Source organism: Oncorhynchus mykiss, chromosome 1 (genome assembly GCF_013265735.2).
Source record: "Oncorhynchus mykiss isolate Arlee chromosome 1, USDA_OmykA_1.1, whole genome shotgun sequence".
Classification (NCBI taxonomy): domain Eukaryota; kingdom Metazoa; phylum Chordata; class Actinopteri; order Salmoniformes; family Salmonidae; genus Oncorhynchus; species Oncorhynchus mykiss.
In genome coordinates, this window is record NC_048565.1 from 87,770,761 (window position 1) to 87,842,849 (window position 72,089).

At 46.2% G+C, this 72,089-nt stretch overlaps 1 protein-coding gene across 6 annotated transcripts; it reads right to left on the reverse strand.

Annotated features, from left to right (window-relative positions):
- Nucleotides 1-3,051: 3,051 nt before the first annotated feature.
- Nucleotides 3,052-54,717, reverse strand: LOC110508309 (N-acetyllactosaminide beta-1,3-N-acetylglucosaminyltransferase 2). 6 transcript variants are annotated; one of them, XM_036988035.1, is made up of 7 exons: nucleotides 54,352-54,717; nucleotides 36,528-36,662; nucleotides 32,888-33,037; nucleotides 17,693-18,250; nucleotides 13,514-14,249; nucleotides 8,241-13,431; nucleotides 3,052-7,548 (listed from the first exon to the last, which is right to left on the reverse strand). In XM_036988035.1, exons 3-5 carry the CDS (start codon nucleotides 33,002-33,004, stop codon nucleotides 13,683-13,685), a joined length of 1,242 nt encoding a protein of 413 aa, XP_036843930.1. In that variant the 5' UTR covers nucleotides 33,005-33,037; nucleotides 36,528-36,662; nucleotides 54,352-54,717; the 3' UTR covers nucleotides 3,052-7,548; nucleotides 8,241-13,431; nucleotides 13,514-13,682. The 6 variants fall into 6 exon arrangements, with proteins under 6 accessions (XP_036843930.1, XP_036843925.1, XP_036843922.1 ...); XM_036988030.1 differs by having other exon boundaries at nucleotides 3,052-6,366; nucleotides 7,339-7,548; nucleotides 8,241-14,249; XM_036988027.1 differs by having other exon boundaries at nucleotides 3,052-6,611; nucleotides 7,339-7,548; nucleotides 8,241-14,249.
- Nucleotides 54,718-72,089: the final 17,372 nt, after the last annotated feature.

Sequence of the window (72,089 nt, forward strand, 5' to 3'; positions counted from 1 at the left end):
TCGGTGGTTCTCTTGGATAATGAAGCCCAGATCAACCAGGACTAAGCAGTTTCTAAATGGGGCTCTGAGAAGAGAGATCGGTGGTTCTCTTGGATAATGAAGCCCAGATCAACAAGGACTAAGCAGTTTCTAAATGGGGCTCTGAGAAGAGAGATCGGCGGTTCTCTTGGATAATGGAGCCCAGATCAACCAGGACTAAGCAGCTTCTAAATGGGGCTCTGAGAAGAGAGATCGGTGGTTCTCTTGGATAATGGAGCCCAGATCAACCAGGACTAAGCAGCTTCTAAATGGGGCTCTGAGAAGAGAGATCGGTGGTTCTCTTGGATAATGGAGCCCAGATCAACCAGGACTAAGCAGCTTCTAAATGGGGCTCTGAGAAGAGAGATCGGTGGTTCTCTTGGATAATGAAGCCCAGATCAACCAGGACTAAGCAGTTTCTAAATGGGGCTCTGAGAAGAGAGATCGGTGGTTCTCTTGGATAATGAAGCCCAGATCAACAAGGACTAAGCAGTTTCTAAATGGGGCTCTGAGAAGAGAGATTGGTGGTTCTCTTGGATAATGAAGCCCAGATCAACCAGGACTAAGCAGTTTCTAAATGGGGCTCTGAGAAGAGAGATCGGTGGTTCTCTTGGATAATGAAGCCCAGATCAACAAGGACTAAGCAGCTTCTAAATGGGGCTCTGAGAAGAGAGATCGGTGGTTCTCTTGGATAATGAAGCCCAGATCAACAAGGACTAAGCAGCTTCTAAATGGGGCTCTGAGAAGAGAGATCGGCGGTTCTATTGGATAATGGAGCCCAGATCAACAAGGACTAAGCAGTTTCTAAATGGGGCTCTGAGAAGAGAGATCGGTGGTTCTCTTGGATAATGAAGCCCAGATCAACAAGGACTAAGCAGCTTCTAAATGGGGCTCTGAGAAGAGAGATCGGCGGTTCTCTTGGATAATGAAGCCCAGATCAACAAGGACTAAGCAGTCTGTTTATTTTCTTTGTTTTTGCCTCTCCGACATACTTTATCCATGTTGCTTATTCACTTCTTATCTCATCCTCCAGCTGTTTAGACATTCCAGGGAGAGAGCAAGAAGAGAGCGCTCTGGGGCTCGATCATCTGAACCAGGGTGAATTAGCAGTGTCCTCAGAGACGGTCGTCGTGGCAACCACCTCCCTCCTCCCAAAATGATGTGATGAGGGTGAGGCTGATGACGAGGTGTGTGTGTATTTTCTTAAACTACGGTGTTAGGAAGGTGTATGAAGGACTTATATGTGTGTGAGAGTCATTGCCAGGGAAGGTAACTGCAGCTCTACTCTCAAAGAACTCTCATCACCCTGTTGTTATGTGGTAATGTTATATGCTGACATCATGTTGCCATCAAAGTGACATCATCTAGATGGAACAGGGTGAGATGGTATTGATGTTAGGGACATATCATCTAGATGGAACAGGGTGAGATGGTATTGATGTGGATGTTAGGGACATATCATCTAGATGAAACAGGGTGAGATGGTATTGATGTGGATGTCAGGGACATATCATCTAGATGGAACAGGGTGAGATGGTATTGATGTTAGGGACATATCATCTAGATGGAACAGGGTGAGATGGTATTGATGTTAGGGACATATCATCTAGATGGAACAGGGTGAGATGGTATTGATGTGGATGTTAGGGACATATCATCTAGATGGAACAGGGTGAGATGGTATTGATGTGGATGTTAGGGACATATCATCTAGATGGAACAGGGTGAGATGGTATTGATGTGGATGTTAGGGACATATCATCTAGATGGAACAGGGTGAGATGGTATTGATGTTAGGGACATATCATCTAGATGGAACAGGGTGAGATGGTATTGATGTGGATGTTAGGGACATATCAACTTGCCACCTGTTTTGGGAACAACCAAAGGATTTCTCAGATGTTCCTCTGTAGTCTTGACGTGAATTAACATCCACATCACTTCTGCCCCCTGGTGGTGAGAACTGTCCAGTGGAAACAGTTTCCAATTTCTTTTGTTTATTTATTTCGTTTTATTATAAGTTGTTTAATATAAAACACAACATGTAAAGTGTTGGTCCCATGTTTCTTGAGCTGGAAAAAAAAGATTCCAAAGCTTATTCCTCACATTTTGTGCACATCCCTGTTAGATTATCTGGCCAAAAGAGAAATGCTCACTATCCACCCGACAGGTGCTGCATATCACGAAGCTGATTAAAACAGCATGATCATTACACAGGTGCGCCTTGTGCTGAGGACAGTAAGGCTACACAACCACATCTTTCCAAGTCACACTAAATACATTACCACGTCTTTCCTACAGAGGTCTCTAAATACACTACCACATCTTTCCTACAGAGGTCACTAAAGACCAGATCTACCAACAACCACTGGACCTCAAAATATTTTTACATAACCAATAAATGAGAGATGTGAGAAACGTAGTTGATTTTTGTTCTACCTCGGGTCATCTCAATGTGTGGGCCTTGCTACCAGTCTGAAAGTAGTTTACAAACATCGCTCAGCTGCTGCTTATCTTCTTCAGTGGTTGAATATAGAATTAAAATAACTAGAAGCTTTACCAGCCTGAAAGTAGTTTACAAACATCGCTCAGCTGCTGCTTATCTTCTTCAGTGGTTGAATATAGAATTAAAATAACTAGAAGCTTTACCAGCCTGAAAGTAGTTTACAAACATCGCTCAGCTGCTGCTTATCTTCTTCAGTGGTTGAATATAGAATTAAAATAACTAGAAGTAGCTTTACCAGCCTGAAAGTAGTTTACAAACATCACTCAGCTTATCTTCTTCAGTGGTTGAATATAGAATTAAAATAACTAGAAGTAGCTTTACCAGCCTGAAAGTAGTTTACAAACATCACTCAGCTGCTGCTTATCTTGTTCAGTGGTTGAATATAGAATTAAAATAACTAGAAGCTTTACCACCAGCTACAGTAGTTTAAAAAGATACAAACAGAACATCTGGGCTATTATAAGTTTGTACAAATCTTCTAAAAACAGGGCATTTCCTCCATAACACCATTATCCAACACCATCTACAAAAACAGCAAAATATTCTTTATTGGAAATAATAATAATCTAGTCATAGCAAAAAGAACCACACATGGCACGGCTCAGAAACCACAGGTGAAAAACAAATCAACTGAAACAGACTTAAATGGGTAACGAGAAACCAAAGGCATGTGTTGGTATATAAATATATAGATATATCCACTGTGCAGAATGCGTCCAAATCAAGTCTTGTCGTGTTGCAAAACATGTTTTATAATAAAAATAAACATTTCGGGGAACTTTCCCCATATTCCCGGGTTTTCCAGGAATCCTGGTTGGAAGATGCTAGATTTCTTCCTTGTTCCCTCCAACCTGGATTTCTAGAGAATATGGGAATTTGGGAAAAAAAGTTACTGGAATTTTGCAACACTAAAGTCATACACAATTCCAACAGATTACAGGAATGTTATGGTCAGGAGAGAGGACATCAACAATAATGGGATTGATGATTTTGTGATGTTTCATAACCAAGGGAATCCAGGGTTTGGACCATGGAAATAGACTCTAGATATGTAGAGTGTACCAATATGTATACTGAACAAAAATATAAATGCAACATGTAAAGTATTGGTGCCATGTTTCATGAGCTGAAATTAAAGATCCCTGAAATTTGCCATACGCACAAAAAGCTTATTTCTCTCATTTTGTGCACAAATTCGTTTACATCCCTGTTAGTGAGCATTTGTCCTTTGCCAAGGTAATCCATCCAGCTGGCAGGTGTGGCATATCAAGAAGCTGATTAATCAGCATGATCATTACACATGTGCACCTTGTGCTGGGGACAATAAAAAGGCTACTCTAAAATGTGCGGTTTTGTCACACAACACAACGCCACAGATGTCTCAAGTTATGAGGGAGCGTGCAATTGGCATGGTGACTGCAGGAACGTCCACCACAGCTGTTGCCCGAGAATTGAATGTTAATATCTCTACCATAAGCCGCCTAACGTATTTTTGTGTTTACATGTTGCGTTTATATTTTTTGTTCAGTTGTGTCGCAATAGAGGAATATTTTACATTCAAACAGAAATGAGGAGAATGAATTAATGTTCATCTTTCATCACCCTGATTAAGACAGCTTGGCTGGTATTACATTTTTGCATCTGAGCTCCTAGAGTGTGCGGCTCTCTTTTATTTTCATCAAGGCCTTGGAAAAACGGACAAGTGACCAAATAGAGACGCGAGACGAGAAACAGAGGCGATATTAGACATAACAGAAGAGATATTAACAGGAAGTCACCAAGTGCCTGAATTTCAGCCTCAGTCAGATAAATAACAATGTGATATACTGAAAGCCTAATGCAGTAGCTCGAATCATACCGGGCATAGCAGACTTAAAAATCAGGATTATAAATAATATACATGATGTATACATTTACACATGTAAACATTCTCCACCCTACTCTAACCACCTGACAGGACATGCGTGGACGACATCCTGTCACTGTTTTTGGTTTGACTGGTGCTGAGAGCTACAGTAAGTCCCAATGAACGCCGGGGAAACAGGAATTCAGATGACCTCACAGGACGTGAGAGCTGCTTGCATATTTGTCTTTCCTAGGAGATTTTTAACGGAGTCACAAAGTCATTTGTCTAGATCGTAAAAATACATCAAAACAACATTTTTATTTTTGGTGTTCATTTAAGGTTAGGCATAAGGTTAGCAGTGTGGTTACGGTTAGGCATAAGAGTAGCAGTGTGGTGAAGGTTTAAAATAACATTTTAAGAAGATGAATTGAAGAAATGGACAGGGTTAACGACTTTATGGCTGGGATAACTAGTATCACGCCCCAAAATTTCCTAGGAAAAACTCATTTGTGAGCTTCTTAGCTTACACTTCTTAGGGTACACCATTGAAAATTAGATTTGAACAATTTAGGTTTACGTTCCAAAAATTGTTATTGGACCAGTACAGTTCAGAGAACACTCAGCACCATTAGGCTGTACCAGGTCTTCAGCCCAGTTATATTTTCTACAAATGCCTCAAAACCCTTCCTTCCTTCCTTCCTTCCTTCCTTCCTTCCTTCCTTCCTTCCTTCCTTCCTTCCTTCCTTCCTTCCTTCCTTCCTTCCTTCCTTCCTTCCTTCCTTCCTTCTAGTTCTGATTTGACAGGGTCTGTTGACAGAGATGTGATGGAGAGAAAACAACCACACGACAGACCAGATATAAATCACCAAGAAAGGACTGAAGGAAGAATTCAACAGGATGTCTGTCTTCAGGGGGACTAGAGGAATACGGCCCTGTACACTGACCCAGGCAAACAGGGGAGTCATTTCATTGGTTCCAGCAGAATTATGGAGGCGTGTCTCTACGGGGTTGCAATGAAATCGGGGTTAAGATTTGTTTTGCTGCAAACTGTGAACATAAAACAGTTGATCAGATTCACTGTTTACAATAAAACACCACCAACTCTTTTATTGTACACATTAGACAGTCTAACAGAGAGGTCTTTGGAGACTGACTTCCGCCCTCTTTGAAGCAGAGGCCCTGCACTCACTGTTTCCTGCCCACTTCCTGGTTACTACAATAGAACCCCAGGGCCACGTTCAGCAGCCAAAACGTTGCAGATAGAAACACCAGAAATAGAGCCAACATGATTCCTTATTCTACAGGACAGAGAGGCATGTTTGTTCTACAGAGCATATTTCTATCTGAACGTTCCCAAACATTGTGTCTTGTTGAGCGCGCCCCCCACCCCCCAGGGGGAATGGATCATTATCAATGTGGCAGATTAATTGTAAACAACAGGGCTGCGTTCAGCAGAGCACACTGTTGTGGAATGTTCAGATATTTTTTTTTTGTAGAACTAACATGCCTCTCTGACCTGCAGGATGAGGAATCACAAAGCTCTATTCATGATATGTATGTCTGCAACCCTCCATAACGTTTTTTACTGCAGACTGAATGAGGCTCATGTGTATTTGCATGTTACAAATATTATTATTAAGACAGAGCCAATGACCCGTTTTCCTGCCCCTCTACGTACAGCCTGTCTTCCTGTCACAACGCCCCTCTACGTACAGCCTGTCTTCCTGTCACAACACCCCTCTACGTACAGCCCGTCTTCCTGTCACAACGCCCCTCTACGTACAGCCCGTCTTCCTGTCACAACGCCCCTCTACGTACAGCCCGTCTTCCTGTCACAACGCCCCTCTACGTACAGCCCGTCTTCCTGTCACGACGCCCCTCTACGTACAGCCCGTCTTCCTGTCACGACGCCCCTCTACGTACAGCCCGTCATCCTGTCACAACGCCCCTCTACGTACAGCCCGTCTTCCCGTCACAACGCCCCTCTACGTACAGCCTGTCTTCCCGTCACAACGCCCCTCTACGTACAGCCTGTCTTCCCGTCACAACGCCCCTCTACGTACAACCTGTCTTCCCGTCACAACGCCCCTCTACGTACAGCCTGTCTTCCCGTCACAACGCCCCTCTACGTACAACCTGTCTTCCCGTCACAACGCCCCTCTACGTACAGCCTGTCTTCCCGTCACAACGCCCCTCTACGTACAGCCTGTCTTCCCGTCACAACGCCCCTCTACGTACAGCCTGTCTTCCCGTCACAACGCCCCTCTACGTACAACCTGTCTTCCCGTCACAACGCCCCTCTACGTACAACCCGTCTTCCCGTCACAACGCCCCTCTACGTACAGCCCGTCTTCCCGTCACAACGCCCCTCTACGTACAGCCCGTCTTCCCGTCACAACGCCCCTCTACGTACAGCCCGTCTTCCCGTCACAACGCCCCTCTACGTACAGCCCGTCTTCCCGTCACAACGCCCCTCTACGTACAGCCCGTCTTCCCGTCACAACGCCCCTCTACGTACAGCCCGTCTTCCTGTCACAACGCCCCTCTACGTACAGCCCGTCTTCCTGTCACAACGCCCCTCTACGTACAACCCGTCTTCCTGTCACAACGCCCCTCTACGTACAGCCCGTCTTCCTGTCACAACGCCCCTCTACGTACAGCCCGTCTTCCTGTCACAACGCCCCTCTACGTACAGCCCGTCTTCCTGTCACAACGCCCCTCTACGTACAGCCCGTCTTCCTGTCACAACGCCCCTCTACGTACAGCCCGTCTTCCTGTCACAACGCCCCTCTACGTACAGCCCGTCTTCCTGTCACAACGCCCCTCTACGTACAGCCCGTCTTCCTGTCACAACGCCCCTCTACGTACAGCCCGTCTTCCTGTCACAACGCCCCTCTACGTACAGCCCGTCTTCCTGTCACAACGCCCCTCTACGTACAGCCTGTCTTAACGCCCCTCTACGTACAACCTGTCTTCCTGTCACAACGCCCCTCTACGTACAGCCTGTCTTCCCGTCACAACGCCCCTCTACGTACAGCCTGTCTTCCTGTCACGACGCCCCTCTACGTACAGCCCGTCTTCCTGTCACAACGCCCCTCTACGTACAGCCCGTCTTCCTGTCACAACGCCCCTCTACGTACAGCCCGTCTTCCTGTCACAACGCCCCTCTACGTACAGCCTGTCTTAACGCCCCTCTACGTACAGCCCGTCATCCTGTCACAACGCCCCTCTACGTACAGCCCGTCTTCCCGTCACAACGCCCCTCTACGTACAGCCTGTCTTCCCGTCACAACGCCCCTCTACGTACAGCCTGTCTTCCCGTCACAACGCCCCTCTACGTACAACCTGTCTTCCCGTCACAACGCCCCTCTACGTACAGCCTGTCTTCCCGTCACAACGCCCCTCTACGTACAACCTGTCTTCCCGTCACAACGCCCCTCTACGTACAGCCTGTCTTCCCGTCACAACGCCCCTCTACGTACAGCCCGTCTTCCCGTCACAACGCCCCTCTACGTACAGCCCGTCTTCCCGTCACAACGCCCCTCTACGTACAACCCGTCTTCCCGTCACAACGCCCCTCTACGTACAACCCGTCTTCCCGTCACAACGCCCCTCTACGTACAGCCCGTCTTCCCGTCACAACGCCCCTCTACGTACAGCCCGTCTTCCCGTCACAACGCCCCTCTACGTACAGCCCGTCTTCCCGTCACAACGCCCCTCTACGTACAGCCCGTCTTCCCGTCACAACGCCCCTCTACGTACAGCCCGTCTTCCCGTCACAACGCCCCTCTACGTACAGCCCGTCTTCCTGTCACAACGCCCCTCTACGTACAGCCCGTCTTCCTGTCACAACGCCCCTCTACGTACAACCCGTCTTCCTGTCACAACGCCCCTCTACGTACAGCCCGTCTTCCTGTCACAACGCCCCTCTACGTACAGCCCGTCTTCCTGTCACAACGCCCCTCTACGTACAGCCCGTCTTCCTGTCACAACGCCCCTCTACGTACAGCCCGTCTTCCTGTCACAACGCCCCTCTACGTACAGCCCGTCTTCCTGTCACAACGCCCCTCTACGTACAGCCCGTCTTCCTGTCACAACGCCCCTCTACGTACAGCCCGTCTTCCTGTCACAACGCCCCTCTACGTACAGCCCGTCTTCCTGTCACAACGCCCCTCTACGTACAGCCCGTCTTCCTGTCACAACGCCCCTCTACGTACAGCCTGTCTTAACGCCCCTCTACGTACAACCTGTCTTCCTGTCACAACGCCCCTCTACGTACAGCCTGTCTTCCCGTCACAACGCCCCTCTACGTACAGCCTGTCTTCCTGTCACGACGCCCCTCTACGTACAGCCCGTCTTCCTGTCACAACGCCCCTCTACGTACAGCCCGTCTTCCTGTCACAACGCCCCTCTACGTACAGCCCGTCTTCCTGTCACAACGCCCCTTTACGTACAGCCCGTCTTCCTGTCACAACGCCCCTCTACGTACAGCCCGTCTTCCTGTCACAACGCCCCTCTACGTACAGCCTGTCTTAACGCCCCTCTACGTACAACCTGTCTTCCTGTCACAACGCCCCTCTACGTACAGCCTGTCTTCCCGTCACAACGCCCCTCTACGTACAGCCTGTCTTCCTGTCACGACGCCCCTCTACGTACAGCCTGTCTTCCTGTCACGACGCCCCTCAACGTACAGCCTGTCTTCCTGTCACAACGCCCCTCTACGTACAGCCTGTCTTCCTGTCACAACGCCCCTCTACGTACAGCCCGTCTTCCTGTCACAACGCCCCTCAACGTACAGCCTGTCTTCCTGTCACAACGCCCCTCTACGTACAGCCTGTCTTCCTGTCACAACGCCCCTCTACGTACAGCCTGTCTTCCTGTCACAACGCCCCTCTACGTACAGCCTGTCTTCCTGTCACAACGCCCCTCTACGTACAGCCTGTCTTCCTGTCACAACGCCCCTCTACGTACATCATATAGATATATTAATTGACGCGAGTCATTCCTGACCTGGGCACAGTGTATATATACGTAACTTATTCAACATCCATTTCTTTCAACAGTAAAATACACAAAAAACAAAAATGTACTATAACTGTCACCCAATAAGAAGTTGTGCAGACAGTTGATGAACACATTAGTTGATAAATAAACACCTTATAAAACATACAGCTCTTTCGACTAGATCGTCCTAGATGCAGATCACTGCGAGGAGATCAAAATGTTAGTTACATCAACATTCATTTCAATGGAAATTCTCTGACATAAACCGAAGTAAATCTTACAGCGTCTTCCACCCGTCTTCCTATAAACCGTTAAGGCAGCGGTGGAATAGAACATTCTGGATTTGACCTTTGACATGTTTTTTTTTACCATCTGACAAGAACAGTAATGATTGTGGATAAATAAAACAGTATTTCTCTGATCTGCTCGCAAACGGGCAGTGAACACCATTGCAGAACATGAATGACCCACTAGCCAATCGCCTTGGTTACGGTTCGAGCTTTATCTTTGTTATAGTTTGTGGGGGGGGGGGGGGGGGGGGGGGGGGTTCGATATGAAAATGATAGTTGTCTTTGTGAAAATATGCTATAAACAGCCATTTCAGCTTGACGGTATCTTTGTTAATGAAGATGTCAGGCTCACAAGGAGGCCCTGAAGCAACGCTGAACAGAGCTGTTCCACAAACGTTTCTTCTGCTTCCCTTCGATATTTAAGTTACAACTGTGCACCAATACTGTATTTTAACAGGCCCTTTAATATAGACCACATAATCTGACTTTTAATATGAAAAGACTTGCTACAGTGACATAAAGTCAGTATTTTGGCTAGATTTGAACCCACTTAAAGCTGCAATCAGCAGTAAAAAAAAAAAACTATAAATGAACTCCCCGCCCCTGTTTTGGTAAAAAGCTGAGGGACTGGGCTGAAGAACCAGACAGGGCTATGGATGGAAGGACTGATGTGGTGACAGTTGAGCTCATGAGGTATTTATCAGTTACATTCTTCAAGAATCCAAACTGGATGTAGCAACTGTTGACGGACACTTCAACCCCAGAGGTTTTCACCAACATTGTAAAGACCTGGTTATTTTCTAGAGATTAATTCATTTAATGTGGTTAGTGAATTATTTTAAAGGTAAAAAAAACAACAACAACCTGTCCCTGATTTTAAGGTGAACCCTGTTACATGAACTGAACCCTCGTTTAAATAAGGTGAAACTATTCCTTCTTAAATGTTATTTTTTTTCCAAAAGCAACATTGAACATCGAACAGTCAAATCAGTGTAAAGCAGGTGAGCTGGTTCTGCTCTTTTTGTGCATTTTCTGATGTTTTGTGGTGGAAACCTGAGGCGGGTTGAGCAGAACACGATACATGTTACCCAGAAATATATATATTTAAAAAAAGAAGCTTGCCTTCGATTGCCCCTCCCTGTTGCACACAACAAGCTTCCATTACCCCCCCCCCCCCCCCCGGCACAAAGAGATTTATGGCTGATTTAACATGAACTCTTCAACCCTGTTACAGTCAACCCTGTTACAGTCAACCCTGTTACAGTACTTGGCACTTACTAGAGTCACTGTTTTACAGCATTTTGAAAGCTCTTTGTGCAGTCAGACACACAGTGATAAAGAGTTATCATTAAGGTCCATCAGTCAGATCTCTTCAGACTGGGAAACGTGTCTGAAAGCTCTTTGTGCAGTCAGACACACAGTGATAAAGAGTTATCATTAAGGTCCATCAGTCAGATCTCTTCAGACTGGGAAACGTGTCTGAAAGCTCTTTGTGCAGTCAGACACACAGTGTTAAAGCGTTATCATTAAGGTCCATCAGTCAGATCTCTTCAGACTGGGAAACGTGTCTGAAAGCTCTTTGTGCAGTCAGACACAGTGTTAAAGCGTTATCATTAAGGTCCATCAGTCAGATCTCTTCAGACTGGGAAACGTGTCTGAAAGCTCTTTGTGCAGTCAGACACACAGTGATAAAGCGTTATCATTAAGGTCCATCAGTCAGATCTCTTCAGACTGGGAAACGTGTCTGAAAGCTCTTTGTGCAGCCAGACACACAGTGTTAAAGAGTTATCATTAAGGTCCATCAGTCAGATCTCTTCAGACTGGGAAACGTGTCTGAAAGCTCTTTGTGCAGTCAGACACACAGTGTTAAAGAGTTATCATTAAGGTCCATCAGTCAGATCTCTTCAGACTGGGAAACGTGTCTGAAAGCTCTTTGTGCAGTCAGACACAGTGTTAAAGAGTTATCATTAAGGTCCATCAGTCAGATCTCTTCAGACTGGGAAACGTGTCTGAAAGCTCTTTGTGCAGCCAGACACACAGTGTTAAAGAGTTATCATTAAGGTCCATCAGTCAGATCTCTTCAGACTGGGAAACGTGTCTGAAAGCTCTTTGTGCAGCCAGACACACAGTGATAAAGCGTTATCATTAAGGTCCATCAGTCAGATCTCTTCAGACTGGGAAACGTGTCTGTTTTTAAAGTTGAACATGTGATCTTTTTTTATTAGATTTATTTTCCCAAGTTACATTCTCCATCAGGGACTCTTTATCTAGCACGGCCCAGACCAGCTGAGCACTCATCCATTAGCCTGGTTCCAGATCAGTCTTGTGCCAACTCTTACGGTCATTTTCAGACCAAAACAGATCTGGGATCAGACTCCTCTGTCTCCAACTCCTCATAATACAACATGGTACAGACTCTTTGTGACGTCAGACACACAGCGGGGAAACATGAAAGATCCATCAGACTTGACCATCATAACGCCATGACGACCATTTAGAAAGCTCAGAGACACGGTGACCATCATAACGCCATGACGACCATTTAGAAAGCTCAGAGACATGTTGACCATCATAACGCCATGACGACCATTTTGAAAGCTCAGACACGTTGACCATCATAACGCCATGACGACCATTTAGAAAGCTCAGACATGTTGACCATCATTACACCATGACGACCATTTAGACAGCTCAGAGACACGTTGACCATCATAACGCCATGACGACCATTTAGAAAGCTCAGACACGTTGACCATCATAATGCCATGACGACCATTTAGAAAGCTCAGAGACACGTTGACCATCATAACGCCATGACGACCATTTAGAAAGCTCAGAGACACGTTGACCATCATAACACCATGACGACCATTTAGAAAGCTCAGACACGTTGACCATCATAACGCCATGACGACCATTTAGAAAGCTCAGACATGTTGACCATCATAACGCCATGACGACCATTTAGACAGCTCAGAGACACGTTGACCATCATAACGCCATGACAACCATTTAGAAAGCTCAGACACGTTGACCATCATAACGCCATGACGACCATTTAGAAGGCTCAGACACGTTGACCATCATAACGCCATGACGACCATTTAGACAGCTCAGAGATACGTTGACCATCATAACGCCATGACGACCATTTACAAAGCTCAGAGACATGTTGACCATCATAACGCCATGACGACCATTTAGACAGCTCAGAGACACGGTGACCATCATAACACCATGACGACCATTTAGAAAGCTCAGACACGTTGACCATCATAACGCCATGACGACCATTTAGAAAGCTCAGACATGTTGACCATCATAACGCCATGACGACCATTTAGACAGCTCAGAGACACGTTGGTCTGCCATCGTACCGCCATCACAGTCACGCCCTCTTTATCTTGGGATTCAAAACCTGACATGTTCATCCAAGATTCAACTTTGAAGACGGTTAACTAGCATCAACAAACATGATAATAACAACATTAAAGCTGCCAATGTTCGACTGATCCTCCAAGAGTAATAATCCTTCCCTAAAAAAAAAAATTTAAAAAAAGTCTCAAAATTGTGTCTGACCTTTAGAATGTAACAACCCTACCAAGTGTCACAAAACAGTGGCCACTGACCTCTCACAGAGTTACTATAACAACCAGCATAACAAAATGGCCGCCTGTCGTGGTGTCTGGTCCAGGCAGTTACCGACAGTTTAAGTCACCTGTCTTCCCTGGTTACTGACAGCTCAAATAAAAAATGGCCACCGACACCTGTTGTCCCCGGTTTCTGAAGTCAAAATGGCCACCGACACCTGTTGTCCCCGGTTTCTGAAGTCAAAATAGCCACCGACACCTGTTGTCCCCGGTTTCTGAAGTCAAAATGGCCACCGACACCTGTTGTCCCCGGTTTCTGAAGTCAAAATAGCCACCGACACCTGTTGTCCCCGGTTTCTGAAGTCAAAATAGCCACCGACACCCGTTGTCCCCAGTTTCTGAAGTCAAAATGGAGACGGGCTGGGAAGTTACTGACAGGTCAAGTTGGGGTCATTGAGCCAGGCCCAGATCTGGATCATCTCCTGCGGTGTCCGGCTGTGTACCAGCATCAGACCCTTATAGGCACACGGGTTCCTCCTGTACTTCTCCTCAATGTCAAACGTCTTGAAGCCTTTGTGTTTCTCCGGCCCCAGCCCCAGCTTCCTCAGACACATCCCTGTGTAAACGTCGTCGATGGGGTAGAGAGGTACGTGCTGCGAGGCTCCGTGCAGCCGTCTGGCCAGGTCCCCGGAGTACAGATACCCCCCTCCGCCCGCGTATGGCGGGTACTTGCCAACGAACAAACTCTCTGGGATGAAGTACTTGACCTTTTTATCCCTGTTCGGCCCCGCGTTGGTGATCACATCCCCTACAAACAGGTCCCTTGCCCGGGGCCCCGAGAGGCCCTTGAGGAAGGCCAGGATCCTCAACGTATTGACAAAGACGTCATCGTCCCCTTTAAAGACGAACTGAGCTCCAGGGCAGCGTGTGGTCATCCAGTCCAGGAAGAGCACCTCCTTGACGGTCAGGTTGAAGAACGAGTCCCGGTAGTCCCACTGGGGGTAGAGTTAAAACTATTATTATACAACAAAAAAATACTACATATAGATTTGAGTATTTCATTCATTTCATTCCACTGTTTATCCCATTTTATATGTCAGCACACTAAGAGTCTGAGTATCCCTGTGTCACACCAATACTGCAACATTGGACAAGACACACAGTTGAAGTCAGAAGTTCACATACACTTAGGTTGGAGTCATTAAAACTTGTTTTTCAAATTTCTTGTTAACAAAATATAGTTTTGGCGGTTAGGACATTACATTGTGCATGACAAGTAATTTTTACAACAATTGTTTACAGACAGATTATTTCACTGTATCACAATTCCAGTAGGTCAAGCATACACTAAGTTGACTGTGCCTTTAAACAGCTCGGAAAATTCCAGAAAATTATGTCATGGCTTTAGAAGCTTCTGATAAGCGAATTGACACAATTTGAGTCAATTGGAAGGTGTACCTGAAATCAGCCAAGACCTCAGAAAAAAAATTGTAGACCTCCACAAGTCTGGTTCATCCTTGGGAGCAATTTCCAAACGCCTGAAGGTACCACGTTCATCTGTACAAACAATAGTACGCAAGTATCAACACCATGGGACCACGCAGCCGTCATACCTCTCAGGAAGGAGATGCTTTCTGTCTCCTAGAGATGAATGTACTTTGGTGCGAAAAGTGCAAATCAATCCCAGAACAACAGCAAAGGACCTTGTGAAGATGCTGGAGGAAACGGGTACAAAAGTATCCACAGTAAAACGAGTCCTATATTGACATAACCTGAAAGGCCGCTCAGCAAGGAAGAAGCCACTGCTCCAAAACCGCCATAAAAAAGCCAGACTACGGTTTGCAACTGCACATGGGGACAAAGATCGTACTTTTTCAGTTAAGATCAAATTCTTATTTACAATGACCGGGGAACAGTGGGTTAACTGCCTGTTCAGGGGCAGAACGACAGATGTGTACCTTGTCAGCTCGGGGGTTTGAACTTGCAACCTTCCGGTTACTAGTCCAATGCTCTAACTAGGCTACCCTGCCGCCCCTACAAACCTGACTCAGTTACACCAGCTCTGTCAGGAGGAATGGGCCAACATTCACCCAACTTATTGTGGGAAGCGTGTGGAAGGCTCCCCGAAGCATTTGACCCAAGTTAAACAAATTAAAAAGGCAATGCTACCAACTAATTGCATGTATGTAAACTTCTGACCCACTGGGAATGTGATGAAATAAATAAAAGTTTAAATAAATAATTTCTCTCTAATATTATTCTGACATTTCACATTCTTAAAATAAAGTGGTGATCCTAACTGACCTAAGACAGGGAATTTTTACTAGGATTAAAATGTCAGGAATTGTGACAAACTGAGTTTAAATGTATTTGGCCAAGGTGTATGTAAACGTCTGACTTCCAACTGTATTACAGATCAAAACCAACATTGTGGACCACTCAGTGAGTTCAAAAGACACCATACAACATCACCACACAAATACGATATTATATTTAAAAACACCCCCCTTGTCGATTGATGAACCGGTGTGTCAATCTAAGTAACATAATAACATAAACCCCCATCAAAATCTGCCAGTTTCAGGTAGAGATCTGTTTGGTGTGGGGGGGGGGGGGGGGGGGGTTCAACATGTAAAAGATAACACATCTAGCATTTCCTGAGCCGTCTTATAGCTCCTTGATATGGGACTGACACTTCAAAACCGTGTTCATTATGATTTGTTCTTTGACCGTCTTCTCTGGCATTTATGAATGTGTAATGGGATTTCGTAGTAAAAGGACAAATTCAATATGTTATCAAATCATTTTTAAAATATATATTTTTTTAGAACCTAAAGGGGTCCTAAAATAAAAAAAACTAATAGCTAAATGATCCACGGTTTGACCAACTTAAAACAATTCTATGTCAGCTTATAACCCCCACCCCCTCCCAACATTTTAGGGTGTTTTCCCATAAAGTCCCCTTAAAAATAACCAATCTCAGTCCTCTTTAAAATAACCAATCTCAGTCCTCTTTAAAATAACCAATCCCAGTCCTCTTTAAAATAACCAATCCCAGTCCTCTTTAAAATAACCGATCTCAGTCCTCTTTAAAATAACCGATCCCAGTCCTCTTTAAAATAACCAATCCCAGTCCTCTTTAAAATAACCAATCTCAGTCCTCTTAAAAATAACCAATCTCAGTCCTCTTAAAAATAACCAATCTCAGTCCTCTTAAAAATAACCAATCTCAGTCCTCTTAAAAATAACCAATCTCAGTCCTCTTAAAAATAACCAATCTCAGTCCTCTTAAAAATAACCAATCTCAGTCCTCTTAAAAATAACCAATCTCAGTCCTCTTAAAAATAACCAATCTCAGTCCTCTTAAAAATAACCAATCTCAGTCCTCTTAAAAATAACCAATCTCAGTCCTCTTAAAAATAACCAATCTCAGTCCTCTTAAAAATAACCAATCTCAGTCCTCTTAAAAATAACCAATCTCAGTCCTCTTAAAAATAACCAATCTCAGTCCTCTTAAAAATAACCAATCTCAGTCCTCTTAAAAATAACCAATCTCAGTCCTCTTAAAAATAACCAATCTCAGTCCTCTTAAAAATAACCAATCTCAGTCCTCTTTAAAGTATATATATGTAATAAAAAAGGCTGAAGAAAAACTAAAGCCTCCGTTGTCTTTTTAGTCACACTGCCCTGGGAAATAAATGGCACAATTTAAATTTGATCAAGCACACCTGTTAATTGAAATGCATTCCAGGTGGCTACCTCATGAAACTGGTTGAGAGAATCCCAAGAGTGTGCAAAGCTGTCATCAAGGCAAAGGGTGGCTTCTTTGAAGAATCTCAAATATATTTTGAGATGTTAAACACTTTTTTGGTTACTACATGATTCCATATGTGTTATTTCATAGTTTTGATGTCGTCACTATTATTCTACAATGTAGAAAATAGGAAAAGTAAATAAAAACCCTGGAATGAGTAGGTGTGTCCAAACTTTTGGACATTAACGTGTCTATTATTGACACCCCGAGGACATTAACGTGTCTATTATTGACACCCAGAGGACAATTAACGTGTCTATTATTGACACCCCGAGGACAATTAACGTGTCTATTATTGACACCCAGAGGACAATTAACGTGTCTATTATTGACACCCAGAGGACAATTAACGTGTCTATTATTGACACCCCGAGGACATTAACGTGTCTATTATTGACACCCCGAGGACATTAACGTGTCTATTATTGACACCCCGAGGACATTAACGTGTCTATTATTGACACCCCGAGGACATTAACGTGTCTATTATTGACACCCCGAGGACATTAACGTGTCTATTATTGACACCCCGAGGACATTAACGTGTCTATTATTGACACCCCAAGGACATTAACGTGTCTATTATTGACACCCTGAGGACATTAACGTGTATACACTTGATACCTGCAGGATGTCGCGGTGGTGAGTGTTCTCATAGCGCAGCATCTCCGACAGATCTGGGTGGTGGTCCACGGCCGTGGTGTTGCCGAGCAGGAACACCGTGACAACCGTCCGGTTGGCGAGGACGCCGGCTCGACCCCACGACTGGCGGATGGCCTGGCGGCGGTCAAAGTGAGGAGCGAGGGATTTGACGGCCAGTAGGAGGAAGGGCGGCTCCCCTCTCCGGGTCTTTTGGCAGACGTGAGGCTGGTCCACCACTAGAGGGTACGACCGACAGCGCATGTAGAGCAGGAAGTCTTTAAAACGAGGAGGTAGGGAATTGTAGTCTTTCACGTGAGTGGTGACTCTGTAGTCCGGTTGGCAGGGGTCAGGGTTCAGCCCTGTGTCGTTGAGCCAATCAGGGACAGGTCTGACATCATCATCATCATCATCGCTAGTGTTGTTACTATTGGAGGAGGCGAGGATGGGGTTGTGTTGGAGGTCCAGTCTCTGTTGCTGGCGGTTCCAGTAGGCCTGACTAGGAGCCAGTTTGGACCAGAATCGCTTGGAGGGGACAAGGACCTTGAATGGAGGAAGGAAGGACGAAATTAATAAATAAATTGAGTATCCTAAACCGAGAACAACAAAACATACCTTTAAAAAAAAAAAAAGAGGATTAAAAAAGACAATTCAACACTGATTTAACACAAAGATTATTCAACACGTTTCAACAATTAAAGCCCTGTGCAGTCTTTTTAATTTCATATTTAAAATCACAGTAGGTTTAATAAATCACAGTTAATTTCTGGAAAATAACTCCAAATATATTTTATTATTTATTTCCCCCCGAGCCTCCTCTTGCTAGGGGAATGCTGAGTCTGATCGTGTGGGCGTGTCCTTCAAAGGAGGAGGATACATATGCAAATAAGAGATGACTGGTCATAGGTCAGAATAATCAGATCAGATTGTGATGTCATGCTGATGGCCAAAAACTCCATCCCACCTGAACATGCAAAAACAATCCAAGTGTTTAAATTGACAAGCTTTTACACTAAAAGGGCTTTATCATCATTTTTACAATTTCAGTGTTACTTCATCCTCCAAGTGAAACATGGTTTGTGTGGAAATATTATTAAAAACACAGAAAAGTCAACAGGCCCCGACATATTCGCAAAGCGTAGAATCAGTTCGGTCTTTTAGACGAGTGGTTTTCAGACCTCACCTCAGGGACTCCCAGCCATTCCATCACAGGAGGTTGGTGGCACCTTAATTGGGGAGGACAGGCTCCTGGTAACGGCTGGAGCGGAATGATATCAAATACATGGTTTCCAAGTGTTTGATGCCATTCCATTTGCTCCATCCCAGCCATTAGTATGAGCCATCCTCCCCTCAGCAGCCTCCACTGCATTCCACGTATGATTGTGTCTAGACTTGACACTTAGATGTGACTTCTGCTAAACGAGTGGTTTTGTGGTCTGACTGTGTTCCGATCTGGCTGACCACTTCAGGAGGTTTTGGACGTTGTTACGTACGTTGGAGGAGGGAACGCAACACCCTGCTACATCTCAGCTCCCCCGTGGAGGGTAACAGTATGGTGATTAACACAACACCCTGCTACATCTCAGCTCCCAGTGGAGTGAAACACAACACCCTGCTACATCTCAGCCCCCAGTGGAGTGAAACACAACACCCTGCTACATCTCAGCTCCCAGTGGAGTGAAACAACACCCTGCTACATCTCAGCTCCCGTGGAGTGAAACACAACACCCTGCTACATCTCAGCTCCCAGTGGAGTGAAACAACACCCTGCTACATCTCAGCTCCCAGTGGAGTGAAACATCACCCTGCTACATCTCAGCTCCCAGTGGAGTGAAACACAACACCCTGCTACATCTCAGCTCCCAGTGGAGTGAAACAACACCCTGCTACATCTCAGCCCCCAGTGGAGTGAAACACAACACCCTGCTACATCTCAGCTCCCAGTGGAGTGAAACACAACACCCTGCTACATCTCAGCTCCCAGTGGAGTGAAACACAACACCCTGCTACATCCCAGCTCCCAGTGGAGTGAAACACAACACCCTGCTACATCTCAGCTCCCGTGGAGTGAAACACAACACCCTGATACATCTCAGCTCCCAGTGGAGGGAAACACCCTGCTACATCTCAGCCCCAGTGGAGGGAAACACCCTGCTACATCTCAGCTCCCAGTGGAGTGAAACACAACACCCTGATACATCTCAGCTCCCAGTGGAGGGAAACACCCTGCTACATCTCAGCTCCCAGTGGAGGGAAACACCCTGCTACATCTCAGCCCCCAGTGGAGGGAAACACCCTGCTACATCTCAGCTCCCAGTGGAGTGAAACACCCTGCTACATCTCAGCCCCCAGTGGAGTGAAACACAACACCCTGCTACATCTCAGCCCCCAGTGGAGTGAAACACAACACCCTGCTACATCTCAGCCCCCAGTGGAGTGAAACACAACACCCTGCTACATCTCAGCTCCCAGTGGAGTGAAACACAACACCCTGCTACATCTCAGCCCCCAGTGGAGTGAAACACAACACCCTGCTACATCTCAGCTCCCAGTGGAGTGAAACAACACCCTGCTACATCTCAGCTCCCGTGGAGTGAAACACAACACCCTGCTACATCTCAGCTCCCAGTGGAGTGAAACAACACCCTGCTACATCTCAGCTCCCAGTGGAGTGAAACATCACCCTGCTACATCTCAGCTCCCAGTGGAGTGAAACACAACACCCTGCTACATCTCAGCTCCCAGTGGAGTGAAACAACACCCTGCTACATCTCAGCCCCCAGTGGAGTGAAACACAACACCCTGCTACATCTCAGCTCCCAGTGGAGTGAAACACAACACCCTGCTACATCTCAGCTCCCAGTGGAGTGAAACACAACACCCTGCTACATCCCAGCTCCCAGTGGAGTGAAACACAACACCCTGCTACATCTCAGCTCCCGTGGAGTGAAACACAACACCCTGCTACATCTCAGCCCCCAGTGGAGGGAAACACCCTGCTACATCTCAGCTCCCAGTGGAGTGAAACACAACACCCTGATACATCTCAGCTCCCAGTGGAGGGAAACACCCTGCTACATCTCAGCTCCCGTGGAGTGAAACACAACACCCTGCTACATCTCAGCCCCCAGTGGAGTGAAACACAACACCCTGCTACATCTCAGCTCCCAGTGGAGTGAAACACAACACCCTGCTTACATCTCAGCTCCCAGTGGAGTGAAACAACACCCTGATACATCTCAGCCCCCAGTGGAGTGAAACACAACACCCTGCTACATCTCAGCTCCCAGTGGAGGGAAACACCCTGCTACATCCCAGCTCCCAGTGGAGTGAAACACAAAACCCTGCTACATCTCAGCTCCCAGTGGAGTGAAACACAACACCCTGCTACATCTCAGCTCACAGTGGAGTGAAACACAACACCCTGCTACATCTCAGCTACCAGTGGAGTGAAACACAACACCCTGCTACATCTCAGCTCCCGTGGAGTGAAACACAACACCCTGCTACATCTCAGCTCCCAGTGGAGTGAAACAACACCCTGCTACATCTCAGCTCCCAGTGGAGTGAAACAACACCCTGCTACATCTCAGCTCCCGTGGAGTGAAACACAACACCCTGCTACATCTCAGCTCCCAGTGGAGTGAAACAACACCCTGCTACATCTCAGCTCCCAGTGGAGTGAAACATCACCCTGCTACATCTCAGCTCCCAGTGGAGTGAAACACAACACCCTGCTACATCTCAGCTCCCAGTGGAGTGAAACAACACCCTGCTACATCTCAGCCCCCAGTGGAGTGAAACACAACACCCTGCTACATCTCAGCTCCCAGTGGAGTGAAACACAACACCCTGCTACATCTCAGCTCCCAGTGGAGTGAAACACAACACCCTGCTACATCTCAGCTCCCAGTGGAGTGAAACACAACACCCTGCTACATCCCAGCTCCCAGTGGAGTGAAACACAACACCCTGCTACATCTCAGCTCCCGTGGAGTGAAACACAACACCCTGATACATCTCAGCTCCCAGTGGAGGGAAACACCCTGCTACATCTCAGCCCCCAGTGGAGGGAAACACCCTGCTACATCTCAGCTCCCAGTGGAGTGAAACACAACACCCTGATACATCTCAGCTCCCAGTGGAGGGAAACACCCTGCTACATCTCAGCTCCCAGTGGAGGGAAACACCCTGCTACATCTCAGCCCCCAGTGGAGGGAAACACCCTGCTACATCTCAGCTCCCAGTGGAGTGAAACACCCTGCTACATCTCAGCCCCCAGTGGAGTGAAACACAACACCCTGCTACATCTCAGCCCCCAGTGGAGTGAAACACAACACCCTGCTACATCTCAGCCCCCAGTGGAGTGAAACACAACACCCTGCTACATCTCAGCTCCCAGTGGAGTGAAACACAACACCCTGCTACATCTCAGCTCCCAGTGGAGTGAAACACAACACCCTGCTACATCTCAGCTCCCAGTGGAGTGAAACAACACACCCTGCTACATCTCAGCTCCCAGTGGAGTGAAACAACACCCTGCTACATCTCAGCTCCCAGTGGAGTGAAACAACACACCCTGCTACATCTCAGCTCCCAGTGGAGTGAAACAACACCCTGCTACATCTCAGCTCCCAGTGGAGTGAAACACAACACCCTGCTACATCTCAGCTCCCAGTGGAGTGAAACACAACACCCTGCTTACATCTCAGCTCCCAGTGGAGTGAAACAACACCCTGATACATCTCAGCCCCCAGTGGAGTGAAACACAACACCCTGCTACATCTCAGCTCCCAGTGGAGGGAAACACCCTGCTACATCCCAGCTCCCAGTGGAGTGAAACACAACACCCTGCTACATCTCAGCTCCCAGTGGAGTGAAACACAACACCCTGCTACATCTCAGCTCCCAGTGGAGTGAAACACAACACCCTGCTACATCTCAGCTACCAGTGGAGTGAAACACAACACCCTGCTACATCTCAGCTCCCAGTGGAGTGAAACACAACACCCTGCTACATCTCAGCTCCCAGTGGAGTGAAACAACACCCTGCTACATCTCAGCTCCCAGTGGAGTGAAACAACACCCTGCTACAACTCAGCTCCCGTGGAGTGAAACAACACCCTGCTACATCTCAGCTCCCAGTGGAGTGAAACAACACCCTGCTACATCTCAGCTCCCGTGGAGTGAAACAACACCCTGCTACATCTCAGCTCCCAGTGGAGTGAAACAACACCCTGCTACATCTCAGCTCCCAGTGGAGTGAAACAACACCCTGCTACATCTCAGCTCCCAGTGGAGTGAAACACAACACCCTGCTACATCTCAGCTACCAGTGGAGTGAAACACAACACCCTGCTACATCTCAGCTACCAGTGGAGTGAAACACAACACCCTGCTACATCTCAGCTCCCAGTGGAGTGAAACACAACACCCTGCTACATCTCAGCTCCCGTGGAGTGAAACACAACACCCTGCTACATCTCAGCTCCCAGTGGAGTGAAACAACACCCTGCTACATCTCAGCTCCCAGTGGAGTGAAACAACACCCTGCTACATCTCAGCTCCCGTGGAGTGAAACAACACCCTGCTACATCTCAGCTCCCAGTGGAGTGAAACAACACCCTGCTACATCTCAGCTCCCAGTGGAGTGAAACAACACCCTGCTACATCTCAGCTCCCGTGGAGTGAAACAACACCCTGCTACATCTCAGCTCCCAGTGGAGTGAAACAACACCCTGCTACATCTCAGCTCCCAGTGGAGTGAAACAACACCCTGCTACATCTCAGCTCCCAGTGGAGTGAAACACAACAAACACCCTGCTACATCTCAGCCCCCAGTGGAGTGAAACACAACACCCTGCTACATCTCAGCTCCCAGTGGAGTGAAACACAACACCCTGCTACATCTCAGCTCCCGTGGAGTGAAACACAACACCCTGCTACATCTCAGCTCCCAGTGGAGTGAAACAACACCCTGCTACATCTCAGCTCCCAGTGGAGTGAAACACAACACCCTGCTACATCTCAGCTCCCAGTGGAGAGAAACATCACCCTGCTACATCTCAGCTCCCAGTGGAGTGAAACAACACCCTGCTACATCTCAGCTCCCGTGGAGTGAAACACAACACCCTGATACATCTCAGCCCCCAGTGGAGTGAAACACAACACCCTGCTACATCTCAGCTCCCAGTGGAGGGAAACACCCTGCTACATCCCAGCTCCCAGTGGAGTGAAACACAACACCCTGCTACATCTCAGCTCCCAGTGGAGTGAAACACAACACCCTGCTACATCTCAGCTCCCAGTGGAGTGAAACACAACACCCTGCTACATCTCAGCTCCCAGTGGAGTGAAACACAACACCCTGCTACATCTCAGCTCCCAGTGGAGTGAAACACAACACCCTGCTACATCTCAGCTCCCGTGGAGTGAAACACAACACCCTGCTACATCTCAGCTCCCAGTGGAGTGAAACAACACCCTGCTACATCTCAGCTCCCAGTGGAGTGAAACAACACCCTGCTACATCTCAGCTCCCGTGGAGTGAAACACAACACCCTGCTACATCTCAGCTCCCAGTGGAGTGAAACAACACCCTGCTACATCTCAGCTCCCAGTGGAGTGAAACAACACCCTGCTACATCTCAGCTCCCATGGAGTGAAACAACACCCTGCTACATCTCAGCTCCCAGTGGAGTGAAACAACACCCTGCTACATCTCAGCTCCCAGTGGAGTGAAACAACACCCTGCTACATCTCAGCTCCCGTGGAGTGAAACAACACCCTGCTACATCTCAGCTCCCAGTGGAGTGAAACAACACCCTGCTACATCTCAGCTCCCAGTGGAGTGAAACAACACCCTGCTACATCTCAGCTCCCAGTGGAGTGAAACACAACAAACACCCTGCTACATCTCAGCCCCCAGTGGAGTGAAACACAACACCCTGCTACATCTCAGCTCCCAGTGGAGTGAAACACAACACCCTGCTACATCTCAGCTCCCGTGGAGTGAAACACAACACCCTGCTACATCTCAGCTCCCAGTGGAGTGAAACAACACCCTGCTACATCTCAGCTCCCAGTGGAGTGAAACAACACCCTGCTACATCTCAGCTCCCGTGGAGTGAAACACAACACCCTGATACATCTCAGCCCCCAGTGGAGTGAAACACAACACCCTGCTACATCTCAGCTCCCAGTGGAGTGAAACACAACACCCTGCTACATCTCAGCTCCCAGTGGAGAGAAACATCACCCTGCTACATCTCAGCTCCCAGTGGAGTGAAACAACACCCTGCTACATCTCAGCTCCCGTGGAGTGAAACACAACACCCTGATACATCTCAGCCCCCAGTGGAGTGAAACACAACACCCTGCTACATCTCAGCTCCCAGTGGAGGGAAACACCCTGCTACATCCCAGCTCCCAGTGGAGTGAAACACAACACCCTGCTACATCTCAGCTCCCAGTGGAGTGAAACACAACACCCTGCTACATCTCAGCTCCCAGTGGAGGGAAACACAACACCCTGCTACATCTCAGCTCCCAGTGGAGTGAAACACAACACCCTGCTACATCTCAGCTCCCAGTGGAGTGAAACACAACACCCTGCTACATCTCAGCTCCCGTGGAGTGAAACACAACACCCTGCTACATCTCAGCTCCCAGTGGAGTGAAACAACACCCTGCTACATCTCAGCTCCCAGTGGAGTGAAACAACACCCTGCTAAATCTCAGCTCCCGTGGAGTGAAACAACACCCTGCTACATCTCAGCTCCCAGTGGAGTGAAACAACACCCTGCTACATCTCAGCTCCCAGTGGAGTGAAACAACACCCTGCTACATCTCAGCTCCCGTGGAGTGAAACAACACCCTGCTACATCTCAGCTCCCAGTGGAGTGAAACAACACCCTGCTACATCTCAGCTCCCAGTGGAGTGAAACACAACACCCTGCTACATCTCAGCTCCCAGTGGAGTGAAACACAACAAACACCCTGCTACATCTCAGCCCCCAGTGGAGTGAAACACAACACCCTGCTACATCTCAGCTCCCAGTGGAGTGAAACACAACACCCTGCTACATCTCAGCTCCCGTGGAGTGAAACACAACACCCTGCTACATCTCAGCTCCCAGTGGAGTGAAACAACACCCTGCTACATCTCAGCTCCCAGTGGAGTGAAACACCCTGCTACATCTCAGCTCCCGTGGAGTGAAACACAACACCCTGATACATCTCAGCCCCCAGTGGAGTGAAACACAACACCCTGCTACATCTCAGCTCCCAGTGGAGTGAAACACAACACCCTGCTACATCTCAGCTCCCAGTGGAGTGAAACAACACCCTGCTACATCTCAGCTCCCGTGGAGTGAAACAACACCCTGCTACATCTCAGCTCCCAGTGGAGTGAAACAACACCCTGCTACATCTCAGCTCCCAGTGGAGTGAAACAACACCCTGCTACATCTCAGCTCCCAGTGGAGTGAAACACAACAAACACCCTGCTACATCTCAGCCCCCAGTGGAGTGAAACACAACACCCTGCTACATCTCAGCTCCCAGTGGAGTGAAACACAACACCCTGCTACATCTCAGCTCCCGTGGAGTGAAACACAACACCCTGCTACATCTCAGCTCCCAGTGGAGTGAAACAACACCCTGCTACATCTCAGCTCCCAGTGGAGTGAAACAACACCCTGCTACATCTCAGCTCCCGTGGAGTGAAACACAACACCCTGATACATCTCAGCCCCCAGTGGAGTGAAACACAACACCCTGCTACATCTCAGCTCCCAGTGGAGTGAAACACAACACCCTGCTACATCTCAGCTCCCAGTGGAGAGAAACATCACCCTGCTACATCTCAGCTCCCAGTGGAGTGAAACAACACCCTGCTACATCTCAGCTCCCGTGGAGTGAAACACAACACCCTGCTACATCTCAGCCCCCAGTGGAGTGAAACACAACACCCTGCTACATCTCAGCTCCCAGTGGAGGGAAACACCCTGCTACATCCCAGCTCCCAGTGGAGTGAAACACAACACCCTGCTACATCTCAGCTCCCAGTGGAGTGAAACACAACACCCTGCTACATCTCAGCTCCCAGTGGAGGGAAACACAACACCCTGCTACATCTCAGCTCCCAGTGGAGTGAAACACAACACCCTGCTACATCTCAGCTCCCAGTGGAGTGAAACACAACACCCTGCTACATCTCAGCTCCCGTGGAGTGAAACACAACACCCTGCTACATCTCAGCTCCCAGTGGAGTGAAACAACACCCTGCTACATCTCAGCTCCCAGTGGAGTGAAACAACACCCTGCTACATCTCAGCTCCCGTGGAGTGAAACAACACCCTGCTACATCTCAGCTCCCAGTGGAGTGAAACAACACCCTGCTACATCTCAGCTCCCAGTGGAGTGAAACAACACCCTGCTACATCTCAGCTCCCGTGGAGTGAAACAACACCCTGCTACATCTCAGCTCCCAGTGGAGTGAAACAACACCCTGCTACATCTCAGCTCCCAGTGGAGTGAAACACAACACCCTGCTACATCTCAGCTCCCAGTGGAGTGAAACACAACAAACACCCTGCTACATCTCAGCCCCCAGTGGAGTGAAACACAACACCCTGCTACATCTCAGCTCCCAGTGGAGTGAAACACAACACCCTGCTACATCTCAGCCCCCAGTGGAGTGAAACACAACACCCTGCTACATCTCAGCTCCCAGTGGAGTGAAACACAACACCCTGCTACATCTCAGCTCCCAGTGGAGTGAAACAACACCCTGCTACATCTCAGCTCCCGTGGAGTGAAACAACACCCTGCTACATCTCAGCTCCCAGTGGAGTGAAACAACACCCTGCTACATCTCAGCTCCCAGTGGAGTGAAACAACACCCTGCTACATCTCAGCTCCCAGTGGAGTGAAACACAACAAACACCCTGCTACATCTCAGCCCCCAGTGGAGTGAAACACAACACCCTGCTACATCTCAGCTCCCAGTGGAGTGAAACACAACACCCTGCTACATCTCAGCTCCCGTGGCGTGAAACACAACACCCTGCTACATCTCAGCTCCCAGTGGAGTGAAACAACACCCTGCTACATCTCAGCTCCCAGTGGAGTGAAACACAACACCCTGCTACATCTCAGCTCCCAGTGGAGAGAAACATCACCCTGCTACATCTCAGCTCCCAGTGGAGTGAAACACCCTGCTACATCTCAGCTCCCGTGGAGTGAAACACAACACCCTGATACATCTCAGCCCCCAGTGGAGTGAAACACAACACCCTGCTACATCTCAGCTCCCAGTGGAGGGAAACACCCTGCTACATCCCAGCTCCCAGTGGAGTGAAACACAACACCCTGCTACATCTCAGCTCCCAGTGGAGTGAAACACAACACCCTGCTACATCTCAGCTCCCAGTGGAGTGAAACACAACACCCTGCTACATCTCAGCTCCCAGTGGAGTGAAACACAACACCCTGCTACATCTCAGCTCCCAGTGGAGTGAAACACAACACCCTGCTACATCTCAGCTCCCGTGGAGTGAAACACAACACCCTGCTACATCTCAGCTCCCAGTGGAGTGAAACAACACCCTGCTACATCTCAGCTCCCAGTGGAGTGAAACAACACCCTGCTACATCTCAGCTCCCGTGGAGTGAAACACAACACCCTGCTACATCTCAGCTCCCAGTGGAGTGAAACAACACCCTGCTACATCTCAGCTCCCAGTGGAGTGAAACAACACCCTGCTACATCTCAGCTCCCATGGAGTGAAACAACACCCTGCTACATCTCAGCTCCCAGTGGAGTGAAACAACACCCTGCTACATCTCAGCTCCCAGTGGAGTGAAACAACACCCTGCTACATCTCAGCTCCCGTGGAGTGAAACAACACCCTGCTACATCTCAGCTCCCAGTGGAGTGAAACAACACCCTGCTACATCTCAGCTCCCAGTGGAGTGAAACAACACCCTGCTACATCTCAGCTCCCAGTGGAGTGAAACACAACAAACACCCTGCTACATCTCAGCCCCCAGTGGAGTGAAACACAACACCCTGCTACATCTCAGCTCCCAGTGGAGTGAAACACAACACCCTGCTACATCTCAGCTCCCGTGGAGTGAAACACAACACCCTGCTACATCTCAGCTCCCAGTGGAGTGAAACAACACCCTGCTACATCTCAGCTCCCAGTGGAGTGAAACAACACCCTGCTACATCTCAGCTCCCGTGGAGTGAAACACAACACCCTGATACATCTCAGCCCCCAGTGGAGTGAAACACAACACCCTGCTACATCTCAGCTCCCAGTGGAGTGAAACACAACACCCTGCTACATCTCAGCTCCCAGTGGAGAGAAACATCACCCTGCTACATCTCAGCTCCCAGTGGAGTGAAACAACACCCTGCTACATCTCAGCTCCCGTGGAGTGAAACACAACACCCTGATACATCTCAGCCCCCAGTGGAGTGAAACACAACACCCTGCTACATCTCAGCTCCCAGTGGAGGGAAACACCCTGCTACATCCCAGCTCCCAGTGGAGTGAAACACAACACCCTGCTACATCTCAGCTCCCAGTGGAGTGAAACACAACACCCTGCTACATCTCAGCTCCCAGTGGAGGGAAACACAACACCCTGCTACATCTCAGCTCCCAGTGGAGTGAAACACAACACCCTGCTACATCTCAGCTCCCAGTGGAGTGAAACACAACACCCTGCTACATCTCAGCTCCCGTGGAGTGAAACACAACACCCTGCTACATCTCAGCTCCCAGTGGAGTGAAACAACACCCTGCTACATCTCAGCTCCCAGTGGAGTGAAACAACACCCTGCTACATCTCAGCTCCCGTGGAGTGAAACAACACCCTGCTACATCTCAGCTCCCAGTGGAGTGAAACAACACCCTGCTACATCTCAGCTCCCAGTGGAGTGAAACAACACCCTGCTACATCTCAGCTCCCGTGGAGTGAAACAACACCCTGCTACATCTCAGCTCCCAGTGGAGTGAAACAACACCCTGCTACATCTCAGCTCCCAGTGGAGTGAAACACAACACCCTGCTACATCTCAGCTCCCAGTGGAGTGAAACACAACAAACACCCTGCTACATCTCAGCCCCCAGTGGAGTGAAACACAACACCCTGCTACATCTCAGCTCCCAGTGGAGTGAAACACAACACCCTGCTACATCTCAGCTCCCGTGGAGTGAAACACAACACCCTGCTACATCTCAGCTCCCAGTGGAGTGAAACAACACCCTGCTACATCTCAGCTCCCAGTGGAGTGAAACACCCTGCTACATCTCAGCTCCCGTGGAGTGAAACACAACACCCTGATACATCTCAGCCCCCAGTGGAGTGAAACACAACACCCTGCTACATCTCAGCTCCCAGTGGAGTGAAACACAACACCCTGCTACATCTCAGCTCCCAGTGGAGTGAAACAACACCCTGCTACATCTCAGCTCCCGTGGAGTGAAACACAACACCCTGATACATCTCAGCCCCCAGTGGAGTGAAACACAACACCCTGCTACATCTCAGCTCCCAGTGGAGTGAAACACAACACCCTGCTACATCTCAGCTCCCAGTGGAGGGAAACAACACCCTGCTACATCTCAGCTCCTAGTGGAGTGAAACACAACACTCTGCTACATATCAGCTCCCAGTGGAGTGAAACACAACACCCTGCTACATCTCAGCTCCCAGTGGAGGGAAACAACACCCTGCTACATCTCAGCTCCCGTGGAGTGAAACACAACACCCTGCTACATCTCAGCTCCCGTGGAGTGAAACACAACACCCTGCTACATCTCAGCTCCCAGTGGAGTGAAACAGTATGGTACATCCCATTCCCCAGTGGAGGGTAACAGTATGGTGATCGGAGGTGCAGGGAAGGACGACAGAGGCAGAGAAAAACACTTTACAGGGAATTTATTCTTCCTTCACAAGGTAAGGTGGGGAAAAGGGGCTGGACGGAACCAAAGCAAAGAAAGTTAAAAGTTAGAGTCCCCGCCTCTGACCCCGCCTCCCCACCTCTGACCCCGCATCCCCACCTCTGACCTAACCTTCAGCACCGCCTGGCGCGCTAACCAGAATACAGGTGGTGGTCCACCCAGGTCTTATCTCGTGTGCATAGACAGATTCAATACTACAGGTCACGTATGCCCGCAGGCCTCTTGCCTAAACGTTCCCAAGGTGCCCTCCCCCCCGGGAACAAATTAAACAGAAAAATTACTAATACTTTAAGTGAACAATTTCAATAACTAAAACCACTAAGTCGTATTGGCAGACACAGACCCCGGAAGGAGTGGCTACAAAATACACCGACGCATGTCTTGTATTCAAGATCCTTAATGGCCTGGCTCCCCCTCCACTCAATATTTTTGTTAAACAGAAAACCCAGACATATGGCAGCAGATCCACAAGGTCTGCCATGAGAGGTGACTGTATAGTTCCCCTAAGGAAAAGCACCTTTAGTAAATCTGCATTCTCTGTGAGAGCTTCCCATGTCTGGAATACACTGCCATCAGACACACAACTGCACCACATATCACACTTTCACAAAATGCTTGAAGACATGGCTAAAGGTCAATCAGATTTGTGAACATGGTCCCTAGCTGTGTGTTGCCGCTTTCCATGTTGTCTGTTGTCTGTAGCTTGTGAGGTGTGGAAACACTTTGTTGCTTTTATGAATTTTGTCTTGCTGCTTTTTGTTCTATGTTGCTCTGTCTGTATGCTATGTCTTGCTTGTCCAATGTTGCTCTGTCTGTATGCTACGTCTTGCTTGTCCTATGTTGCTCTGTCTGTATGCTACGTCTTGCTTGTCCTATGTTGCTCTGTCTGTATGCTACGTCTTGCTTGTCCTATGTTGCTCTGTCTGTATGCTACGTCTTGCTTGTCCTATGTTGCTCTGTCTGTATGCTACGTCTTGCTTGTCCTATGTTGCTCTGTCTGTATGCTACGTCTTGCTTGTCCTATGTTGCTCTGTCTGTATGCTACGTCTTGCTTGTCCTATGTTGCTCTGTCTGTATGCTACGTCTTGCTTGTCCTATGTTGCTCTGTCTGTATGCTACGTCTTGCTTGTCCTATGTTGCTCTGTCTGTATGCTACGTCTTGCTTGTCCTATGTTGCTCTGTCTGTATGCTACGTCTTGCTTGTCCTATGTTGCTCTGTCTGTATGCTACGTCTTGCTTGTCCTATGTTGCTATGTCTGTATGCTATGTCTTGCTTGTCCTATGTTGCTATGTCTTGCTTGTCCTATGTTGCTATTGTCTATATTGTAATTGTTTTTAATAACCTGCCCAGGGACTGCGGTTGAAAATTAGCCGGCTGGCTAAAACCGGCACTTTTACTGAAACGTTGATTAATGTGCACTGTCCCTGTAAAAATAAAAATAAACTCAAACTCAAACTCAACGTTTACTGACCGCCACAATAATCAACACAGGACATAAAGAGAAGCTGTTTTTCCCTGACCAAGGAACACGGGCTTTTATCATGCTGGAGAAGGAGTTGGTGATTGGAGAGACAAGCTGTATCCCCTGACGAGAGGGAGGGGTCAGAGCTCAATCAGCTGCTTAGAATCCAGGAAGCCATTTCCTCAAATGAACATTCAAACTCACAACACAGAAACTGGGGAACGTAACAGACCAAGGCTACTGAAAGCGCGTACAGTGGGCTCTGTTGGTAGAAGGCATAGTGGAAATGGAATATAGAGCAGGAAAAGGGGATTGTGACACACTGTGACCCCGGTAGACACATTTACACCTGGATACATGATGTGTCCAGAACTCTCTGATCAGAATACTGAAGCTGCATGAACTGTCAAGTCTAGACACCTCCAGTCATCAGTTAATCATCAAGCCCTTGATTAGTGTGAATCAGGACAGATGGTTCAGTGATACAAAAACATTGTGAGACTTCTGGGGGTCCCCGAGGAGACCTGTCCTCTCTCACCTTGTCGTGTCTCTTGTCCTGTCCTCCTCCTCACCTTGTCGTGTCTCTTGTCCTGTCCTCCTCCTCACCTTGTTGTGTCTCTTGTCCTGTCCCCTCCTCACCTTGTTGTGTCTCTTGTCCTGTCCCCTCCTCACCTTGTTGTGTCTCTTGTCCTGTCCCCTCCTCACCTTGTTGCGTCTCTTGTCCTGTCCCCTCTCACCTTGTTGTGTCCCTTGTCCTGTCCTCCTCCTCCTCCGTGGAACACTAGGATGAAGATGAAGAGATTGACCGTCATCAACGTCACCAGAAACTTCAGCTTCCTCCTCAGGCCCGCCATGACCTCTAGCTACGACCTCTGATCTCTAGCCACCTAGAGGGAGGGAGAGGAGAGATAGACGGGGGAGAGGAGAGAGAGAGATAGACGAGAGAGAGAGAGAGAGAGAGAGAGAGAGAGAGAGAGAGAGAGAGAGAGAGAGAGAGAGAGAGAGAGAGACACGAGGGAGAGGAGAGAGAGAGAGAGAGATAGACGAGGGAGAGGAGAGAGAGAGACGAGGGAGAGGGGAGAGATGAGGGGACACATTCAAGTTAGTTTATTTGTCATATGCACAATGCAACAAAATGCTTTACACACAAATGAGTGGTCAACTAGCCTAGGACAAGTGTAGGGACGGCAGGTAGCCTAGTGGTTAGAGTGTAGGGACGGCAGGTAGCCTAGTGGTTAGAGTGTAGGGACGGCAGGTAGCCTAGTCTGTAGGGACGGCAGGGTAGCCTAGTGGTTAGAGAGTTGGACTAGTAACCGAAAGTTTGCAAGTTCAAATCCCCAAGCTGACAAGGTACAAATCTGTCATTATGCCCCTGAACAACCCACTGTTCCTAGACCAGTTAACCCACTGTTCCTAGACCAGTTCACTGTTCCTAGACCAGTTAATCCACTGTTCCAAGGCAGTCATTGAAAATAAGAATTTGTTCTTAACTGACTTGCCTTGTTAAATATAATGGCTTCACTTCAAGAGAACACAGGTTTCTAAGAATCAATGCTCCAGAATAATGCCTCCACAGAATGCATGAGCAATTTCAGATGAATGGTAATCACACTGCAAATCTACAATTTATTCAAACTCTGCTCGACTCTACGATGGAGACCTTCGGGTCAGTTTGAACATTTTAAATGATTTATTTTGAAATGGCCAGAAAGTCTTTCAGGAAAGTTGGAAAGGTTATTTAGGGAAATTTCTAGGCAGCAAATCACTGATCATGTGCTTTATATTCCAGAGAGCCCTCGTGATCCTAATCTGTGGTCCTGGTCTGACTGATGACAACTGCACAACCTAGGGGAGATATTGGCTGTGCAGGTTTGGCTTCCAACCCTACAAGAGCACAGCTGATACAGCCAACCAAGGTGGAATCATAATCACAAGGATGTGGGTGTGGGGGCACAAACATACACCCCTCCCCCTCAACACACCCACCTCCCTCCCTAAACCTCCCCCTCTCCCTTAAACCCCCCCCTCACTAATCTGGACCTCATCTCAGAGTGACTCAACAGATTGAATAAGAGAGGATGGGATCCTGAAGATTTTGGCTTTTCAAAACAGAGTTTATAAAACCTTTATAGACTCACTCCCTTTTCACTGGGTTACTTCATTTACTAGTTATTATCTGACACCATCCCTGGGTGACTTCATTTACTAGTTATTATCTGACACCATCCCTGGGTTACTTCATTTACTAGTTATTGTCTGACACCATCCCTGGGTTACTTCATTTACTAGTTATTTTCTGACACCATCCCTGGGTTACTTCATTTACTAGTTATTGTCTCTACTGACACCATCTCTGGGTTACTTCATTTACTAGTTATTATCTCTACTGACACCATCACTGGGTTACTTCATTTACTAGTTATTGTCTGACACCATCCCTGGGTTACTTCATTTACTAGTTATTGTCTGACACCATCCCTGGGTTACTTCATTTACTAGTTATTGTCTGACACCATCCCTGGGTTACTTCATTTACTAGAGTTATTGTCTCTGCTGACATCAGTGACATGCAAAACTTGGGCGACTCATTTGCATTTAAGCTGAGGCTAAACATCTGCTTTGATTTCGTTGATAAGAACATAGTAGAACACAGCAGCAGTTCAATACAACACTAAGACCTGGTCACCATCACACACAAAAAGACAGGATTCCTGTTCGGACAAGATCAAATATTTACATTGTTCTCTTGCTATTCGAGTTGGAATGAGCAGAACAACCCACCTGAGCAAGGCTGAAAGCAGGCTCTCTCCCTCCCCCACTAACCCTTCTCAGAGTACTTCTCCCATTGAAACACAATGACCTCCTCTTTACCCACCATAACCCTCCCCCACTCTCTTCCCCTCTATTTCGGATTTCTTCCTCTCACTACTTCCAGGTGTCCTTTATCTTGCTTCCTCATCTCTCCCTCGTTCTACCCTTTCGCTGTCTTGTGTTTCAGTTTCACTGTCTCCAAGCAACAATTCTGCCCCAGTGCCTTCAGGCCCCCTGTGTCCTCTCATCCTCCCTCTTCTTCATTCTCTCCCTCTCAGTCATCCTCCCCTCACACCTATAGTACACAAGCAATCTTTATTGCATTGACTGTCTACTGTTCTTTTACCTGTGAGCATAACAGTTGGTTTTACCTGTGTAGGTGGAGTGTGTTTCAGGCAGTATGTGTGTGAGTGAGCACAACCGTTGGTTTTACCTGTGTAGGTGGAGTGTGTTTCAGGCAGTATGTGTGTGAGTGAGCACAACCGTTGGTTTTACCTGTGTAGGTGGAGTGTGTTTCAGGCAGTATGTGTGTGAGTGAGCACAACCGTTGGTTTTACCTGTGTAGGTGGAGTGTGTTTCAGGCAGTATGTGTGTGAGTGAGCACAACCGTTGGTTTTACCTGTGTAGGTGGAGTGTGTTTCAGGCAGTATGTGTGTGAGTGAGCACAACCGTTGGTTTTACCTGTGTAGGTGGAGTGTGTTTCAGGCAGTATGTGTGTGAGTGAGCACAACCGTTGGTTTTACCTGTGTAGGTGGAGTGTGTTTCAGGCAGTATGTGTGTGAGTGAGCACAACCGTTGGTTTTACCTGTGTAGGTGGAGTGTGTTTCAGGCAGTATGTGTGTGAGTGAGCACAACCGTTGGTTTTACCTGTGTAGGTGGAGGGTGTTTCAGGCAGTATGTGTGTGAGTGAGCACAACCGTTGGTTTTACCTGTGTAGGTGGAGTGTGTTTCAGGCAGTATGTGTGTGAGTGAGCACAACCGTTGGTTTTACCTGTGTAGGTGGAGTGTGTTTCAGGCAGTATGTGTGTGAGTGAGCACAACCGTTGGTTTTACCTGTGTAGGTGGAGTGTGTTTCAGGCAGTATGTGTGTGAGTGAGCACAACCGTTGGTTTTACCTGTGTAGGTGGAGGGTGTTTCAGGCAGTATGTGTGTGAGTGAGCACAACCGTTGGTTTTACCTGTGTAGGTGGAGTGTGTTTCAGGCAGTATGTGTGTGAGTGAGCACAACCGTTGGTTTTACCTGTGTAGGTGGAGTGTGTTTCAGGCAGTATGTGTGTGAGTGAGCACAACCGTTGGTTTTACCTGTGTAGGTGGAGTGTGTTTCAGGCAGTATGTGTGTGAGTGAGCACAACCGTTGGTTTTACCTGTGTAGGTGGAGGGTGTTTCAGGCAGTATGTGTGTGAGTGAGCACAACCGTTGGTTTTACCTGTGTAGGTGGAGTGTGTTTCAGGCAGTATGTGTGTGAGTGAGCATAACAATTGGTTTTACCTGTGTAGGTGGGTGGAGTCTCTCTCTCTGTGTGTGTGTGTGTGTGTGTGTGTGTGTGTGTAACAGGAGTTGGTCTTACCTGTGCGGCGGGTGGAGTGCGTCAGGCTTCACTGTCCTCTCAGTCTGGCCTCACAGCTCTTAACCCATACTGAGTCCCACCCCCTGGGGAACAGCAGCCAATGGGACATAGAGGGGGGAGGAGTGTGGCAGTAACCTGTAGGCAAGAAAGACCAACTGTGTGTCAACACCACGATCGAGATGACCAGGAACAGTATGAGACACTGTTCAGAACTAAGCTGTTCTCAAACACACAGAACGAGAAAGAAGCTAATATTATTCTCAGACGAGTCTAAATTCTTGCATCATTTCTTTCATTCTACCACTGCTGAGGGCTTCTGTTATTTTATTTTTTAATTTTTTTTTTATTTTACCTTTATTTAACTAGGCAAGTCAGTTAAGAACAAATTCTTATTTTCAATGACGGCCTAGGAACAGTGGGTTAACTGCCTGTTTACATGCTGAGGGCTTCTGTTATCTACAATCAATCAGACATTATGTGGACTCTCATTTCAGTGCCACCTAGACATGTTGTTGCATGATGGTCCTGCTCTCATGCTTGACAGCAGGGTACAGAGAACTGTGATAATCATTAACTTATTGGCTTTCTGAGCAAACAAGAGGGGTCAGTAACAAGAAAAGGCAGGCAGCCACTCACACACTGTGGGACATGTGAAAAGTGATTCCAGAACAGTCCGTGATCCTGGTTACCCTGGTTAGCCCTACTAAGCTTGGGAGGTATCCAGACTGTCATACCGACTTTGTGCCATAATGGGATATCCGGTAATACCGGCACTGAACACTAGGGGGTGCTACTGTAATCCAAAAGGTTAGCAATACTAACAAGTACATGTAAAATCCCATAGAGAATGCTAACTAAATGCTAATGAGCGCATTGATTAGCAGGACAGACATGCCAGCTCAAAGTTCTACAAGGAACTCAAAAATGCTACTCACAGATTGCTGCACAAACACAAAACAAATAAACAGAAAGGCTCTTGATCCAGGAGGGAATTATCAGCTGTTACCAAGCAAAACTTGATTTTGGAAGAAGCTTAACCACTAGCTACTAAATTAGCTGCAGAGTATTTAGCACATTTTAGACAGTATACATGTTTACGCGCGTAACCCCACTCTACGCGCGTATGGTGTGAAGAGATGAGCGAGGTCCAAAAATTACAAAGGGTGACAGAGACACCGATGTCTAGGTTTGTGTCAGCACACCAACACTATTCACACAGTCAGACTGATGGCAGTGAGTCAGACACTCTCTCACACCCCACCCCACCATGTTTTGTGAATTTAGGCCAAGACCTATTTCCATTTTAGTCCCCACCTAGTTGCCCCCATCATGTCCATTGGTTGTTAGCTAGCGGTGGCTAAAGTTAGCTGACGTTTGTAATGGCTGTTTAAAGAGAACTGAACCATGGATGACAGTTTCTCCTGGTTTACCTACTACCTTCAGGGTGAGGAACCATCTAACGTCAAGTTGTAAAATAGTCAACTAGTCCTTTCAGGAGATTCCAGAGACATTACTGTAACGTAAACTAGTCCTTTCAGGAGATTCCAGAGACATTACTGTAACGTAAACTAGTCCTTTCAGGAGATTCCAGAGACATTACTGTAACGTAAACTAGTCCTTTCAGGAGATTCCAGAGACATTACTGTAACGTAAACTAGTCCTTTCAGGAGATTCCAGAGACATTACTGTAACGTAAACTAGCCCTTTCAGGAGATTCCAGAGACATTACTGTAACGTAAACTTGTCCTTTCAGGAGATTCCAGAGACATTACTGTAACGTAAACTAGTCCTTTCAGGAGATTCCAGAGACATTACTGTAACGTAAACTAGTCCTTTCAGGAGATTCCAGAGACATTACTGTAACGTAAACTAGTCCTTTCAGGAGATTCCAGAGACATTACTGTAACGTAAACTAGTCCTTTCAGGAGATTCCAGAGACATTACTGTAACGTAAACTAGTCCTTTCAGGAGATTCCAGAGACATTACTGTAACGTAAACTAGTCCTTTCAGGAGATTCCAGAGACATTACTGTAACGTAAACTAGTCCTTTCAGGAGATTCCAGAGACATTACTGTAACGTAAACTTGAGCATTTCCTCTGTCTCGACCACTACCCCTGGAGGTTATGGGTGAGCCTTCCTCCAGTCACTCCCCTCAGGGCAGGGCAGCGGAAACAGAACGGTCTCGACCACTACCGCCGGAGGTTATGGGTGAGCCTTCCTCCAGTCACTCCCCTCAGAGCAGGGCAGTGGTAACAGAACGGTCTCATTGAGTACAACACTCCTACAGTAAAACATCTTAATAGCAGAGTAAATGTATTTCAAACAGCTGAAAATGTATAGATATGAGACTCGTTTTATTGAGATTTTAACTGAAATTGCAATAACAGGCGGTTGGTTACATTGACATTTTTTCAGTAGGTAAAAATACATTTAAAAAAAAAAGAGTGATTTGTCTGGCTGCAGTGAGCCATGTAAAACAGCTGATGTCACCTCACACCGAATTACCCACGTTTTCAGTCAGTTTACACTTTACCATATGTAATGACTTGCATGATATTGATCAAAATGAAGCCTGCTTTGTTCTAATGTTGTAAGGTAGGCCTACTGTACTTTATATTTGTATGAGAGGGGGGGGGGGGGGGGGGGGGCTAATCACTCATGTTTGATTGGCTAACGTTACTTGATGAAGACTTTGTTCGCTGTAGTAACTGTGCTCTCGTCTTGAAGCTTCTAAGTAATGAGTAACGTTACGGACGAGAATATAAACCCTTTAATTGTTTGCACATGCTTGTGAATTGTTGCGTTATTCAAGAGTTTAATATCCTGTGGCGGACTGCCATAGCATCAAATAGTTAGCAAAGGTTAGCGTTTTCAAGCAGAAATTCGCATCCTGTAGCTCTAACTCCAAAAAGTTTTGGGACACTGTAAAGTCCATGGAGAACAAGAGCACCTCCTCCCAGCTGCCCACTGCACAGAGGCTAGGTAACACGGTCACCACCGATAAATCATCATTTCAACAAGCATTTCTCAATGGCTGGCCATGCCTTCCTCCTGCTTCCGAGCCGGTCACGGGTGCACCTCAGCCACGCTCAAGGTACTAAACGATATCATAACCGCCATCGATAAAAGACAGTACTGTGCAGCCGTATTCATCGACCTTGCCAAGGCTTTCGACTCTGTCAATCACCACATTCTTATCGGCAGACTTAATAGCCTTGGTTTTTCTGACGACTGCCTTGCCTGGTTCACCAACTACTTTGCAGACAGTGTCAAATCGGAGGGCATGTTGTCCGGACCTCTGGCAGTCTATGGGGGTACCACAGGGTTCAATTCTCGGGCCGACTCTTTTCTCTGTATACATCAATGATGTCGCTCTTGCTCATATTAAACATCTCAAATCCAAAATCAAATCTAGAATCGTCTTTCTATTTCGGAACAAAGCCTCCTTCACTCACGCCGCCAAACTTACCCTAGTAAAACTGACTATCCTACCGATCCTCGACTTCGGCCATGTCATCTACAAAATAGCTTCCAACACTCTACTCAGAAAACTGTATGCAGTCTATCATAGTGCCATCCGTTTTGTTACCAAATCACCTCATACCACCACCACGACCTGTATGCTCTACTCGGCTGGCCCTCGCTACATATTCGTCGCCAGACCCACTGGCTCCAGGTCATCTATAAGTCTATGCTAGGTAAAGTTCCACCTTATCTCAGCTCACTGGTCACGATAACAACACCCTCCCGTAGCGCACGTTCTAGCGGATATATCTCACTGATCAACACCAAAGCCAACACCTCATTTGGCCGCCTTTCCTTCCAGTTCTCTGCTGCCAGTGACTGGAACGAATTGCAAAAATCGCTGAAGTTGGAGACTTCTATTTCCCTCATCAACTATCTGAGCAGCTAACAGATCGCTGCAGTTGTACATAGTCCATCTGTAAATAGCCCACCCAATCTACCTACCTCATCCCCATACTGTTTTTATTTGATTTACTTTTCTGCTCTTTTGCACACCAGTATCTCTACCTGCACATGACCATCTGATCATTTATCACTCCAGTGTTAATCTGCTACATTGTAATTATTTGCTCCTATGGCCTATTTATTGCCTACCTCCTCATGCCTTTTGCACACACTGTATATAGAGACTTTCTTTTTTCTACTGTGTTATTGACTTGTTAATTGTTTACTCCATGTGTAACTCTGTTGTCTGTGTCACACTGCTTTGCTTTATCTTGGCCAGGTCGCAGTTGCAAATGAGAACTTGTTCTCAACTAGCCTACCTGGTTATATAAAGGTGTTCTCAACTAGCCTACCTGGTTAAATAAAGGTGTTCTCAACTAGCCTACCTGGTTATATAAAGGTGTTCTCAACTAGTCTACCTGGTTAAATAAAGCTGTTCTCAACTAGTCTACCTGGTTAAATAAAGGTGTTCTCAACTAGCCTACCTGGTTATATAAAGGTGTTCTCAACTAGTCTACCTGGTTAAATAAAGGTGTTCTCAACTAGCCTACCTGGTTATATAAAGGTGTTCTCAACTAGTCTACCTGGTTAAATAAAGCTGTTCTCAACTAGTCTACCTGGTTAAATAAAGGTGTTCTCAACTAGCCTACCTGGTTATATAAAGGTGTTCTCAACTAGTCTACCTGGTTAAATAAAGGTGTTCTCAACTAGCCTACCTGGTTATATAAAGGTGTTCTCAACTAGTCTACCTGGTTAAATAAAGGTGAAATTAAAAAATGTAAAAAATAAATATGGTTGAGATGAAAAGTTGCTTGCATAGTGGAATAGTTTGTTGTAAGCGTGCTTAGCGACTGGTAGTTGCCTACGTTACTGGGATATTTACATTTTAAAACTACAGCGCAAGAACGTCCGTTGCCAAGCCCCCAAACTCTCTCTCTGCAGGCACAGGACAGTCCGTTGCCCAGCCCCCAAACTCTCTCTCGGCAGGCACAGGACAGTCCGTTGCCCAGCCCCCAAACTCTCTCTCTGCAGGCACAGGACAGTCCGTTGCCCAGCCCCCAAACTCTCTCTCGGCAGGCACAGGACAGTCCGTTGCCCAGCCCCCAAACTCTCTCTCTGCAGGCACAGGACAGTCCGTTGCCAAGCCCCCAAACTCTCTCTGCAGGCACAGGACAGTCCGTTGCCAAGCCCCCAAACTCTCTCTGCAGGCACAGGACAGTCCGTTGCCAAGCCCCCAAACTCTCTCTCGGCAGGCACAGGACAGTCCGTTGCCAAGCCCCCAAACTCTCTCTCGGCAGGCACAGGACAGTCCGTTGCCAAGCCCCCAAACTCTCTCTCGGCAGGCACAGGACAGTCCGTTGTGAATGTAAATTATAAAGTTATGTCAATATTATGTACATTTGAATCTCATCACGGTGCCTCTGCTAGAACTCTCTTCAACTTGAATAAGCCCTAAATCAGTCTCTGAAGACTGGAGTCGCAGCTGAAGTCCTCATTAAACAATTATACAAGATAACAGCAGGAAGGAAGTCTAACTCAAACACACACCCTCATTACCTCTGACCATAATACTGCTCTGGCTGTTGGCTGATGAAGAATAAAAAATAAAATGGAGTAGTTTGAAATGCAAAATATCATTTTTCATAGTGTGCAATGCAAGTGGAGTCTAAACAGAAGGATGTCATGCTGAATGAAGCTCGTTAGGAGAGTTGTCCAGCCAGACAATGGGAGGATCTCAATTAGATACTCCTCGCGTCCTCTCTCCTCCTCAAAAACCCTTTGGATGAGAAAGACAGATGTCTCTCCCCTCTGACCTTCTCCTCCAATGGGGTTTGAGAAGGAAGCGAGGAGGGAGATTACGAGAGGATGTGAGGAGTATGCAATTGAGATTCTCCCATTGTGCATCATCTCTTCTCCATCTGGACTTATTGGAAATCATGTGACGGTCTCAGCAATATGTTGGACGTATCCAGGAAGTGAATCATGTGACGGTCTCAGCAATATGGTGGACGTATCCAGGAAGTGAATCATGTGACGGTCTCAGCAATATGGTGGACGTATCCAGGAAGTGAATCATGTGACGGTCTCAGCAATATGGTGGACGTATCCAGGAAGGGAATCATGTGTCGGTCTCAGCAATATGGTGGACGTATCCAGGAAGGGAATCATGTGTCGGTCTCAGCAATATGGTGGACGTATCCAGGAAGGGAATCATGTGTCGGTCTCAGCAATATGGTGGACGTATCCAGGAAGGGAATCATGTGTCGGTCTCAGCAATATGGTGGACGTATCCAGGAAGGGAATCATGTGTCGGTCTCAGCAATATGGTGGACGTATCCAGGAAGTGAATCATGTGACGGTCTCAGCAATATGGTGGACGTATCCAGGAAGGGAATCATGTGACGGTCTCAGCAATATGGTGGACGTATCCAGGAAGGGAATCATGTGACGGTCTCAGCAATATGGTGGACGTATCCAGGAAGTGAATCATGTGACGGTCTCAGCAATATGGTGGACGTATCCAGGAAGGGAATCATGTGACGGTCTCAGCAATATGGTGGACGTATCCTGGAAGTGAATCATGTGACGGTCTCAGCAATATGGTGGACGCATCCTGGAAGTGAATCATGCGACGGTCTCAGCAATATGGTGGACGTATCCAGGAAGTGAATCATGTGACGGTCTCAGCAATATGGTGGACGTATCCAGGAAGTGAATCATGTGACGTCTCAGCAATATGGTGGACGTATCCAGGAAGTGAATCATGTGACGGTCTCAGCAATATGGTGGGCGTATCCAGGAAGTGAATCATGTGACGGTCTCAGCAATATGGTGGACGTATCCAGGAAGGGAATCATGTGACGGTCTCAGCAATATGGTGGACGTATCCAGGAAGGGAATCATGTGACGGTCTCAGCAATATGGTGGACGTATCCAGGAAGTGAATCATGTGTCGGTCTCAGCAATATGGTGGACGTATCCAGGAAATACATTTTTTTTCCATAAATGTATTATAAAATAATGACATTAATGATTTTAGCTTTTTAATGGAAATTCCAAAGTCAAAATTATTAAATTAACATTAAATTGTCTGTCAGGTCCAAATAGAAAAATAGGAAATTACTATGAAATAGTAAAATGTACATGAAATAATTCTGACAAAATCCTTTCACTACGTCTTCAAAGTAGATGAGGTATACTTTCAAAAACTGTCGTCTCAGTCCCTCTCTCTCGTCGTTGTGTTCATCCCTCTCTCTCGTCGTTGTGTTCATCCCTCTCTCTCGTCGTTGTGTTCATCCCTCTCTCTCATTGTTGTGTTCATCCCTCTCTCTCATCGTTGTGTTCATCCCTCTCTCTCGTCGTTGTGTTCATTGCTCTCTCGGAGTCTGTGTAAATAACATAATGTAGCAGGCATAAATAATGTGTAGGCCTATCCATCCAGAGAAGTGTTTACCATGAGGAGATGCTCATGTCTCTGCTCTAACAATGGGAGTCGTTCTCCCAAAGGCAGGAAGACAGGTGACAAATCTATGTTCAATATAAACCAATATAAACGCATTGGGGTAATTTAGGTCAGATTTTGTTGAAAGTGAAACTTCTCGGGTCGCCTCGTCATCTCCGAGCTGGGAAAAACTGCCGCAATGGATTATGGTCATTGTAATGAGTTAAAGTTTCTACCCTGAACTGGGGTGAATATTTTCTTAATGAAAACAACTCCCTTCAGCCCGGCGTCCCACATCGTTCTTGTCTTGATTTCTCTGGTGAATGAAATCTAGCGCTGGGCTCACACAAAAAACTAAAGTGGAATTCAAGTAACTGAACCGATGTCGGTCAATTAGTGGTTTAATAACCCCTCCCGCCAAAAAAAGAGAGGTTGGTTAATCACTCAGCACTACGAGACTAACTTACAAATCAACAACAGAAACGGGTTAGCTGACATGACTAACTGAGTGACTGACAGACATAAGAGAACAATTGCTGATGGACAAACACTTCAAAATGGCACTTGGTCTATTCTACTATTCTAACTGAGTTCCAAAAGGTCCGGGGCCCGTTTTTGGAAATTGATCCGTGGGCCTATAAAAAGTTGACCTCCCTGATTTAGAGGCTATAATAATATATACACAGCTCAAATAAATAAAGGGAACACTAAAATAACACATCCTAGATCTGAATGAATGAAATATTCTTATTAAATACGTATTTCTTTACATAGTTGAATGTGCTGACAACAAAATCACACAAAAATGATCAATGGAAATCAAATTTATCAACCCATGGAGGTCTGGATTTGGAGTCACACTCAAAATTAAAGTGGAAAACCACACTACAGGCTGATCCAACTTTGATGTAATGTCAAAATGAGGCTCAGTAGTGTGTGTGGCCTCCACGTGCCTGTATGACCTCCCTACAACGCCTGGGCATGCTCCTGATGAGGTGGCGGATGGTCTCCTGAGGGATCTCCTCCCAGACCTGGACTAAAGCATCCGCCAACTCCTGGACAGTCTGTGGTGCAACGTGGCGTTGGTGGATGGAGCGAGACATGATGTCCCAGATGTGCTCAATTGGATTCAGGTCTGGGGAACGGGCGGGCCAGTCCATAGCATCAATGCCTTCCTCTTGCAGGAACTGCTGACACACTCCAGCCACATGAGGTCTAGCATGGTCTTGCATTAGGAGGAACCCAGGGCCAACCGCACCAGAATATGGTCTCACAAGGGGTCTGAGGATCTCATCTCGGTACCTAATGGCAGTCAGGCTACCTCTGGCGAGCACATGGAGGGCTGTGCGGCCCCCCAAAGAAATGCCACCCCACACCATGACTGACCCACCGCCAAACCGGTCATGCTGGAAGATGTTGCAGGCAGCAGAATGTTCTCCACGGCGTCTCCAGACTGTGTCACGTCTGTCACATGTGCTCAGTGTGAACCTGCTTTCATCTGTGAAGAGCACAGGGCACCAGTGGCGAATTTGCCAATCTTGGTGTTCTCTGGCAAATGCCAAACGTCCTGCACGGTGTTGGGCTGTAAGCACAACCCCCACCTGTGGACGTCGGAACCTCATATACCACCCTCATGGAGTCTGTTTCTGACCGTTTGAGCAGACACATGCACATTTGTGGCCTGCTGGAGGTCATTTTGCAGGGCTTTGGCAGTGCTCCTCCTGCTCCTCCTTGCACAAAGGCGGAGATAGCGGTCCTGCTGCTGGGTTGTTGCCCTCCTACGGCCTCCTACACATCTCCTGATGTACTGGCCTGTCTCCTGGTAGTGCCTCCATGCTCTGGACACTACGCTGACAGACACAGCAAACCTTCTTGCCACAGCTCGCATTGATGTGCCATCCTGGATGAGCTGCACTACCTGAGCCACTTGTGTGGGTTGTAGACTCCGTCGCATGCTACCACTAGAGTGAAAGCACCGCCAGCATTCAAAAGTGACCAAAACATCAGCCAGGAAGCATAGGAACTGAGAAGTGGTCTGTGGTCCCCACCTGCAGAAACACTCCTTTATTGGGGGTGTCTTGCTAATTGCCTATAATTTTCACCTGTTGTCTATTCCATTTGCACAACAGCATGTGAAATTTATTGTCAATCAGTGTTGCTTCCTAAGTGGACAGTTTGATTTCACAGAAGTGTGATTGACTTGGAGTTACATTGTGTTGTTTAAGTGTTCCCTTTATTTTTTTGAGCAGTGTAGAGATATATATATATATATATATATATACTTAAATCAAGCATTTTATGTTTTTTTATGGTCTGTCAACAAATGTCCTCATCCTAGACCATCTATTTTGTAGATCCAGCTGTATGTCAACAATCCTAAATGATTAGAAAAGATAAGCACCAAGTAATTTTCGGATTTGTGGCGCTCATCTTATCCCTCATTGGATGTTGAGGCATTTAGCACAATGTTGTAATTGTTGACCTGCGAAGTGGACTCTTCCTGACATTACACTAAAGACTCAATCATGGAGACTCTGACCGTTGTGGCTGCTTTGCATTATGTATCGTCTTTACTTTCTTGCCCTTTGTGCCGTTGTCTGGGTCCAATAATGTCTGTACCCTGTTTTGTGCCGATAACATGTTGTGTTGCTACCATGATGCCGTGTTGTCATGCGTTTCTCTTCATGTTGTGTTGTCATGCGTTTCTCTTCATGTTGTGTTGTCACGCGTTTCTCTTCATGTTGCGTTGTCACGCGTTTCTCTTCATGTTGCGTTGTCACGCGTTTCTCTTCATGTTGCGTTGTCACGCGTTTCTCTTCATGTTGCGTTGTCACGCGTTTCTCTTCATGTTGTGTTGTCTCGTCGTGATGTGTATTTTGTCCTATATTTTTAGCAGGCCTTTTGCCTTTTTCGTAGGCCGTCGTTGTCAATAAGTATTTGTTCTTAACCGACTTGCCTAGTTAAAAAGTTGAAATAAAAACACTACTGTGGAGGTCGGAAAACATCTGACAAGACGTTGATATAAACTGTGTTAACGGGGACATTACACTGACATTCAAAGATGAATACAAGATGATGCTGAAACACTGCTGATTTAGCCAACAAATGAGTGGCAGCTTATACAGTTGACTCTGTCGGGCTCTATTTTAATAGCCTACAGTTGTATCTGTTAGTCAGCACCTGGAGCTGTTTGGGTCACACAAAGGACATATTGGTTTACAGAAATCCATGCTGAGGTGTTGTTTACCTGGTCACGGTCTCCAGCTCTGTTGCATTTACAGCACAAAACCAATACAAGTAAATATCTGTGATAATGGCATTTCAGGACGAAATCATCTTAAAGTACCTTTACTGATCTAGAAAATCCATTTAACCCTTTGGGATAAATCCGACATGGAACGTAAAAATATTTACACGACCAGTCAAACGTTTGGACACCTACTCATTCCTGGGTTTTTCATCATTTTTTACTATTTTCTACACGGTAAAATAGTGAAGACATCAAAGCTATTAAATAATATATGGAATCATATAACCAAAAAGGTGTTAAACAAATCAAAACATATTTTCTATTTGAGATTCTTCAAAAAGTAGCCACCCTTTGCACACTCTTGGCATTCTCTCAACCAGCTTCATGAGGTAGTCACCTGGAATGATTTTCAATTAGCAGGTGTGCCATGTTAAAAGTTAATTTGTGGAATGTCTTTCCTTCTTAATGTGTTTGGGCCAATCAGTTGTGTTGTGACAAGGTAGAGGTGGTATACAGAAGATAGCCCTATTTGGTAAAAGACCAAGTCCATATTATGTCAAGAACAGCTCAAATAAGCAAAGAAAAACGACAGTCCGTCATTACTTTAAAACATGAAGGTCAGTTCATTCACCGGATAATCTTTCTTTATATGAATAATAGTTTAAAACATAAATCATTTACAAATTAAATCCAGGTTATGAACATGTTACAGTAATGAGAACCCGTTATGATAAAAATGTTCATGGTCTTGGAAAATGTTTTTTTTAAAACATTACATCTGAACAGTTATGATTAAGATGAGGTTAAGAGGTTTGTCGTTTAAAAATGTACCAAAGAGTGACACACACACTAAGCCATAATATTGTACGGACATGGCCCAATGGTATTCCTAGAAACACAGACCACAACAAGCAGTCACACAGTCCTGGAATGTGCTAGAAAACCTCTGGAATTCTGCCCATCAGCTCCGGGAAAGAGATCAGGTGATATCCCAGAAATGATTTAACTTTAAATACTTAAGTCAAATCGTTATTTGTCACATACGCCGTATACAACAGGTGTAAACCTTACAGGGAACTGCTTACTTTACAAGCCCTTAACACAGTTCACTGCATTGTTGGTTAAGTAAAAAATATAATTATTAACAAATAAATAAAACAATTACATGGGCTCATAACTTATGTTAGTAAAGACGTAGTATACACACGGCTGAAGTTTCCTGACCATGAAACCTGAGCAGAAAACCCGAGCAGAAAACCCGAGCAGAAAACCCGAGCAGAAAACCCGAGCAGAAAACCCGAGCAGAAAACCCGAGCAGAAAACCCGAGCAGAAAACCCGAGCAGAAAACCCGAGCAGAAAACCCGAGCAGAAAACCCGACCAGGAAACCCGACCAGGAAACCCGACCAGGAAACCCGACCAGGAAACCCTCAAACTCAATATTAGGAAGGCGTTACTGTGTTGTACACTCAGTGCACGTGTTCTAGGGAACTGGGTCCTAGAGCCCCTAGTCAAAAGTAGTGCACTATTTAGGGAATAGGATGCCATTTGGGACAAAGCCTGGGACACACACAATACATCTATCACACTTCAGATACAGCTGACACAGTCTCCGCTCCAAAAGGGGGTGTGGCCTGATCTTCCAAATGTTTCTGCATCATCATTATTAAAGGGGGTGTGTCCTGATCTTCCAAGTGTTTGTGCATCATCATTATTAAAGGGGGTGTGTCCTGATCTTCCAAGTGTTTGTGCATCATCATTATTAAAGGGGGTGTGTCCTGATCTTCCAAGTGTTTGTGCATCATCATTATTAAAGGGGGTGTGTCCTGATCTTCCAAGTGTTTCTGCATCATCATTATTAAAGGGGGTGTGTCCTGATCTTCCAAGTGTTTGTGCATCATCATTATTAAAGGGGGTGTGTCCTGATCTTCCAAGTGTTTCTGCATCATCATTATTAAAGGGGGTGTGTCCTGATCTTCCAAGTGTTTCTGCATCATCATTATTAAAGGGGGTGTGTCCTGATCTTCCAAGTGTTTCTGCATCATCATTATTAAAGGGGGTGTGTCCTGATCTTCCAAGTGTTTGTGCAACATCATTATTAAAGGGGGTGTGGCCTGATCTTCCAAGTGTTTCTGCAACATCATTATTAAAGGGGGTGTGTCCTGATCTTCCAAGTGTTTGTGCATCATCATTATTAAAGGGGGTGTGTCCTGATCTTCCAAGTGTTTCTGCAACATCATTATTAAAGGGGGTGTGTCCTGATCTTCCAAGTGTTTGTGCATCATCATTATTAAAGGGTGTGTGGCCTGATCTTCCAAGTGTTTGTGCCACGGTTTGAGCAACATGTCTGACCATTAAAGGGTGTGTGAACTGCACTTGCTCATGGGTTTGTGTTTTTCCAAAACACCCTCCTTCCCCAAAGCCCAATATCCTGCTGCCTCAACCCAGCCCCAGAAGTAGTCAGAGTGAGGGAGTAGAAGGCCGGTCAAACAAGACACTGAACAGCCACTGGATAAAACCTGTTAGTAGAAGGTGGTGGGACTAACGCAACAATCACCTTTCAAATGAACATTTACAAGACATGTTACTGAAGGTTACTCCCCCACACCCTCTCTACCAGAACACACGGAAGCAGGATTTCCTACCATCATCTCTCTCCTCAAAGGTGTCTGAGTTTTATGACTATAGACGAGACAGAGCTCATATAAAAGTCATCTCTAAGAACAATAAGGATGGTTGGCTCTAGTAGAACGGACACCAAACATCCTGTTCTAACGGTCCCTACTTCCTGTGTGTCTGCACGTGTGTAAAAAAGAGGAACGACATGGGGCTAATAACGATGATGATATTGACCAGGCGTTTTAACACTTCCCTGTTGCTTTAATCTGGTATAATGGAACTAAAACGGGTCACACGATGTTCCTCAAAAGGTCTTCGTTAGGATACTCAGCCTGACTGATGCAGAAATCCAGTTTGATCCAGTTAGCATCCCTCTCAATCTAGTGCAGTATAGCCAAAGCCTTGTATGGACGGCAGTCAGATATGTGCTGTGTGCTCCTATTGGTGGTTAGATCTTGTATGGACGGCAGTCAGATATGTGCTGTGTGCTCCTATTGGTGGTTAGATCTTGTATGGACGGCAGTCAGATATGTGCTGTGTGCTCCTATTGGTGGTTAGATCTTGTATGGACGGCAGTCAGATATGTGCTGTGTGCTCCTATTGGTGGTTAGATCTTGTATGGACGGCAGTCAGATATGTGCTGTGTGCTCCTATTGGTGGTTAGATCTTGTATGGACGGCAGTCAGATATGTGCTGTGCTCCTATTGGTGGTTAGATCTTGTATGGACGGCAGTCAGATATGTGCTGTGTGCTCCTATTGGTGGTTAGATCTTGTATGGACGGCAGTCAGATATGTGCTGTGTGCTCCTATTGGTGGTTAGATCTTGTATGGACGGCAGTCAGATATGTGCTGTGCTCCTATTGGTGGTTAGATCTTGGCGATATATTACATGTAATAAAAAATTGGATTTGTCACGTGGTGAATCTAAAGGGTTTAGACATCAGCGAGAAATGCTTTCCTGACGAGTCCTTCCCAAAGTAATAACAGGAGGGATAAAACACACATGAATCAAGCCACATACAAGGACCATGTATCACGAGTCCCAGTATACAGGTAGGAATCTACAGATTGGTACAATACCCTCTATAAAATAAGAAAAAATGTATTTTTATACCGTGTTAAATAACTGAAAAGTTCAACTAATTGGACTACTTAGCTGTCAGTTCTGTCCTGGCTGGGTTGAGTGGAAAACCCATCAGCATAGAGAAAGACCATTCAAAAACACTTATAATTCATTTGTTGCCGGTCTAGGGTCCATGCACTCGTCATAAAACTAATTCAGAAACATAGTAACATACCGCCATACAATCAAAATAAAGACAAATATAGAAATATGATATTTGGGCCATATCGCCCAGCCCTATTGGTGGTACTCATGTGGTTCTGAGTGGCGCTAGCAGCCAAAGGTCAAGGGTTCAATTCCCTCATGTGACCACAGACACATGACAAAAATGGACACAGTCATTACTGTATTTTAAGTATCTTTGGATTAAAAACGTCTGACCAAAGTCCTACAGTGGTGTTTTACATAGATACCTGCATAAGAGCAACCTCTACTGGAGAACATGTCAGACACTAGGTCAGTCGTCTCTATAAAAGGAGAGTGTGTGTGTGTGTCTCTGCTGGTTCTGGGACATTAAAATCCCCAAACGTCCCCACAAGGATAGTAAAATAAGGAAAATTAACCCTCGTGCTGACAATTCCCACAGTCCCCCTGAGGACAAAGGCTAATTTAAATTTAGGAGGTTAGGATTTAGTGGTTAGGGTTAGAATTAGTGTAAGGGGTTAGGATTAGGGTTTAGTGGTTAGGGTTAGAATTAGTGTAAGGGATTAGGGTTTAGTGGTTAGGGTTAGAATTAGTGTAAAGGATTAGGGTTTAGTGGTTAGGGTTAGAATTAGTGTAAAGGGTTAGGATTAGGGTTTAGTGGTTAGGGTTAGAATTAGTGTAAGGGATTAGGGTTTAGTGGTTAGGGTTATAATTAGTGCAAGGGATTAGGGTTTAGTGGTTAGGGTTAGAATTAGTGTAAGGGATTAGGGTTTAGTGGTTAGAGTTAGAATTAGTGTAAGGGATTAGGGTTTAGTGGTTAGGGTTAGTGTATGGGATTAGGGTTTAGTGGTTAGGGTTAGAATTAGTGTAAGGGATTAGGGTTTAGTGGTTAGGGTTAGTGTAAGGGATTAGGGGTTAGGGTTAGAATTAGTGTAAGGGATTAGGGTTTAGTGGTTAGGGTTAGTGTAAGGGATTAGGGTTTAGTGGTTAGGGTTAGAATTTGTGTAAGGGGTTACGATTAGGGTTTTGAGGTTAGAGTTAGAATTAGTGTAAGGGGTTAGTTTTAAGACTTAGGTTTACGGGTTAAGGTTATGGTAAGGATTAGGGAAAATAGGATTTGGAATGGAAATATATGAGGTCCCCACGAGAATAGAAGAACATAACGTGTGTGTGTGTGTGTGTGCGCGTGTGTGTACCCTGACAATATTCTCTCTGTCAGGTGTTAATTGCCTTTGCGTCATTATGTTAAATTCCTGAATTTGAGAGTCAGTTGACCATGGAAGTGCAGCCAGCTGCCCCACCCTGAAAGGCACTACTCCAGCTGCATGAGGACACGGGGGCTGTTGTAACTACCTGTCCCTGGCTGCATGAGGACACGGGGGCTGTTGTAACTACCTGTCCCCGGCTGTGGTCAGCCCGTCACTGACAAATGACCCTGGAAACACGAGTTGAACAAACGAAGTACGAACTGAATATGAATAATACCAGGCATTTACATAAAACACAGCGTCAGTCAGGGTGCGTCTCCTCAGCCCTAAACACACCAGACTAGTACATAACTGCTACATGTAGCTGGGTCTGCCTTTGTAACAGAGATAACAACATACTGTAAGACCACTTCACAGCTAACTTGAAATGTTGCTAACGGAACTAGCAAATTGGGTCCTTTTCTAGAGCATAACATGTTGATACGTTGTGGGGGAGGGCAGTCAGAGGACTACTGGTTTGATCCCACTAAGGGGGACAGTGGAGGAAGCTGTTAGCAGAGCAGTGACGTGGGTTTCACCTTCAGTGTATTTGGGTCTTCCCAGGTTATCCTTGTTTGGGAACCCTGGTTCCCAGCTTGTGTATCTGTGTTAGCTTCAGGCTCCTCCCTCTACCTCTGTATCAGATCAGTCTTCCTCTGTCTGTCTGGATCCTTCTACTGGTCCCTGTCTACCAGTATACACAGCTCCCTTCATGATCAGTCTTCCTCTGTCTGTCTGGATCCTTCTACTGGTCTCTGTCTACCAGTATACACAGCTCCCTTCATGATCAGTCTTCCTCTGTCTGGATCCTTCTACTGGTCCCTGTCTACCAGTATACACAGCTCCCTTCATGATCAGTCTTCCTCTGTCTGTCTGGATCCTTCTACTGGTCCCTGTCTACCAGTATACACAGCTCCCTTCATGATCAGTGTTCCTCTGTCTGTCTGGATCCTTCTACTGGTCTCTGTCTACCAGTATACACAGCTCCCTTCATGCAGCACAGTCACTCTAGTGGACATCTCCACTCTGGGTTTGTAACTAGGTATATATGTGTCAAGTCTATTCCAACCTGGATACTGTTGCTAGACACTCCCCCAAACGGCCAGGCATTTCCAGTTGTAATGGTTGACTCAAAAGTTTAAAAATGACCTTGGTTGTAAAAATGTCACCGAAAGACAATGCTAGCAGGGTTTATTTAACTATGTTGTCTCAAAAAAGGGATATTCCCCATTTTAACTTGTACAGCACATGAAAAACAGACAATTTGGGTGTTAAACTGTGGCAATGGGGTGCACATTTTAGGAGATGGTATAGAACTGTGCCTGTTTATACAACCAAAATATGTGACAGTTCTGTACTCACTGCACCAGAGACACTCAGTCTACTACAGTAACGTCATTTCATGATACTGAACTCTCGAAACTACTACTGCTTATTCTGTGTGGGATGCAACACTGACGATAGAAATGTAGCCTATAGAGCTGTCTGGTCTCTCCTGTTGTTTATGTATAGAGCAGTTCTCAGCTGTTCTGTAAGTTGGTTTTCTATCTGAACGTTCTGTATCCTACTCGCTGCCCTCTGAACTGTCCATCTGGTAAGTGACTGTCGATAGTCCACTACCTCCACAGACCGTTTCGACAGTATTTTAGAAGCATAGACTACTTATTGTCGGGAAGGAATTTCCACTACGGGTTTCATTATGCTCCTCCTCCTCTTTATCGTACTTAGTCAAATAAACTTGCAATGTGCCCATGAAGACGACGAGACGTCTGCGTATTAACCTAGGAAAATATTTGACCATATGACTGATTTCCACAGATAACATATGTTTGAGTTGCAACCACTACGCACAAGCGAACTCCGAATTTCCAAGAGAAATGGACGGACGGAGCAAAGACGTGCGTCAAGCGATCAGAAATACGTTTAACGAAAACGAAATATTCAGACTGGATATTGGAGAAACTAGATTAGTAAACTCTCAATATGGCTAATAAAATCACATTAATAATCGTAAACAATCATAGCTACCTTGTCTTTGAATCCTAAACCCAGGTTCGTTCTCTCATCATGAAGTTAATTGTCTCCAAGTCGACCCCCCAAAAAACGAAAACTCTCCTTCAGAAAACTGCAACCCTGTCGCGCATGGAGATGGCGCATCTGACATCGGTGCTGTAAAAGGTAGCATACAAACTCTCCGTAGACGTATCGTCCAATGATTAATAGGCTACAAGCCCGCCGTTGATTACTTCACTTTTTTAAGCGAAATGTTCACTAATAACTTGAGGACAAACGAGGTTTATTCCAATTTAGAGTTTAGATTCTGTCATCGGGAGTTCCTTATCCTTCCTCCTCGCACCGGTGACACAACTTTGATGATTGACGGCTGGAAGACTCCTCCTAAAAAAGGTATGACGTTGCCTATGTACCCCGCTCAGGAGTTGAAAACAAATCGTTGTTTTTTTTTAATTCAAACGGCAGTAAAACAAAAATGATGGAGTGAGTTTTAGTAAAAAATACCTTGATGTAATAATTTGTTATAGGGACATATGTGGTAGGCTAATGCTGCATGCACGCAGGTTATCGTCATAAACTACATTTTACATACACCTTGACAGTGTTATTGGCCAAATGGTATGCAGCGTCATCTGGATATGTGGGCAACAAAAGTTCAACATTCACCTTCTGCTACCATTTCTGTCAATTTGATGCATACCTTAGATAAATCCAATGTATGTACCACACAGAACGCACTGAAACTGCCTCTGCAATGCAACGCTGCAAGGCTAACACAGCGTTCCTTAGGAAATGAATGTACTTCTGGTGTATCAAAACGCAAGGACACTGTAGGTGTGATCGAGGCGTTAGTATTCACACTCCATGGCCTGCATCACAACAAAAATAATGAAGCTACACATTAGCAACTTCTTCTGTGGTTTTACTACATGTACCTCACCGCAAAGTAATGCCCAAGTAGAACAAATCCAAAGCATGCATCACACTGCACAGTGATTTTAGAACAGCACCAAATAAAGTTGTAGGTCCCTTTCTCTCCCCCCCACCTCTCCCTCCTCCTCCCTCTCCCCCCACCTCTCCCTCCTCTTCCCTCTCTCCCCCCCACCTCTCCCTCCCTCTCTCCCCCCCACCTCTCCCTCCCTCTCTCCCCCCACCTCTTCCAAAAAAACAGGTTAGCTGAGAACGTCACAAAAAAGGACACGCACACTACCATGGGTCACAAGGCCGTGTGGTGTTGTAATTCTAAATGGCCAGTTAGCTAGCAACAATGACAAGAAAGTGACGTGGGGAATCGTAAGTGGATCGATTCAGCTAGTTTTATCTTGTGCTTCATTTTTTATTTAACGTTTGTTTAACTAGGCAAGTCAGTTAAGAACAAATTCTTATTTACAATGACGGCCTACTGGGGAACAGTGCCTACTGGGGAACTGCCTTGTTCAGGGGCAGAACAACAGATTTTTACCTTGTCAGCTCAGGGATTCGGTCTAGCAACTTTTCGGGTTACTGGCCTAACACTCTAACCACTAGGCTACCTGCTGGTTACTGGCCTAACAATCTAATCACTAGGCTACCTGCTGGTTACTGGCCCAACACTCTAATCACGAGACTACCTGCTGGTTACTGGCCTAACAATCTAACCACTAGGCTACCTGCTGGTTACTGGCCCAACACTCTAACCACTAGGTTACCTGCTGGTTACTGGCCCAACACTCTAACCACTAGGTTACCTGCTGGTTACTGGCCCAACGCTCTAACCACTAGGCTACCTGCTGGTTACTGGCCTAACAATCTAATCACTAGGCTACCTGCCACCCCATCTTGTTTTGAGGTGTTTTGGTTAATGGCTAAAATTCGCTCGCTAGCTAACCAACAACTGTAACGATGTATCTGAGAGACAACAAGTGCTCATTGTGCAACTTGATTTATGTTTTCAATGAACATAGGAGACTAAATATAGTTGACATGTTGTCAGCAGTCTAAGCCAACCCCGTCTGTTTTGCTCCAAAGTTGCATACTGGCCCAATACTCTAACCACTAGGCTACTTGCTGGTTACTGGTCTAACAATCTAATCACTAGGCTACCTGCTGGTTACTGGCCCAACACTCTAACCACTAGGCTACCTGTTTTGAGGTGTTTTGTTGCTAAACAACCAACCCCTCTATGTGTGGGTGTTTGTATTAGTTGTGTATTTACAGTAGACCTACTCTCAGTACTCTTTGTGTGTGTGTGTGTGTGTGTGTGTGTGTGTGTGTGTGTGTGTGTGTGTGTGTGTGTGTGTGTGAGTGCGCATGCATGTCTGTGTTTGTGTGTTTTGAGGGAGTTTCTCCTTGAGGCAGATGGGGTTTTCCTTTAGGCAGATGGGTCTCTCTCTCTCATTCATCATGTGTAGTACGCAGCTCCACAGCAGGGGGGGTGGGGGAAACCCCCGCTCTGCTTCCCCAACCAGAGAGCACCTCGTGGGCGAAGAAGTCTGTGCTGAGGGCACACTCCCTTCTGGGTCTCTGAGCCACAGCTGCACAACACGAGGGCAACAACAGACCTTTCTTGTGAATTTTATTTCATAACTACTGTCTTTCATTTCAGAGACAAATCACTCTTCAAGGATTTCACGCTTTTCAGTTTAAGTTTTTAAGCACAGTTTTTTTTCAAGATATCCTTTTAAATTTCTCAAGGCCTTATATTAAACAATATATTTCGACAATATGCACAAACTCTGTCTATTTAGTTATTTATTTACGGCAAGACTGTTGAACTGTCATCTCAGCCTGTGTTATTTTCACAACAAAAACAATATCAGTTGCAAAATATAAAGCAAATACTTTGGATAAAGCTCAAGACCACTCACAGTAAGGTCTGCCCCCGGCCCTCACAGTAATGTCTGCCCCCGGCCCTCACGGTAAGGTCTGCCCCCGGCCCTCACGGTAATGTCTGCCCCCGGCCCTCACGGTAAGGTCTGCCCCCGGCCCTCACGGTAATGTCTGCCCCCGGCCCTCACGGTAAGGTCTGCCCCCGGCCCTCACGGTAAGGTCTGCCCCCGGCCCTCACGGTAAGGTCTGCCCCCGGCCCTCACGGTAAGGTCTGCCCCCGGCCTTCACGGTAAGGTCTGCACCCGGCCCTCACGGTAAGGTCTGCCCCCGGCCCTCACGGTAAGGTCTGCCCCCGGCCCTCACGGTAAGGTCTGCCCCCGGCCCTCACAGTAAGGTCTGCCCTATCAGGGCTGAGTGGCTTCAAGTGTGAGGTGTGGCACCGCAGCCTAACAAGGCTGAGTCGCTTCAGGTACGAGGCGTGGCCCTCACGGTAAGGTCTGCCCCCGGCCCACACGGTAAGGTCTGCCCCCGGCCCTCACGGTAAGGTCTGCCCCTGGCCCTGTAGCTTATTGTCAGCCACTTAAAATAAGGGCTGTGTTTAGTATAGGCTTACTCTGGCGTGACATTTTGATAACTATGCCAATTTCTCTTGGACAAGATTACTTTATATATATATATATATACACAGTGGGGCAAAAAAGTATTTAGTCAGCCACCAATTGTGCAAGTTCTCCCACTTAAAAAGATGAGAGAGGCCTGTAATTTTCATCATAGGTACACTTCAACTATGACAGACAAAATGAGAAAAAACATCCTACAATGTGTTCCTCTAGTCCAGGTACAATATATATATATAATGCTTTTAGTTTTTGGAATATTTAGGACTAATTTATTCCTTGCCACCCATTCTGAAACTAACTGCAGCTCTTTGTTAAGTAATGCAATGATTTCACCCACTGTAGTAGCTGAAGTGTATAGTGTTGAGTCATAGACACACTGACTTTACTTAAAGCCAGTAGCTTGTCATTAGTAAAGATTTAAAAAAGTAAGGGGCCTAGACAGCTGACCTGGGGAATACCTGATTCTACCTGGATTATGTTGGAGAGGCTTCCATTAAGAACACCTTCTGTGTTCTGTTAGACAGGTAACTCTTTATCCACTGAAAGTCTGTTGTCAATTTGTTTACAGTAAAATAGCATTGTATCTGGTCAAACAATTCTTTCCCAAAGTTTACTAAGGGTTGGTAACAAGCTGAATGGTCGGCTATTTGAGCCAGTAAAGGGGGCTTTACTATTATTATTATTCTTTGGTAGCGGTTTTACTTTTGCTTCCCTCCAGGCCTGAGGGCACACATTTTCTAGTAGGCTTAGATTGAATATATGGAAAATAGGAGTGGCAATATCGTCCACTATTATCCTCAGTAATTTTCCATCCAAGTTGTCAGACCCCGTGGCTTGTCATTGTTGATAGACAACAATTGTTGAACCTCTTCCACACTCACTTTACAGAATTCAAAAGTGCAATGCTTGTCTTTCATAATTTGATCAGCTATACTTGGATGTGGAGTGTCAGCGTTTGCTACCGCCATGTTATGCCTAAATGTTCTAATCTTGCCAATGAAAAATAAAGTAATTGGCACTATCAGTGGGTTTTGTGATGAATATTCTTTACATCAACAACATAGGAATCACTACAAAATGTATTGTCTGATCTCTTCTACACTATATCTGTAAGGAACAATGCTGAAGACAAGAAGAAGGTACAGGGAGTGAACATTTAATGTAACACGGACATGAAACAGAACAGGAACAGCGTCTGGACAGGGGAAAAATAACGACATCAATGCTGACACAGGGAACAAACTGAGGAGCAGACAGAAATAGAGGGGGTAATCAACAAAGTAATGTTGTCCAGCTAAGGCGTGGAAGCCCGACGAGCCAGCTAAGGCGTGGAAGCCCGACGAGCCAGCTAAGGAGTGGAAGCCCGATGAGCCAGCTGAGCCATCCCCGGTTCCAATGGCGACGGCACCAGGACCCGACGTCACCAACCAAAACAAAAACTCCCTGATGCTTCCTTTCGTGGTCAAATCAAATTGATTTATATAGCCCTTCTTACCTAGAGAGGAACCAGGCTATGAGGGGTGGCCAGTCCTCTTCTGGCTGTGCCGGGTGGAGATTACAACAGAACATGGCCAAGATGTTCAAATGTTCATAAATGACCAGCATGGTCAAATAATAATAATCACAGTAGTTGTCGAGGGTGCAACAAGTCAGCACCCCAGGAGTAAATGTCAGTTGGCTTTTCATAGCCGATCATTAAGAGTATCTCTACCGCTCCTGCTGTCTCTAGAGAGTTGAAAACAGCAGGTCTGGGACAGGTAGCACGTCTGGTGAACTGGTCAGGGTTCCATAGCCGCAGGCAGAACAGTTGAAACTGGAGCAGCAGCAAGGCCAGTTGGACTGGGGACAGCAAGGAGTCATCATGCCAGGTAGTCCTGAGGCATGGTCCTAGGGCTCAGGTCCTCCGAGAGAGAGAAAGAAAGAAAGAGAGAATTAGAGAGAGCATACTTAAATTTACACAGGATACCGGATAAGACAGGAGAAGTACTCCAGATATAACAGACTGACCCTAGCCCCCGACACATAAACTACTGCAGCATAAATACTGGAGGCTTATGTGGTGTCAGCATTCTTTACGGATCGACGCTGGAGACGAGAAGCAGGTACAGGGAGTGAACATTTAATGAAACACGGACATGAAACAGAACATGAACAGCGTCTGGACAGGGGAAAAATAATGACATCAATGCTGACACAGGGAACAAACTGAGGAGCAGACAGATATAGAGGGGGTAATCAACAAAGTAATGGAATACAAGTGAGTCCAATATTGCACAGCTGAACGTAATGATGGTGACAGGTGTGCGTAGTGAAGGGCAGCCTGGCGCCCTCGAGTGCCAGAGAGGGAGAGCGGGGGTAGGCGTGACAATATTAGGCCCAGCCTTTGGAACTTTGGTTTTTCTAGATATGGCTACTATATTGTGATCACTACATCCGATGGATTTGGATAAAAAGCTAATTTTTGCAGCATTAGTAAAGATGTGATAAATACATGTTGATGATTTCATTCCTGTGCTGTTTGTAACTACCCTGGTACGTTGACTGATCCAAGTTGCAGGCACTGGTTACAGGTTGAAGCTTTTTCTTGAGTGTGCAGCTTGATGAAAGCCAGTCAATATTTAAATCACCCACAAAATATACCTCTCTGTTTATATCACATCAATTTTCAAGCATTTCACACGTTATCCAGATACTGACTGTTAGCACTTGGTGGTCTATAGCATCTTCCCACAAGAATGAGTTTCAGGTGAGCCAGATGAACCTTTAGCCATATTACTTCAACAGTATTTAATAACATGATATCCTCTCTAAACGTTACAGGAATGTGGTCCTGAATAAAAACAGCAACACCTCCGCTATTGGTATTTCTGTATTTTCTGTAGATGTTATAACCAGGTATTGCTACCACTGTATCAAAGGTATTCATCTAACTAGCATCTAACTAGTTTCAGAGATTGTCAGAATATGAATGTCATCTGTTTCTAGATAGTAATTGATTGTGGGCTATTTTTTGCACTTTTCTGGGATACTTGATTGTTTTCATTGCTTTACTGGGAAGCATAGCAGAAGTAGACATGCTCATGTTATTTATGTTAGTGTCGGGTGAGCTGCACACAGTGGACTTCCTACTAGGGCACACTGCCTTAGTGCTAACAGTGTAACGCAGCATCATAGGCACATGATACTGTATACAATAGCTGTGGGATCAGCAGAGGCATTCAGGGCAGTAAGAGGGACATAAGTTAGGTTACTTACATTGTGTCTACCAATGCCCCTGGGGTAATGTACATTTGTTGAAGCATTATGACAACTCAGTGACACAATGGTATGGATTAACTGAGCTGGGCTTGGGTCATTGATAAGTCATTGTCTCAACGCACCCTTATGTTGTGAAAGGATCCAGGAACCCAAATTATTTGGGTGGATCCCATCCTCCTTATAAAATGTGTTTTGTTTCCAAAAGGTATCAAAATTGTCAACAAAAGTTACACCAATTACCAATTATCACCAACTGCAATAATCACGTAGCCGTTGTGAAGAGAAAGAATCATCCTGCTAAAGCGTTCAATGCCACAATTCAGAGATGGCACAGGATGGGTATTTTATTAGTTTCTAGCAGAGAATCAATCACCTCTTTTAAAATCCAGTTTTAACTGTTCAGAGCTGCCCTTCATAATGTCATTAAAACCCACACGGACTACGATAGAATCGATTTACACGGGGCTGTAACGATCGTTGTTGGAAGGATGGTCGGACCAAGATGCAGCACGTTATTCCTTTTTATTTATGATAACCGGCACAAAACAAGAGAGTAACCTGTACAGCTTTGTAGGGCTAAAAGCAACAATACAAAATCAAGATCCCACACATATGGAAAAAATAGGATCCCCAATCAGAGACAACGATAGACAGCTGCCTCTGATTGGGAACCATACCAGGCCAACATAGAAAATAAAAAACTAGACTACCCACCCAAGTCACCCCCTGACCTAACCAATATAGAGAAATAAAAGGTTATCTGAGGTCAGGGCGTGACAGGGGCGTAGAACATTTGGGAGCAGCTTAGTAATGTTATTTCCTCAAGCTCCTGGATAGGACAATGTTTTTGGACCAGGAACAGTGACATTTCCTACCATGGAGCTGCCCAAAATCATGGCTGGTGAGAAGGACAAGAAAATCCGCCCTCTCCCATGCTTCACAGGATTTAAATAATTATTTAAGGACGGGTGATGGGCAGGATAACTTGAGCCTGTAGCTCCCAGCGCCTGGTGCAGGCGTTCGGCAGATGGTGCAGGCGTTCCACAGATGGTGCAGGCGTTCCACAGATGGTGCAGGCGTTCCACAGATGGTGCAGGCGTTCGACAGATGGTGCAGGCGTTCCACAGATGGTGCAGGCGTTCCACAGATGGTGCAGGCGTTCGACAGATGGTGCAGGCGTTCGACAGATGGTGCAGGCGTGCGACAGATGGTGCAGAATTCATGGAAAAACAAGTTCACTATTTATATCTTATGAAGATTGTTTTTTGTTTTTTTCAAAAACAAGAAAAACAACAAACTTAGTGTTTCCAGCATACCATGTTCAGCTGTGAACTCTGATGACGTGATCTCTGACGTGATCTGTACGTTTGTTTGGTTGAATGAATCTAACAAGACGGGTCGGCGAGAAAATGGGCCTCGTCCTGAGTGAACAAGGGTAGACGGAGTGCCAGGACTCAGGTGCATGTGTGTATTTGTGTTTGTGTATGTGGACATAGGATACTGAGGGGTAAGCCTAATTGTGGCTGTGTGTACGTGGTCTGGAAGGATGATATGTGAACAGGGGCTGCTGATTGGGTAATTATGGGGTGTGTGTTTTTTTTTGTGTGTGTGTGTGTGTGTGTGTGTGTGTGTGTGTGTGTGTTACTGCATGTTGTTGGTGATTAGCTGACAGACAGCGAAAGAACCAGACACAGAGAGCAGCTGTGTGTGAACCTACCAGCTGCAGCCCAGCCCAGCCCACCTCACACAAACACACACACACACACACCACACCCTTTGTTTGTGTCTGTTTACCCCACGAAAGCATCTTCGTCACGATATGGCTTCATAGGAAACCTTGATCCTGGGACATTAAACAGAACCACAGGGCCTGTATCAGCCTGACAGAGATTAGGTTTATACAGTCAATAACTTTGGATCAAGTACTTTCCACATCTCTTAATGAATGCTTTTAAGTCATCTGATGTACACACACACAATTGTACATCACTTGCAACGGCAGCATTGTGGGTTTGATTCCAGCTGGGACCACCCATGTCGAAAATATATGCAGGAAAGTCGCTTTGTGTAAAATTGTCAGCTAAATGGTATATATTACACAATTAAGCATGCTTAACAAAAAGCTTTTAAAAGGGTTGTTTCCATCCAAAATCAGATGTGATTAAATGGAGTGTGTTTGCAGATGGGGATTGCTAGGAGAACACACTGGTGTAAAAAAAATCACTATTGTGGCAACATGTGCTAACTTTCTTGTTATGGAGTTTTTAGCTTCTGGGAAAACCTCATAACTTTCAGTTTCAGAGAGGCACCTCTGACTACAAGGAAGTGACTCAGACATTTAGAATGCTGATGATCCTCTCTTCAGTTTCAGAGAGGCACCTCTGACTACAAGGAAGTGACTCAGACATTTAGAATGCTGATGATCCTCTCCTCAGTTTCAGAGAGGCACCTCTGACTACAAGGAAGTGACTCAGACATTTAGAATGCTGATGATCCTCTCTTCAGTTTGAGAGGCACCTCTGACTACAAGGAAGTGACTCAGACATTTAGAATGCTGATGATCCTCTCTTCAGTTTCAGAGAGGCACCTCTGACTACAAGGAAGTGACTCAGACATTTAGAATGCTGATGATCCTCTCTTCAGTTTCAGAGAGGCACCTCTGACTACAAGGAAGTGACTCAGACATTTAAAATGCTGATGATCCTCTCTTCAGTTTCAGAGAGGCACCTCTGACTACAAGGAAGTAACTCAGACATTTAGAATGCTGATGATCCTCTCTTCAGTTTCAGAGAGGCACCTCTGACTACAAGGAAGTGACTCAGACATTTAGAATGCTGATGATCCTCTCTTCAGTTTCAGAGAGGCACCTCTGACTACAAGGAAGTGACTCAGACATTTAGAATGCTGATGATCCTCTCTTCAGTTTCAGAGAGGCACCTCTGACTACAAGGAAGTGACTCAGACATTTAGAATGCTGATGATCCTCTCTTCAGTTTCAGAGAGGCACCTCTGACTACAAGGAAGTGACTCAGACATTTAGAATGCTGATGATCCTCTCTTCAGTTTCAGAGAGGCACCTCTGACTACAAGGAAGTGACTCAGACATTTAGAATGCTGATGATCCTCTCCTCAGTTTCAGAGAGGCACCTCTGACTACAAGGAAGTGACTCAGACATTTAGAATGCTGATGATCCTCTCTTCAGTTTCAGAGAGGCACCTCTGACTACAAGGAAGTGACTCAGACATTTAGAATGCTGATGATCCTCTCCTCAGTTTCAGAGAGGCACCTCTGACTACAAGGAAGTGACTCAGACATTTAGAATGCTGATGATCCTCTCCTCAGTTTCAGAGAGGCACCTCTGACTACAAGGAAGTGACTCAGACATTTAGAATGCTGATGATCCTCTCCTCAGTGGTAAACAGTAAGATCTTATGTTAACATTATAAATCACCTGATTGACTTTGTTTGAAGAAGTGAGATAGAGTGTCTCTTTTTGTTATGTTGTTTAGTAAGTGAAACCTTTATTAGGGCTGTTGCAGTGACCGTATTATCAGCAGTCATGAGTCAAGACAGCAGTAAAATTCCACGTCACTGTAATCTCCTGTTATGCACTCTGGACATGCTTTGGTAGAATCCAAATAGCTAACTACCATCAGGTCCTAATGGCCTGGTACTCAGGGCTCTAGTGTCCCTCCATCAGGCCCTAATGGCCTGGTACTCAGGGCTCTAATGTCCCTCCATCAGGCCTTAATGACCTGGTACTCAGGGCTCTAGTGTCCCTCCATCAGGTCCTAATGGTCTGGTACTCAGGGCTCTAGTGTCCCTCCATCAAGTCCTAATGGCCTGGTAGTCAGGGCTCTAATGTCCCTCCATCAGGCCCTAATGACCTGGTACTCAGGGCTCTATTGTCCCTCCATCAGGCCCTAATGGCCTGGTACTCAGGGCTCTAGTGTCCCTCCATCAGGTCCTAATGGTCTGGTACTCAGGGCTCTAGTGTCCCTCCATCAGGTCCTAATGGCCTGGTACTCAGTGCTCTAGTGTCCCTCCATCAGGTCCTAATGGTCTGGTACTCAGGGTTCTAGTGTCCCTCCATCAGGTCCTAATGGTCTGGTACTCAGGGCTCTAGTGTCCCTCCATCAGGTCCTAATGGCCTGGTACTCAGGGCTCTATTGTCCCTCCATCAGGTCCTAATGGCCTGGTACTCAGGGCTCTAGTGTCCCTCCATCAGGTCCTAATGGCCTGGTACTCAGGGCTCTATTGTCCCTCCATCAGGTCCTAATGGCCTGGTACTCAGGGCTCTATTGTCCCTCCATCACGTCCTAATGGCCTGGTACTCAGGGCTCTATTGTCCCTCCATCAGGTCCTAATGGCGTGGTACTCAGGGCTCTATTGTCCCTCCATCAGGTCCTAATGGCCTGGTACTCAGGGATCTATTTTCCCTCCATCAGGTCCTAATGGCCTGGTACTCAGGGATCTATTGTCCCTCCATCAGGTCCTAATGACCTGTCGTGCAGCAAGAACATGGTCCTCAAACATTGTGTGTTCTTATATTGCGTGGAAAGTGTTCCTATATTTATTTCTTAGCAGATGCTCCGCTATAAAACTGAAGTAACCACCCATCAACGAAACACCAACCAGTGGGAAAGCGCGTGGTCTCTGTTTATATATGTTTATTCTACCAGGCAAGTCAGTTAAGAACAAGTTCTTATTTTCAATGACGGCCTAGGAAGAGTGGGTTAACTGTTCAGGGACAGAATGACAGATTTATCTCTTGTCAACTTGGGTAAACCGTTACGGTTATTGGCCCAACGCTCTAACCACTAGGCTACCTGCTGGTTACTGGCCCAACGCTCTAACCACTAGGCTACCTGCTGGTTACTGGCCCAACGCTCTAACCACTAGGCTACCTGCTGGTTACTGGCCCAACGCTCTAACCACTAGGCTACCTGCTGGTTACTGGCCCAACACTCTAACCACTAGGCTACCTGCTGGTTACTGGCCCAACGCTCTAACCTCTAGGCTACCTGCTGGTTACTGGCCCAACGCTCTAACCACTAGGCTACCTGCTGGTTACTGGCCCAACACTCTAACCACTAGGCTACCTGCTGGTTACTGGCCCAACGCTCTAACCACTAGGCTACCTGCTGGTTACTGGCCCAACACTCTAACCACTAGACTACCTGCTGGTTACTGGCCCAACACTCTAACCACTAGGCTACCTGCTGGTTACTGACACAACGCTCTAACCACTAGGTTACCTGCTGGTTACTGGCCCAACGCTCTAACCACAAGGCTACCTGCTGGTTACTGGCCCAACGCTCTAACCACTAGGCTACCTGCTGGTTACTGGCCCAATGCTCTAACCGCTAGGCTACCTGCTGGTTACTGGCCCAACGCTCTAACCACTAGGCTACCTGCTGGTTACTGGCCCAACGCTCTAACCACTAGGCTACCTGCTGGTTACTGGCCCAACTCTCTAACCACTAGGCTACCTGCTGGTTACTGGCCCAACACTCTAACCACTAGGCTACCTGCTGGTTACTGGCCCAACGCTCTAACCACTAGGCTACCTGCTGGTTATTGGCCCAACGCTCTAACCACTAGGCTACCTGCTGGTTATTGGCCCAACGCTCTAACCACTAGACTACCTGCTGGTTATTGGCCCAACGCTCTAACCACTAGGGTAGCTGCTGGTTACTGGCCCAACGCTCTAACCACTAGGCTACCTGCTGGTTATTGGCCCAACGCTCTAACCACTAGGCTACCTGCTGGTTACTGGCCCAACGCTCTAACCACTAGGCTACCTGCTGGTTACTGGCCCAACGCTCTAACCACTAGGCTACCTGCTGGTTACTGGCCCAACGCTCTAACCACTAGGCTACCTGCTGGTTACTGGCCCAACGCTCTAACCACTAGGCTACCTGCTGGTTACTGGCCCAACTCTCTAACCACTAGGCTACCTGCTGGTTATTGGCCCAACACTCTAACCACTAGGCTACCTGCTGGTTACTGGCCCAACTCTCTAACCACTAGGCTACCTGCTGGTTATTGGCCCAACACTCTAACCACTAGGCCACCTGCCACGTTTGTTAATTGAGGGGATACAGAGGCACTGTATTTTTTCCCCTCCCCTTGTTCCTCCCCATTTATTAATGGACCATTCTAAATCAAAACAATTTTTTACACATTTTCAAAGACAAGATAAAAATGAGAATAGTCTGAAGGGTTAAAATGTGATCACTTGATGAGAGAACAACAATCTTCTTATTTTTGCTACTTTCTCAAATCATCAATAGACTATACATCATGCAGCCCACATATGTTATGATTTCTAAGACATTCTAAGGTTTGTATCAGTCACATCTAAAGTTTCCAAATAACTCTAAATCTAGCATATAGGACCCGTTTCAAATGATCACTTTTACACGAAACATAGACACTTCATATGCACACTGGCTCAAGAACGGAAAAATACAATTTCTATTTTATTCAGCTAAGTTCAATTATATTCTTCTTACTATAAAATAAAAATAATGGCATAAAATAAAGCATATCTTGTCAGCTAAACAAGCCTACAGCGTATGAGATGGAGCATTGCCAGATAAGTCATAGGCCCTCAGATTCTCTAAAAGTTCTATAGCTGCACCACTGAGAGCATCTTGACTGGCTGCACCACTGAGAGCATCTTGACTGGCTGCACCACTGAGAGCATCTTGACTGGCTGCATCACTGAGAGCATCTTGACTGGCTGCATCACTGAGAGCATCTTGACTGGCTGCACCACTGTTGGTCAGATGGCGAGAAGCCAAACTGGTGAAACACGTCTCTCTCTCTCTCTGAAGTGATTTAATTTGTGTCTCATATGGAACTCAGAGTTCCTGCAGATCCTTTGTTGCCACTGGTAACATCACAAGGTCACTGAATTCAGCATGAATACTCTGTTACCACGTGTGTGTTTTACGTGGTGTGTTTAAAAAAGGAATATCCCCTCTGCCAGAAGAACAATAAAACTGCTGACCGGATAGACACCTTGGGAATATCCTCCCATAAAATTGGGCATCCTTGACAGCCCTTTAAAAAAATATATATATCTGCCTGTCTTTGTTAATAGACCCTTATTGTTCTGTGTGTGTGAAGGAGACGTACCTCTACCAAGGCGTCAAATTGGGTTATGACCCTAAAGGTCCAGCCATCTACATATCCTCTGTGGTGTGAGCAGGCAGGGTCATTCCTCCTATGATCTCACTGTTACCAGTTTATTGGGGTCTCTTTTGACTAACAGCAGGGGCCACTGAAGTGTTTCGGTTCCAGCTAAGGGTGAAATCCTATCTTGTAATTTGCTTTGTCAAACCATAAAACTGTATAAACACTGTATGTCTTTAACAGGTTTCTCTAGCAGGAATCAACCCCCTCGTCCTGATGTTGTATGTCTTTAACGGGTTTCTCTAGCAGGAATCAACCCCCTCGTCCTGATGTTGTATGTCTTTAACGGGTTTCTCTAGCAGGAATCAACCCCCTCGTCCTGATGTTGTATGTCTTTAACGGGTTTCTCTAGCAGGAATCAACCCCCTCGTCCTGATGTTGTATGTCTTTAACAGGTTTATCTAGCAGGAATCAACCCCCTCGTTCCTGATGTTGTAAGCCTTTAATGGGTTTCTCTAGCAGGAATCAACCCCCTCGTTCCTGATGTTGTATGTCTTTAACAGGTTTCTGTAGCAGGAATCAACCCCCCTCAACCTGATGTTGTAAGCACCATTCTTTACCAACTGAGTCACACAGTTGGTGTCACCCACTGAAAAAACCCATGACTTCCGAGTTGAGAAATAACTGTCATTTAAAACGAATGATTCAAACGTTGTTTCTCAACAGTTTCTCTTACCATACCAGAGTACAGCCAGGCATGATGACCACCAGACCAAGGCAGACATTTTTTAGATGTTTTTTTTTTAATATACATATATATTTGTATTGAGCTTTTATTTGGACATGAGGATCACCATTGAGAGCAGGGTCTAATCTGAAGGGAGACCTTTGAACCTGAACACACAACTTAATACGACCTGGTAGCACCCTCAACACGTTACAATAAACACAACCAGATTCATCAAATCAAACACAACTATCTCCCTCAAAATGTATCTGAACTGTCCAATGGAGACAAGGCTACCCCCCCAGTGGAGACCAGGCTACTCCCCCCCCCCCCCCCCCCCCCCCAGTGGAGACCAGGCTATCCCCCCCCCCCCAATGGGGACCAGGCTACCCCCCCCTCAGTGGAGACCCGCAGGACTTCCAGAACCAGCAAGTCCAGAAAGCGGGTCTGAAAATGGCTGGATCTCCAGTGAATACATGAGCTAGTAGTAGTAGGAGGAGTCTCTGAAGAACCGTTTTGTATACAAAAAGTAGCCAATGCTGGGCCCTTCTGGTAGTCAGAGACTCGCAGCCAACAGAACCACTCAAAATGTAGTGATGTGAATGGGAATTGTCCCCAGTGATAAAGCGCAGTGCTGAGTGATAGACTGTCTGAATCTTAAGGTCTCATGTATGCAGATAATATCACCATAACTGGGTGAAGTGTTGCTTGAACAATCTTCCTTTCTACTTTCTATAAAAGAAACCAATCCTAATTCTCAGGTTTTTTTTTGTCAATTTTTCAATGTGTGTTTTAAAAGAGAGCTCGTCATCAATCCCCCCCCCCCCCCCCAAAAAAAAGTACTGCTAGGTTCTAATCTTTCAGAGGAAATAACTCACGGACACTAGAGAAGCTGAACCAAGTTGAATTCATCCCAAAGGTTCGATACAGCTGTAATTCAGACACAGACAAGGCTTCCTCCGTAGGGTTATTCATACCCCACTTTGGGTGTAGTCTCCTTATCTCTAAACATTGCATCAGGGAACTAAGTGACATGAGCCTTCCACGGTTTCTCCACCTTATCAGTACTGTCACACACGATGGTGTTCCCTGCACTCAGCCCCTCCCATGCTTCATTATGGCCGCCTCTCATGTCTCTTTTGTAACTGATGTTCCTATACTCTGAGTACATGTCACGGCCGTCGTCGTGGAAACGACCGGACCAAGGTGCAGCGTGGTGAGCAGTACATTTTCCTTTAATTCATTATAAATGTCGCCAACAAATCAAGAAACAAAGAAACGACCGTGAAGCTGACTAGCGCCACTAAACAAAGACAACTACACACAAACTACAAAAGGAAAAAAGGCTGCCTAAGTATGATTCCCAATCAGAGACAACGATAGACAGCTGTCCCCGATTGAGAACCATACCCGGGCCAGAACATAGAAACAGAAAACATAGACATAAAGAAACTAGAATGCTCACTCAAGTCACACCCTGGACTACCCAAAAATAGAGAATAAAAGCCTCTCATTGGCCAGGGCGTGACAGTAAAACAACGTTCAAAGTTAACACGAGAATCCAATAGTACTTGTAATGGGGAACTTGCACAACTTGGGCTCCCTTCAACGTGCAAACACGCACGTCCTCAGAGACCAAAATACGTCTGGTTTTATTAGCATTCAGCGCTAGTTTAAGATCAGTAAGTGATTTTTGAATCGAGTCCAAACCATGTTGAAGGTCATAAATGGCCTGCTGTAATGAGGGGGCACAGGAGTGAATAACTAGCCTCCACGTAGAAATGTATGTTACAGGTTTTAACAGATAGACCAATATTATTTATATAAATAGTGAAGAAAAAGGGGTCCCAACATCGACCCCTGCTGAATACCTTCCCTAATATTGAGGAAACTACATTTTATACCGTCAGTAAGCACACGTTGTGTCCTGTCCGTTAGATCATTGTTGATAGGAATCAAGGCTCATTTCAAACAAGCTTTGAACAGGTAAGAAATGGTCAACTGTATCAGATGCCTTTTGACAGGTCAATAAATAAGATTAATGATTTCTATGGTCTAAATAATATAGCACATCGTCTAAGACCAGTGTAGCTGCTGAAACAGTGTTATGTCCAGGTCTAACAACACCAGTCTAACACCAGTCTAACACCAGACACAACACCAGACACAACACCAGTCTAACACCAGACACAACACCAGACACAACACCAGTCTAAAACCAAACACAACACCAGTCTAACACCAGACACAACACCAGTCTAACACCAGACACAACACCAGACACAACACCAGTCTAACACCAGACACAACACCAGTCTAACACCAGACACAACACCAGTCTAACACCAAACACAACACCAGTCTAACACCAAACACAACACCAGTCTAACACCAGTCTAACACCAGTCTAACACCAGACACAACACCAGACACAACACCAGTCTAACACCAGACACAACACCAGACACAACACCAAACACAACACCAGTCTAACACCAGACACAACACCAGTCTAACACCAGACACAACACCAGTCTAACACCAGACACAACACCAGTCTAAAACCAAACACAACACCAGTCTAACACCAGACACAACACCAGTCTAACACCAGACACAACACCAGTCTAACACCAGACACAACACTAGACACAACACCAGTCTAACACCAGACACAACACCAGTCTAACACCAGACACAACACCAGTCTAACACCAAACACAACACCAGTCTAACACCAGACACAACACCAGTCTAACACCAGTCTAACACCAGACACAACACCAGACACAACACCAGTCTAACACCAAACACAACATCAGACACAACACCAGACACAACACCAGTCTAACACCAGACACAACACCAGACACAACACCAGACACAACACCAGTCTAACACCAGACACAACACCAGACACAACACCAGTCTAACACCAGACACAACACCAGTCTAACACCAGACACAACACCAGACACAACACCAGTCTAACACCAGACACAACACCAGTCTAACACCAAACACAACACCAGTCTAACACCAAACACAACACCAGTCTAACACCAGTCTAACACCAGTCTAACACCAGACACAACACCAGACACAACACCAGTCTAACACCAGACACAACACCAGTCTAACACCAAACACAACACCAGTCTAACACCAAACACAACACCAGTCTAACACCAGACAC

Excerpts from the sequence above, each read along its gene's own strand:
- LOC110508309 (XM_036988035.1), bottom strand. The coding sequence starts at position 33,004 with ATGGCGGGCCTGAGGAGGAAGCTGAAGTTTCTGGTGACGTTGATGACG. Across the intron at positions 18,251-32,887 it reads AGGACAAGGGACACAACAAG|GTCCTTGTCCCCTCCAAGCG; the intron begins GTGAGAGGGGAC and ends CCTCCATTCAAG. Across the intron at positions 14,250-17,692 it reads ACCACCGCGACATCCTGCAG|TGGGACTACCGGGACTCGTT; the intron begins GTATCAAGTGTA and ends CTCTACCCCCAG.